This window comes from Carassius gibelio, chromosome A12, assembly GCF_023724105.1.
Source record: "Carassius gibelio isolate Cgi1373 ecotype wild population from Czech Republic chromosome A12, carGib1.2-hapl.c, whole genome shotgun sequence".
Classification (NCBI taxonomy): Eukaryota; Metazoa; Chordata; class Actinopteri; order Cypriniformes; family Cyprinidae; genus Carassius; species Carassius gibelio.
The window spans coordinates 8,120,437-8,192,525 of record NC_068382.1 but is presented as its reverse complement, the minus strand read 5'-3'; the positions used below and the strand labels follow the sequence as shown (position 1 = coordinate 8,192,525).

General features: G+C 37.3%; 3 protein-coding genes and 1 long non-coding RNA gene across 5 annotated transcripts; 3 read left to right on the top strand and 1 right to left on the bottom strand.

The window, feature by feature from the left end:
• Window positions 1-13,039: 13,039 nt before the first annotated feature.
• On the top strand, window positions 13,040-20,200 carry LOC128025054 (mitogen-activated protein kinase 7-like). 2 transcript variants are annotated; one of them, XM_052611038.1, is made up of 7 exons: window positions 13,040-13,153; window positions 13,688-14,001; window positions 14,764-14,929; window positions 15,008-16,383; window positions 17,363-18,420; window positions 19,206-19,339; window positions 19,417-20,200. In XM_052611038.1, the coding sequence occupies exons 2-7, from the start codon at window positions 13,689-13,691 to the stop codon at window positions 19,568-19,570; spliced, it is 3,201 nt and encodes a 1,066-aa protein (XP_052466998.1). In that variant the 5' UTR covers window positions 13,040-13,153; window position 13,688; the 3' UTR covers window positions 19,571-20,200. The 2 variants fall into 2 exon arrangements, with proteins under 2 accessions (XP_052466998.1, XP_052466997.1); XM_052611037.1 differs by having other exon boundaries at window positions 17,336-18,420.
• Window positions 20,201-20,427: 227 nt separating this feature from the next.
• Window positions 20,428-24,918, bottom strand: zgc:92313 (uncharacterized protein LOC436869 homolog). The gene is made up of 7 exons (XM_052611040.1): window positions 24,668-24,918; window positions 24,506-24,529; window positions 24,279-24,364; window positions 22,488-22,567; window positions 22,106-22,377; window positions 21,416-21,576; window positions 20,428-21,280 (listed from the first exon to the last, which is right to left on the bottom strand). The coding sequence occupies exons 1-7, from the start codon at window positions 24,711-24,713 to the stop codon at window positions 21,023-21,025; spliced, it is 927 nt and encodes a 308-aa protein (XP_052467000.1). The 5' UTR covers window positions 24,714-24,918; the 3' UTR covers window positions 20,428-21,022.
• A 15,715-nt stretch (window positions 24,919-40,633) lies between these two features.
• LOC128025626 (matrix metalloproteinase-25-like) lies at window positions 40,634-49,254 on the top strand. Its single transcript, XM_052612121.1, has 10 exons — window positions 40,634-40,763; window positions 42,532-42,664; window positions 43,055-43,199; window positions 43,303-43,592; window positions 45,995-46,046; window positions 46,215-46,304; window positions 46,635-46,717; window positions 47,150-47,302; window positions 47,405-47,683; window positions 49,016-49,254. The coding sequence occupies exons 1-10, from the start codon at window positions 40,665-40,667 to the stop codon at window positions 49,252-49,254; spliced, it is 1,563 nt and encodes a 520-aa protein (XP_052468081.1). The 5' UTR covers window positions 40,634-40,664.
• Window positions 49,255-61,686: 12,432 nt separating this feature from the next.
• Window positions 61,687-63,891, top strand: LOC128025051 (uncharacterized). Its single transcript, XR_008186089.1, has 4 exons — window positions 61,687-61,763; window positions 63,117-63,217; window positions 63,321-63,386; window positions 63,660-63,891. It is a non-coding gene; the product is annotated as an uncharacterized LOC128025051 (long non-coding RNA).
• The last annotated feature ends 8,198 nt before the right edge of the window (window positions 63,892-72,089 follow it).

Sequence of the window (72,089 nt, the reverse complement as noted above, 5' to 3'; positions counted from 1 at the left end):
CTGTCGCACTGTTTTGCTGTTTTCTGTTTTATTATTAAAGCTTAATTTGAATGTGTGCCAGTTCCCGCCTCCTTTTTCTCTCGATTATGAAGTTTTTATATTGTTACACTGGTGCTGAAACCTGGGAGGAAGGAGGGACACACTGCTGAAGACCCCTCGCTGCTATGGTGAATCTGCAGTGCCTTCGAGCAGGGTGGAGCAGTCTGCCACAGTGGACACTCGAGGTGCTGTGCTGGAGTTGCCGGGGGGACGGATGAACTCGCTGCCGCCCACCCCAGCGCATCCCTCCTTCCTTCCGGGTTTCGGCACCACTGTAGCAACATAAAAACTTCATAATCACGGGAAGAAGGAGGTGCGAACCGGCACAAATTTAAATACAACTTTAATAACCAAATAAACACAAAAGACAAACTAAAATCCAGGCCTGGTACTCTCTCGTCCTTCTCCGTCGTAGCTCCTCGTTAAAATATCCTTCCGATCATCTCCACAGGACTTGAGACGGTTGAGTGGTGCAAGTGTCACTCATTTGTCCCCGGGCCCCGCCGCAGCATAAATGGCTGCCCACTGCTCCGGGTGTGTGCTCACAGTGTGTGTGTGTGTGCATTTCGAATGGGTTAAATGCATAGCACAAATTCTGAGTATGGGTCACCATACTTGGCTGAATGTCACTTCACTTCACTTCACTTCATTTCCATTATCACTACACCGGCCTCACTCCATTCCCATGGCTCTTGGCCCCGCCCCACTCGTCACACTCACATGGTCTCATTTTGAGTAAAAATATAAAAATAATACAGAAGTACTTTGTAATGCTGTAACTTGATTTGTTTTTTAGCTAAATACTTTTTTACTCTTACTTGAGTCATATTATTTTTCAGTACTCATGCTGGTACTCAAGAAAACTGTTTCTTAAGTAGCAATACTTTTACTTAAGTTATATATATACATATATGATTAGATTCAACTTTATTGTCATTATGCAGAGTACAAGTACAGAGCTAATGAAATACAGTTAGCATCTAAGTGCAAGAATATAGTGTTTTATATACATATAGTGCAGAGTAAGTGAAGCTATGATTTACAGAATGTACAGTGGAGTTGCTATATACAGTATTAAGCAGAGTATGTACAGAATATAAATAGGAATACAATGCAGGATTATATATACATTATGAACAGCAGCAATGTAAGACAGTGGTAATAGTTTTCACCACCCACTGGAGTGCTTTGCGATCAGATGTGGAGCAATTGCTGTACCATACTGAGATGCAGTTTGTGAGTATGCTCTCAGTGGTACAGTGGTAGTATTCAATAAGCATCCTGGGACTCCAGTGAACTTACTTAGGGCTCCGTTAGAAGTAAAGGTGCTGCTGTGCCTTTTTGACCAGGATGGAGGTGTTAAGGGACCAGGTGAGATCATCTCCTTAGTCTTCTGGGTGTTAAGTTCAAGATTGTTGCTGGCACATCACACAGCCAGGTGCTGCACTTCATCCCTTTAAGCTGACTCATCATCATCAGACCTACCACCGTGGTGTCATCTGCAATTTGATTATGCTGTTGGAGCTTATAAACAGGAACGCAGTAATAGGTAAATAGGGAGTACAGAAGAGGGCTCAGTGCGCAGTCATGTGGCATGCCGGTATTCAGGGTGATGATCGAGGAGGAGAGGTTATCGAACTTAACAGACTGAGGTCTGTTAGTCATAAAATCTAGAATCTATTTGCAGAGGGATGTGATGATTCCAAGCTGTCTGAGCTTGGAGATCAACTTGGAGGGGATTACTGTTAAATTCAGAACTGAAATGTGTATTTTGACTGTCCGGGTGGGTGAGGGCAGAGTGAAGTGCTGTAGAGATGGCGTCCTCTGTTGACCTATTGCAGAAATAGGCAAATTGGAATGGGTCTAGTATAGCATGGAAACAGGATTTTAAGTGGGTTGCAACCAGCATCTCAAAACACTTGGCAATAATGGGGGTAAGTGTGACAGGACTGAAGTCATTAAGGACCAAGGCAGTGGAGTGTTTCGGTACTGGCGCGATGATGGAGGTTTTGAAGCTAGCAGGGACAGTTGTTTGGGCCAAGGACAGATTGAAAATGTCCATGAAGACCTCAGCACATGACCAGGTATTCCATCAGGGGTAGCTGCCTTCTGTGCATTCACCTTCCACAGAGTGGAGTAAACATCTGAGGTGGAGAGTGAGTGTGAGAGGTAGTTCATTGGGTTGATGCTCAGCTTTGAGGGAGAACTCATTATTTTGATCAAAACAAGCATAAAAGTGATTGAGCTCATTGGGGAGGGAGGCAGAGCTATGTACTTCAATCTTCTGTTTATGTGTGAGTTTGAACTGGCAGATCAACCTGTTATCAGGTTTGCTCTGTCTGAGCTGTAAGCCTCCCAGTCTCCAGACCTGAAGGCTGCAACTCTTGCTTTGATCAGGAGGTGAACCTCTCGGTTCACCCAGGGCTTCTGATTGGAGGAAAAATATAGTTTTGTGTGTGTGGTCACTCTGTTGATGTGCTCCAGAACAGAGTTGGTGTAAGTGTCAATGTTGATCCGTGAGTTTGTGGTGGCTTGGGCAGCAAACTCACTCCAGTTTGTGTGCTGGAACTAATGCTGTAGAGTGGAGTCAGAACCTTCCAGCCAGATTTTCTAACAATTCTTGTTGTAGGTTTCACAAATTTGATGATCAGGGTGTACTTGGGGAGCAGGAACAAAGAGAGGTGGTCAGACTGACCCATGTCGGGGGAGGGATGAGACTTTGTAGGTATCAGTCACATTGTTATATACACATGGTCCAATGTTTTATATCTCTTTGTAGTGTAGAAGACATTTTGGTGAAATATAGGGAGAACAGATCTTAAAGTTCAGTGATTAAAGTCCCCAGCAACAATAATAGCCCCATCTGGGTGCAAGGTTTGTAAAGTTTGTCCCGTGGTAGACAGAATGGCCAGATCGGCAGAGCAGTAGTGTCATGACATACATTTGTTTTTTATTTACTAGCACCATCTTGTGGCAGTTTGATGTTATAACAAAGAAATTGATTATTGTAAACCATTTTCTTAGTGGTTGGTTTAGGTCATGTGACTCTTGGGTTAGAGGTTAACCAGGAAATAGCCACTGTGTTCCAGTTTCTTTCTGTGTGGTGGGCCAACAAGTCATCTCTCTGTTTTCTTCACATTTTTGTGCCTCAGAAAGGCTTTGCCTGTAAGTTTATCTTTTTTGCAGTTTTTGCATGAATGTGTATATAAATATTTGTAATTCATTAGTTTGAGTTTAAAAACGAACTATTCAACACTGATGGCAATTTGTTTATAATTACACTAAGAGAACTGATTATAGCCTTTAATATGTGGTCAGAGAATATTTGTAAACAGCAGAAATTCATTTGTGTTTATTTTGAGAATATTTTGTAACAAGACATTTGTAATCTTTGTATATTTCAGTTTTACAAAAAAGAGAAAAAAGAGGAAAGAACAAAACAGTAAAACTTTCAACTTTACTACTGCGTCTGCCCTTTTCTGACTCCTGTTAGCTATCTGTCAATGTTGCGTAGATGGAACACGCATCTAGGACAGAATAAGTAGGTATCAATGACAGAGTCTGTACGCCATGATTTGTTTTACAAGAGGATCGCTGCTACTCTGTCAGCCCTGAAGAAAGAGCATCCATCCATATGCACCACACTGTTTGGGACATCATTACAGAGCCATGTTTCAGTGAAGAACAAAACATTGCAGTCCATAAGCCATTTCTGTATATGGGTCCAGATATTTAGTTAGTCTATCTTGTTCATCAGAGACCATACATTGGCAAGGCAGATGCTGGGCAGAGCTGGTCGATGTCGGTTTAGCCTTAGCTTAGCACGCAGCCCTCTACGCTTTCCCCGTATTTGTTTATGATCTCGACGCCGAACACTTCTGGTCAGTGTGAGTGATCCGCTTGTCTGCGGTGACCTCAGTAGCCCCGGCAGGAGTTCGCTGAAGGATGATCTAAAACTATGTTGGAACGCCATTTGTTGATGTCCAAAAGTGACTGTTTACTATAGGTGTAGTTCGCATTACTGAATCAAGCCAATACAAAGGAAATAACCAGGTGAATTAACACTATATTCTGAAAGATGCTGAGCCTTACAATGTGTTCGCCCCGACATCTTGTCCCAATAATGTACACACACACACACATATATAAATTGCCTCACGCAGTGCAACACATCTCCTTCACATAGAGTTGATCATGTTGTTGATTGTGCCCTGTGTATTGTTGGTCCACTCCTCTTCAATGGCTGTGCAAAGTTGCTGGATATTGGCAGGAACTGGAACAGGCTATTGTATGCACTGATCCAGAGCATCCCAAACATGCTCAATGGGTGACATGAACGATGTTTTCAGCTTCCAGGAAATGTGTACAGATCCTTGCAACATGGGGCCGTGCATTATCATGCTGCAACATGAGGTGATGGTCGTGGATGAATGGCACAACAATAGGACTCAGGATCTCGTTACATTCAATATCACAGGTATCTCTGTGCATTCAAAATGCCATTAATAAAATGTCCATGACATATGGCTTCCCATACCATAACCCCACCCCCACCATGGGCCACTCGATCCACAACGTTGACATCATCAAACTACTCACCCACATGATGCAATACACCCTGTCTGCCATCTGCCCTATACAGTGAAAACCGGGATTCATCCGTGAAGAGAACACCTCTCCAAAGTGCCAGATGCCATCGAATGTGAGCATTTGCCCACACAAGTTGGTACGACGATGAATTGCAGTCAGTTCGAGACCCCATTGAGGATGACAAGCATGATGAGCTTCCCTGGGATGGTTTCTGAAATGCTTTTATTATAAATACATTATTACTGGTACATATTAGCATACTTCATCAACTTGACTTTATTATCATCAAATCGACGGTAATAAAGCAAAAGGAAAAACCAAACTGATTTATTTATAACAATCACCAGCTGTTACCTGTATTCTCATCTTGACTGTCTGGCTCGTCCTCTTGGTGTGGCGGGGAGTGCTGCTGTCAGTGGCTGAGGAAACTCTGCCAGTTACGTTAATGTTGACGGCGCCACACACTCCACTTTCCCTTCCTCAGCTTATCCCCCAGAACATAGGCGACTGTCCTCCATAAATATTCATCACCATTTCAGTTTCTCTTGTGGTCCTCATCTCATTTTTGGATATTTCCTCTTCAATATATCTTTTTTGGCATCTTGTACAATATTTTTGTATATTTTCTGTACGTCTTTAACGCTCCACTCAACGGTCGGATTAATGCTGTTAACTGTCGTGGCAATCTTTTTCCAAATTAAACATTTTTTCTTGTTACTACATTCTCCTCCACTAAATTTCCCTAGTAAAATGTCCTTGTAACTATTATACTCTTCCAACAAACAAATATTTTCTGCTGGGGTAAACTGCACTGACCGGTTAAATGCGCTTACTCGATCTGCCATGCTTTTTTTACCCAAAATGCACTTCAGTGTAGTCCTACTTAGTCAGAGTCTTAAGAGCTTTGTGCAATGGTCTGAATTAGATGTCTATCTGAAGTCTGACTATCAACTACTGGCCCTGCTTAAGAGAGATTTTAAATTATAGTCTGACAGTTCCTGCTTCAGTATTATTACAAAAATATTAAGTTTGTCGCCATGCCATGCACTTAATGCCTCATCTGCAGTCATTCTTCAATAAGGTTCATTAGTTAACATTAGTTAATTACATTAGTTAACATATATAAATAACATTAATAATAGTCAACAATATTTCCACAGCAATTATCAATTTTAGTTCATGTTAATATCTGCATTTACTTATGCATTATTAAAATCACAATTTTTCATTACTGTTTTATTTTATTAAATTTTTAACAAAAGTAAAATAGAAACAATAAAAACAAAAAAAATATAATTCATATACTGTTCAGGGAGTGACCAGAACATGATCTTTCAGAACATTGACTTATGACAGATAATATTTACTAAATAATATATGATTGTGATGATGAAGCTGACTTCTGATTTATTCAAGCGGTCATATTTACCATGTTTACTATGTTAATGTCAATGCCTAGCGTGCACAGTCTTTTGCATCGCTTATAATAACTTCTGCCTTAAAAAAGTGTGTAATGCTGGTGTAAATGTTTAGCATGCATAGTCTTTTACATAGCTTATAAGTATTTCTGCCTTGTTTAGTGATTATAATCCACATCGGATTAAGTTTTTTCAAACACTCACTGCTGACTAAGAGTGAGTTTTAAGCTCAATTTATTTTAAAAAGTCTATAATGCTGGTGTAGCTGTTATCTTTCTGTAATGATCTGCAGTGTGAGCTCTCCAGACACAGAGAAACTCCGCCTTTCTTCAGAACCCCTCCTCTAGCCCCAGCTGGCCCGCTTTGGCCCAAGGTTTTCGTTTGGCCAAAAAACACTGGCTGTTGGCCCCATAGACAGTAAAAGAAATGGACACAGCGACCCCATTGGATTAAAGGGAGACAAGTGAAGTCAATTAGAAGCACGCACTTCCTGAGGGTCGGGCGTACTGTGCAGACTCAAACTGAACTTGATGACGTAGATATCACGTGAGCAACCTGTAAGTCTTCTAATCGCTGTGCCAAGAGAAATCTGAATCACCCACCGAATCTTGCAGAGAAGGTGAGTGTGAACAGGAGCAAATTTTAGTAAGTATTCTGATTCATTATCTCCCTTGACTTCATGCCTCCGCGTCCCCACAATTTCCTCATAGACAGTAAAAGATTGCCTGGGAGCTTCTCCTCCTGTCCATACGGTAATATCTCTACTGTTTGACAGAGAGTCGCTGGTTATGACGCAATTGTTAGCCTATTTTTTTTTTTACAAAAACTGCTTCTATGGGACCATAATGTAAGATACAAGGGAGATTTTTATACATTTTCGTGTTTCTGTAGAAATAATTAATTGACAAATGGAGTCTTTAAATGCCTCAGATGTAAAGTTATTTTCTGTCAAAGTTACGCCAAAATGAATGGGAGTCAATGGAATGCTAACAGCAGGTGGGGGTCCGCTAGCCAATGGCGGTGCCCATTGGATGCTTCAATAAATTATGAAACCCTGCCCCCCTGGTTGGCCCCAAGGAAGCCCCGACAATTCACGATCAAGCCCTGGAAGTGACAGTGGAAATGCGACTGGCCCTGGCACGCACTACCATGCCCACTTTAAGCTCGACATTGGAAATGCGGCTATTATTAACGAATGATATCCTAAAGTAAAGTGTTACCATTAATATTTATTCATCATAATGTTGAACTTAGCAGTATTGTCTCTCTTGTTATTTCATAGGAGCTTCAAATAAGATGGAGAAAGCCAGAGTCTTGTGCCCTGCTTTTATCAGTATCCTTATGTTCGTTGTGTAGAAAAGAAACCCCGCCCCCCATATATGTATGTGAATTTGTGTATAATCTACGGAGAGAGAGAGAGAGAGAGAGATTATGGACAATTCACATGCTTACATTTTGGATTATATACTACTACAAAACAAAAATGGAAAATTTATTTATTTATATATATTTTTAATTTTATATTATAATTTGATAACATAATAATAAAATATAAAAAAATATATTATTTGGATCAGGTACTGTTCTATACAAAGAAACTGCGTTTAGTCTATTAAAAAGTGTTAAGCGCCCCCTTCTGTTCAAGGTTGGATACTCCCTATGATGTTGTTTGGTCTTTATATGATGTCGTCACAAATGCGAGCCTGAATGAACATTCAAATCACGTATCATCACCCTGATGTGATGATGAAAATAAGTCCTTCTTGAGACACTTTAGACGCAGATTTTCCTATGTATGAATTAAAGATAGCTCTAGAGGGAGTGATATACTGTATGTTATGCAATGATTCAACATTTATCAGATATATCTTTAACAAATATTTTAAATCATTTTAACAAGATATGGAATGCAGGAAATATTCCTTCCTCGTGCAAACATGGAATAATTGTACCAGTAAGGAAACCTGGAAAGGACAAATCCAATCCAACTAATTATAGGCTAATTGAATTCACTTCTAATTTATGTAAACTGATGGGGAAAATGTATTATATATCATTTAGTCTATATATACATAGACTAAATGATATATTGGAAATAAAAGTGTAATAAAAGGTGTAAAGTATTCTAATACATACATGACAGAATATTTTTTTTTTGCTGATGACAAGGCAATATGGAAAATAGGAAATAATATTGCATGTGTGTCTCAAAGATTGCAAAAAAGCAATAGATAAACTAGAGTTAAATGTTTCATAAAAGGAAAAAAATGACCAAAGGTTAAGTTAAAGTTGTAAAAACAGGAACTGGATTGACATTTTCAATGCATGCTAAAAAAAATGATCAAGAAATATAATCAGGAGTAAATATTTATATCTGGGGTAGAATATAATTAATGAGACCAAATTTAAATTATGGAAATATTATTTATGGACTTGCATCTAAAACCATACTCAAAAAATGTTTAACTATAAAGATTCAAGCTCTTAGAATATGTGGTGCATTAAAAACATCTCCCATTAGCCATGCAGGTATAAGTTGGGGAAGCTCCCTATTCCTTTGTAGATATAAAATAAGAATGAGTTATTGGGTTAATTTAAAAGCACATAAAGAGACTCATCCAGTGAAGGGTGTGATTGAAGAATGCTGGGAGCATGGATGTTTTTTTGTTGTTGTTTTTTTTAAAGCTTTGGATGGATTGCTATAAGGGAAACACATGTTGTTGGTGTTGTAGACTGTGATGTTAGCCCAATTGTGATATTATCCAGCATACCACTGTGCATTTTTACTATGACAATAGTGGATTTTCAAATACAAATAAAAATTAAGAATGAGAAAGTGATCCCTAAGAACATTATTGCACAGCAGTATTTAGATCAGATTTATCCATCATGGTTATATATATATATATATATATATATATATATATATATATATATATATATATATATATATATATATATATATATATATATATATATACAGATGGTTCTAAAGACCCTATCTCTGGCAGAACAGCTGCTGCAGTATTTATTACAAAGTTTCCAACTAGTTTACATAATGTAAGCTTGCTAAGCAAGCTCTTAAACACTCAAAATACATTTAAGTGACTATTAGCAAAAATGAGGTTAAAGGGAATTTTATGAATTCATAAACAAAAAATGGCAAGAAGTATGGAACTGTGATAGCAAGGGCAGACCTAAAAATTCAGAAGCAAGTAGGAAATGGAAGAAGTGTTTTTCGAAATAGGAAAGAGGATACAAATATTTATCATATCCAAACAAGACAGAGGTTAAATCACTCTCTTTTTAATACATAATACGTTTAATAATACATATATATGTATGAAAAAGAAAGGTTAAAACTCATTAAGGAAGGAAGAAACATGGGTAAATCATTGATTTGTCAAGCCTTTTAAAAGAGAGTGCAGAACAAGGTCAAATATATGGTGCTATTGTTAAATACATTAAAGAAATGGGATTAATCAGGAGAATGTAGTTTTACGCAGTATATATATAAATATATAAATGTGTATACTGTATATTAGTTTCTTGTGCTTCATAATCCTGTCCAGTTGGTGGCTGTAAATGCACCAGAAGTTGGTTTGCCATCCGCCAAATAACGGTATTAGAAGAAGAAGAGAAAGCAGAAGAAGAAGAAGAAGAAGAAGGCTGCATCCGAAAACTTAGGCAGATGACTTGCTGCCTTGCTGTCGTATCAGGCAATGACTTTGCAGGCAGCGTTTTTGCACGAAGGAACTTCATGAAACGTAATGGTTTAATGATCTACAAGCAAAATATATAGTTTTTTGTATCAACTAAGTGTATATTTCATTACTGCAATATAGATTTCTCGCTAGAAAAATGGCATAAAAAGTCAAAACATTAATCAGAAACATTTACACACAAACTGACCACCGACCAAGCCATCTTTATTTTTCGGCTTAACTCTCACAGAAAGGAACGCACAGGATTGTGGGATATCAAAGGCAGCGAAGGATACATCTATGCTGCCTTCAAAAATCAGCCAGATGAAGGCATTTCAAGAGATGGGAAGTGAAGCTAACTTTGAATTTGGACGTGCCTTGTTGCCTTCCAACCTTGGAATTCGTCATCTGAAGGCAACATTTTTAAGTTTTCGGATGCAGCCGAAGAAGAAAAAAATGCAGCAGGGAAGAGCATATGTTTGTTGCTGTTATTGTTGGTCGATTTAAGTTTAAGTTAAGTTAAGTTGAAGGCACATTCAGTATGAACACATCTATCTTATGCCAGATGTTAATTTTATTTTCTGTATATTGTGAATTGTGTAATCTATATCTGATAAACCTTATGCAAGCTATTCACTTTGTTAAAGAGCCTTTGTCATGCTTATATGAATAATAGTATTGACTTTGCATACTAAGTTCTGTATTTTGTTGTTTTACCATTCTACGTTATTCCATGGTCAACAGTAAAGTTTAAAAAATTTTTTTTTTACTTTTTTTTTTAATGTTTTGGATATGTTAAAGAGTCCAAAAAAATATGATTTTTTTATATTTTGAAATTAAAAAAATCTTAGCTTCAACGGAATGAGATGACACTTGGTGACTTTTGTCACATTAGCAATATGAACACACACACAAACACAAAAAAAGAAAAAGAAATCATGGACATGATTTGGATATGTTAAAGAGTCCAAAAAAAATTATAGTCACACTTACCTTCTTCGCGGTCAAAAATGACCGACATAGGAAATGAATGGAAAATACGAAAAAAATTTGAAAAATCAGTGAATCTTTTGGTGGTACAAACTACAAATCAGCCACTGGTCAGGAAAAAAGTTTGCAGCAATCAAGGGGTGACTCTCCAGAATATCAGGAGTGCAAAATAGACACCAATCAATAAATGGAAAAAAAATACAAAAGGGCTCTCTCTCTATCTCACACACATACACACACATAGAAATGAACCGGTAAGACTGCAAGAGAGCACATTGTGAGAATATGTGAAATCAGTAAATGAAAAAAAAAAAAATAAATAAAAGCTTGCTTTTTCTCTATTTCTCTCTCTCTCTCTCTCTCTCTCTCTCTCTCTCTCACACACACACACACACACAAATGAACGGGTAAGACTGCATCAGAATAAAATCTTTTTTTTTTTTTTTTTTAAGTTATTGAAATAAAATCAATAGGCTAAGTCATAAATAAAAAAATCCAAAAGAGATTCTCATTCTCTCTCTCTAACATTTAAATACATTGAATAAAATATTAATTAATTACAAAATGTTTGTATAGTGTTTTGAATTATCACTTTTCATTCCTTATTTTGTTAGATTTTTCAATTATCAAGTAACAAAAATGCTTTCTTTGTGTTCCCTTTCTAACAAGATTTTAATGTTTGACTGTAATCATAATGTTAAACCTGATACTTATCTAACCAAAAATATCTAACCTTGACAAAAAGTAATCTTTTAAAATGTCTATACCGATCTAAATGCAAAACCTAAATAATATGAAGAGATGACGTCTAAAAAAGCCTCTGTATATATCTATATAGGGTGTTAATACAAGAGGTTACGAAACATTACACAAGTTTTAACTTTTTTAATGCCTCCAGATTGCCCAATTCTCACATCAAAAATTTTATTTTAAATGTTTTCACTCTATTTTAATGTGAACTATTGCATTTATTAAAAAATAGTAAATAAATAAAGAGATAAAAAAATATATATATTAATTCTAATGGAGAAAATAGCTCATTAAAATTTTAAAAGTTTAAATATCGCATAGTACCATAAAATTCCCCAAAAATCATATATAATAATCAAAAAATATTATTGAACAAAAATATATTACATTGGTTTTCCTGAAGAAAAAAAAAGTAACATTTCAAGGCTTCGCTTATATATTTAAAAAGTTATTTTTGGTTGAATATGTTTTCTGATTCATTGCATGATGCAACAAAAACAAAATGAATAAAAATGATCTGTTCTAGAAATGTATGCAAATCAGTGCATATTTAATAAGGTAATCCATAATTAGCATGTTGCACATTGCATATTAAACAATTCCGAAAACTTATGTGCAAGAAATGGTTTTCTCCCGTTCAAATGTAAATCTACAACAGCACTCTTACACTGTGAGCCTAAGCCATGGGTTTGGTACTGATTAGCACCTTCTTTTACTGTCTATGATGAGAAAAGTATCACTTAACCACGCGCGACGGAAACTTCTATTCACAGGCATTCACGTGCACTGAATAAAGCGCTTTAGAGTGAACTGAAAATACAAATAAATATAAAAAACCCACCCAATTTAAAAGTTTATTTTTCTTCTCCTTTTTGTATGGACTGGACGCGAGCGCTTTGATTGGACGGTGCAGTTGGAAAGCGGTCAGTGTCCAGATAGATTAGACTGGTAATGTAAACAATAGCTCTAATGAATCAATTGCAAACTGATTTTCAACGTTTTAAAATACACAGTATGACGGTTTGGGTGATTTATTCTGATGTTTGGATTCGTAAACGATAGTATTGTTGGATGCAGATCCAAGCATGCAATAAATAAATAAAACAAACAAATGTATTAATAGGAAACAAATAAAGGTATATAGACAAGTACTACGCGAATTCAATTACATTAATTAATTAATTAATTAATTAATTAATTAATTCATTCATTCATTCATTTATTTATTTATTTATTTATTTATTTATTTATTTACATGCATTTACATATTTAAATAATAAATAATAACATTAAACAAATCTGAGAGTTATTCCTTTATTTAATTTCCTATTGATTATTATTATTATTTTAGTTTTGGACCTTATGTTTATATATGATTATGCAAGTGCGCGTCTTTCTACCTTTCTACACTCGACACCGCCCAAAACAATAACCCTATTTCACACTTCAAATGAGCCCGCCCATCGAGCAACGTTGTCGAATCCCATTGGTTAATCCTCTCACGAGCATGCAGTCGATTGGTAGCTTTGCTTTCATCCAAACAAAATACGGAAGAACACAAGGAAGTAAAACAGTGTTTCGTGATACCAAAAATAAATAAATAAATGAAGACATGCTTTGAAAGAACCGCTAAGAATTTCCACTGCTTCCATATATTAACAGGTAAATATGCCCGCTTTCATTACACACTACTTGTTTGTATTTGTCTTTGTTCTAATATGAAAAGAAAGAAAGAGTGAACATCTTGTTGTCAAAGCTCTTTAGGTCGGCAGATAAACAGGATTAATTGCTCACAAACGTCAGACAGATAAGTGATGTCTGCTTCTGTAATTTTATCGTTTCGGTCACAAACTTTCAAAATTATATTTATTAAAACGATAAATACATAAAAGCGTGTTATATATATATATATATATATATATATATATATATATATATATATATATATATATATATATATATATATATTTGGAATATTTATTATTTCAAACTAACTACAAACATTTGTGTGTGTGTTACATGAAATTGGTGCAGTTTTTGGAATACTGTAAATTATTGTCTTTTCAGTTACTGGTTAAAAGGAAAGATCTGTTAGGCTGTCTGGCATGTCCAAGAGAAGTTGAGAGTCCATAATAATAAGCTGAACTTAAAGTAAAACCTATAATCTTTAACCATTTTCTGAATGTTTTGTTTCAGAATGTCAACCAATGAGAGGGACGAGGCAAATGAAACCCAAGCGGAGCCGGCCCGAGAAGCCTCCGAGGACAGTAACAGGAGAGAGGGCAATAATGACAAGAACCATCACAGAGGCGTTACAGAAGGTCCCTCTCAGCCCAATGATGACAACTCTATTGTAGCACATGCAAATACTTTCGCTGATAAGAACTTGGCTCTACTGAAAGCCCACTCCTTGGATGTGAAGTTTGAAGTTGGGGAAGAATATGACATTATCGAGACCATTGGTACAGGTGCTTATGGTGTGGTCTCATCGGCCCGGAGACGAGACAACGGTGAGGGTGCCAGGATACATCTCAATGGCTTAAAATAATGACACTAAATCTTTGTTGTCAGAATTCATTATTATTATCATTATTAATCATTTTCTTTAATATAATTTAATTATATTTATAATTGTTATAATTTAAAGAATTTTTATATCCTTATTAAAAAATATAATAGTATATAAATGTATAATAGTAATTAATAATGTTATTATATAATTATTATAAAATCATAAATATTAAGTTAAATATATTATAAAACTGTATTCTTGTTCATTGTTATTAACAGAGAAATTTAAGCAAGAATAAATTTAGTCTCAGTTTTTTATTTCTTTAATTTTTTTCTGCTCAAAATGCATAAATGTAAATAGTATGTATCCAGACCACTTTATTTTGTATTTAAAAGTGAGCGGACGCTACAATTTAACTTGGCTTTTAGTGAAACTTCCAATTATTTTAGCCGTACAAAAATTGCCTTGTTATAATGCTTGATGTTGCAAACGGTATTTGCTTTCATATAATTTTAATTTATTATCGTAATAACAAAAACACTAGTTTGTAGCACATATAGTTTTACTGTTTACATTTTGTTTTACTGTTTTACTATAGTCATTTTCCTATAGCAACTATTATATCGGAAGTCTTGCACATTTGCAGAAAATAGCTTATTTTGAATAAAAGGTGTGTATCCTTTCATTCTAAATTTCTGAATCTGTTTCGATAGATACATATAAAAGGATGTCTAATATCTGAATTTATTTATGCTTTCAGGTCAGCAGGTGGCAATAAAGAAGATCCCTAATGCCTTTGAGGTTGTGACGAATGCCAAACGCACGCTGCGAGAGCTGAAGATTCTCAAGCACTTCAAACACGACAACATCATTGCCATTAAAGACATTCTCCAGCCTGTGCTCCCTCACTCGGCTTTCAAATCAGTGTAAGCTTGAGTTCAAAGCAGCAAGTATATTCTCTCTTATTTATATTTAATGTGCTAAAAGTGTCTCTCATTCTATAGGTATGTGGTTCTTGACCTCATGGAGAGTGACCTACATCAGATTATTCACTCGCGTCAACCTCTGACCTCAGAACACACACGCTACTTCCTGTATCAGCTGTTAAGAGGCCTGAAATACATTCACTCGGCCAACGTCATTCACCGTGATCTCAAGCCGTCCAACCTGCTGGTTAATGAAAACTGCGAGCTGAAGATTGGGGACTTCGGCATGGCACGTGGATTAAGTGCGGCTTACTCCCAAGAGTCACGTTCCTTTATGACCGAGTATGTGGCCACCCGTTGGTATCGTGCACCTGAGCTTATGTTGTCGCTTTACCACTACAGCTTGGCCATCGACCTCTGGTCTGTTGGCTGTATCTTTGGTGAGATGCTTGGCCGGAGGCAGATGTTTCCAGGGAAAAACTATGTGCATCAGCTTCAGCTGATTCTTTCGGTTTTGGGAACCCCGCCCGAGAGAATCGTCGTCTCGATAGGGTCGGATCGGGTGCGTTCTTACGTGAGGAGCCTCCCTTCAAAAGCACCAGAGTCACTTGCAGCACTGTATCCACAAGCTGAGCCCAGTGCATTGGACTTGTTGGGCGCAATGCTCCGATTTGACCCTCGTGAACGCATCAGTGCATGTCAAGCCCTCGAACACCCTTACCTCGCCAAGTACCACGACCCGGATGACGAACCAGTGTGTGTTCCCGCGTTCGATTTTGAGTTTGACAGGCAGCCATTGGGCAAAGAACAAATCAAAGACGCTATACTAGCAGAAATCCAGGACTTTCAAAAGAAGGAGCAGGGAATGAGCAAGAAGATAGAGTTTAAACCGCTCCATTCTAGTTTGGCGGGGATTGGGGTGTCAGGTAGCACCCTTTGCGCAGCTCCGCAGTCTCAAAATTTTACGGAAACAGCACAAACGCACAGAAAACTCAATTTCAAACCAACAAACACTACACAAACTCAAACAAATGCAAACTCGTTTCAAGCTCCACATCATCTTACTCAGATTCCGCAACATTTGGCTCAGGTAAGCTGCCAGGATGTGGACATGCCCAGTGCGAACTCTGAAGGCCAGCCTGAAACAATCGATCTGACCACTCCCATGGACAAGGACTGCGCAAAGGAGGAGTTTGTCTCATCCAATCAAATGCTTCCTTCCCACCCCATCTCTCAGACTTCGCCCACTTCAAGTCTTCCTCAGTCGATCCCTTCACTCTCTCTCACACAGTCCCAGGCTCAGTCGCTCTCCCAAAATCTCACACGTTCCCTTGGCAAAGGAGGGAAAGCGACAACCGGCGAAGGTACGAAAAAAGAGGGAGCAATTTCAGAAGACACAAAAGCCGCTCTCAAAGCTGCCTTGCTTAAATCAGCACTAAGGCAGAAGGCTCGAGGTGAGAGAGTTTGAAATGTGTATTTGGCCATAGATTGCTAACAATGATTTTTTTTTTTTTTTACATTTGTTGCCATAGACCCCAGATATGATGATCCCCATGCAAGCAACTACATAAACACCAACTTCCCAATTTTAAGACCAAATTTTTACAGTAATAAAAAATTAATTCGAAAAGTTGTATTGATTAAGAGTTTGATAACATCAACATTTTAAATATCTATTTTTTGCTATTTTATTGAAGTTTTTTGTTCAGAGGTAAAGTGATAACAATTACATTTAAAAAATATTTCAAGTGCATTTTATGAGGTTTGTTTTATTTTCTATATGTATATATATATGCTGTTCGGTTGAATTTACTATTTATCAATTTTTAGAAAAATCATGGTATCCACAAAAATATTAAACAGCACAACTGTTATCAATATTAATAATAAGAAGTTCTTCTTGAACACTGAAGACTGGAGTAATGGCTGCTGAAAATTCAGCATGGAATCACAAGAATAAATTACATTTTAAAATATATTTAAATAGAAAACAGTTGTTTCAAATTGCATTAATATTTCACAATATTTCTGATTTTTTTTTTTTTTTTTTTATGGCTAGTGAACATAAGAGACCTTCAAAAACTTTTAAAAACCTTACAGACCCCAGACATTTGAACGGTAGTGAATTTATGTATGATATATATATTTTAATATTATATATTTTAGATCTATATTCTATATAGATTATGTGTAAAATATTAAATTGATACTGCCTCTTTTTTTCTACCCAGTAATACTGTTATAAACCTGTATAGAAAATTCTATAAACTTTTAAGTTTTCTTTTCTAATGACATTATTTCTTTCTTTTCTTTTCTTTTTTTTATGTTTATCCAATTTTTCTCAATTTGTTCAAAGTAATGACAAGTACTGTCGTGTCAATAATGTACTGATTCTCTCATCCCCAGATGGAGGCTCTGCAGCTCTTAATATAGATTTAATCAGAGGATCTGCTGGAGGTTTATCCTCATCCCTCTCCTCCTTCAACTCTGGTCCAGAGCAGAGGAAGTCAGTCACAGCCCAGGAGAGACAACGAGAGAGGGAAGAGAAGCGGAGGAAGAGACAAGAGCGTGCGATGGAGAAGAAGAGGAAGCTGAAAGAGAAGGAGAGAAAGGAGGGAAAACAAGGAGAGTCTTTAGGTGGCGTTTTACTCAGCGACAACGACAAGAAACTGTTGGAGCGCTGGGGGCGAATGATGGACAACCGCGTGGATAAACTGCAGACCACGGAAACCAATAGTGCCAAAAGTGGTGAGAGTAAGAAAAAGCCAGAAAAAGGAAGGAATTTTGTAAAGGCAAATTCAGACGGGAGAGAATTAGTGCCACCCAAACAACCCAGCGAAGTACAGGCTTTCAAACCACCACAAATGCTGCCTCAAATAGGGCAATGTTTGGCAGCTGGAATATTCCATCCAACACCGACCCATGATGCACCACCTGTCTCTTTAGGTCCAGCTCAGAATGGAGACGTTGGGATAGTTGCTGTAGGAGGAGGTGAAAGTGTTGGTGTGATAACCACCCCTTGTGCTTTTGCCAAAAACACTACATTAAAACCTCAGTTTCTGTCTTTTGGAACAATGTTCACCGGCCTTGGGAACTGGAGAGGAACATCTCCGCACCAACCCCAGAAAACCCACCAACCTCCCCCAGAACTGAATAACCCTGCACACACGAGCTTCACACATGCACAAACACAGCCGAAGCCTGTCGCGCAGTCACAGTCTCAGTCCAACGAATCCTTTATGACCAAACCATCAGCTCTGAACCCCAGCACTGGCGTTTCAGACACCAATCCAGAGACTAGCAATGGTCCTCAAACCCATGACAAACTTTGCATTTCAGAGGAGCAACAAAATGGTTCTCATACACAGGGTCCTTCAAAACAGCCTCCAGGTGCTGCAGCTCAACCCTGCCTTAATCTCATAGACACGGGACAGACGGGAAACAGCTTCCCTGACATCCACACAGTCACACAGCAGCTCTCAAAGTCACAGGTAAACCTTATATTTAATATATGACTCTTTGGTTTCTTTCAATGTAAGCAATGGTATTTTTTGTATTATTATTATTATGCATTTTTATTTTCTTCAAGGTGAAAGTTTGCATTCTTTGAAAAGTGACACCAGTTATCAACAGGATATTTAATTATTACTTTAAATAAGACACACTCTCTCTTAAATTGAAGTAAAATAAAAAAAATATAAAAAAAATTGTGAAGCACCAATTCTACTGGATGAGGTACATGCCAAAAAGTAATCATAATATATCATAATATAATAAAATCATAATAATTGAATTTTTTTTTTTTCTGTTTTACTGTTATATTTTATTTTCATTGATTGATTGAAAAAGAATATATATAGTTCACCCAGAGGTTTTTTATTTTTATTTATTATTTATATAATTAATTATTTTATTATTATGCACTATTTTTCTTTTTATTATAATGTGTGTGTGTGTGTGTGTGTGTTAGTAATAAAATGCATTTTTTAAATCTTTCTGTTTTATTTTCTAACACAAATTATTTTATGTATGGAGGCCTGTTTCTAACTCAGTGTGATGAACAAACAGGTCATTAACGGATAAAGTAAAAAAAAAAAATGGTGAGATATTAAGTCAAAATTGGGATTTGTTTTTTAACTGTGCTTGAAAAAGGCTTACATGTTTATGGGCTCTGTGACATCTTTATGTTTCAAAAACTTTTTTCACAATTTTTTTTTAATGAAATTATAGTTTAATCATGATCATTCATTCTTCTCTCAATCATTTTCCCTGCCAGGTTGAAGACATTTTACCGCCGGTTTTCTCAGTGACTCCTAAAGGCAGTGGAGCAGGATACGGTGTTGGGTTTGACCTCGATGACCTCCTCACTCAGTCGCTTAGTGAACTTCAGCACTCCGACATCAGGGAAAGGTCAGTTCAGATCCCAATTGACTTCAGTACTTGACTGTAACGTACATTTCAATGGTCTCAATTCTCTGTTTCATTAGTCACAATGACTTGGCCCCCCTGTCTGCATCCCTGCTCTCTGATTGGCTGGAGGTACACCGCATGACCCCTGCTGACATGGAGTCACTTCAGCAGGAGCTCCAGCTGGGATCTCCCATGATCCTCTCTGACAACACAACACTTCCTGATACCTGATCAGTCCATGCATTATGTCTCCATCTCCTCGTAGAACCGGTTGAACGTAGGGCCGTGAACAGAGGAACATGATAGCTGTATTGTGCACCAGTGTAAGTCTGAGAGAATATGTTTGAGGCTCCAAATTATCAAGACCTTACCTAGAACCTTAACCATAAAAGTGCCTTTATTTTTAATGGGTTTGAATGCATTATTTATTTGTGCCAACATTTAAATATGATGCTCCGTTCGGTTCTTAAGGGGTTTCCATTCTCAGAATTTCAGTTCCATTATAAAGAAATTTTAAACCAGGGAGAAAAAGTACATTTCAGCGGTGCTAGTGCCATTGTTTTGCCCTGGAGCATCACTCTATTCTGCTGATTTTTACTGAAAAATGCAGTTGAATTAGTATGTTGTTTAGCAGATGAGTGTTTAAAGCTATTTTCTAGTACACTACAATAGGAGTCACCAGCAGGGCAGCAGTATTACGGCGGATGAATCACAGCGACATTGTGACTGTTGAAAGAGCATTTCATTTGATGTTGCATGGATGCCTTGTAGAAAATAGTGAAACTTACTGCACCGCATGCAGAGTTGCTCCATTTTACACCAGCAACAAGAGTATTGTCTTGAATAAAGTGATCAAAAGGATTCATGTGTCGTTCAATGATGGTGTTCTTTTATATTGTTCTGTGGTTCATAAAGTGTATCGGACAAAATCAACATTTCTGCCATTTAAAACAGCCTTTTAAAACTCAAAACTCACTTTCAGACACCAGAAAGTATCTGAAACAACTTCTGATTATGATACGATGGGGATAAATAATTATTTAAAGATTTTTTTTTTTTTTGTGTGCAAATTATCAATTACAAAAATCTTTTTATTACAAAGTTTTATTTACAGCATTTTAAGATAAACAATCACCAAGAAATACAAATATACAACTGGGTGACTCTAGAAGAACATTAAATCCTTCACATCATAAACATCTAATTGCACGTGTGAACTTGACACTTTTACATGTCCAGATATAAAAGTAAATAACATTTATAACTGCTGTGCAAAACATTGGATCAGATAAGTGTCCATTAATATTTTAGTCGACATTATTGCATCATTTAGTAGGCATCAAACCTTACATTTGTTCAGCTGCCCATGAGAAACATTTCAGTTTAAAATTAGCATTATTTGCACAGTTTAATTATGTGGATTCATCTCCGTGTTAATCATTACAGTTTCAGATAGTTAAAAGAATATATTAATAATCAAGTGAGCAGGTAAAATACATTTTGTTCATCTTACATTTAAAATCATTCAGTTTGTCTTTGTGGATTTTTGGTACAAAACTGAATAAGGAAAAATAAAGTGGTTTAAAAAAAGATTAAAAGCTACTTATGGTATTAAAATCTCTCTTTATGTAGGATGGTATTTTGGGGCGGGAGTCTTTTGCTTGTGTGAGGATCAGTGTGTGTTTATCTCAGCAGCTGCACCAATACCAGGAGCACCAGAGTCCTGATGAGCACCATGACCCGGTCAGCCCAGATGGGACTCGATGCGCTCTTGAGCTGGACTCCTCCAACATGGTTTTGGATGAAGTCAGTGAAGGTGGATACTTTGGCATAGACTCCTGGTCGGTTTGGTTTAGCGCAGCCAAGACCGAAGCTCACAATTCCAGCTTGCACCCAACTTCCATCACTGATCTGACAGACCAGAGGGCCGCCAGAGTCACCCTGAAAAAGCACACATGCAGAGATGGATGAGAACAGTATTATGAACATTAACAAAAAATAAATAAGGTTCATTGGTATTCTTATATGTTAAAAAAAAAAAAAAAAGCTGTTTTCCCCGTGCAATGCTCCCCTCACCTGGCAGGAGTCTTTGCCACCTTGCTGGAATCCAGCACACATCATGTCAGAGCGGATGTCAATGTTCTCTGTGGGGTTTATCAGAAACATATCTTGACAAGTATTTGAGTCGATGATTGGCACTTGGACTTCCTGCAATGGCCCAACGCCCTGCAGAGCAACTGAAGGCAAGAGAAACAAAAAGATTATTCACTGTGGGGGAAAATACTAACAAAACAAAACATGAGATTGCTTTTGTGTCTTTGTACATGCTGAAGGAATGAGAATATCTGTATTTATTGTATGTAGCAACTGCCAATATTACACACAAGATGCATACACAACCAGTCAAAAGATTGGAATACTTTTTTTTTTTTTTTTAAGAAATCTTATGCTCACAAAGGCTGCATTTTTTTTTAAAATCAAAAACATAGTAAAAAGTGTAATATTATGAAACATTACTACAATTTAAAATCACTGTTTACTATTGTAATATTCTTTAAAATACAAATTTACAGTTCTTTTAAACTAATAATATTTAACAATATTTCAGCCTTTTTCTGTAATTTCTGAGCAAATGAATACATCCTCTGTGAGCATGAGAATAATGTGCAGCAATGTATTGTTCTCATTTCCTCTTTTTTTACATTTTAGACGCATGGATGAAATTTCAGACGCCTGTAGCGTGGGTTTCAGTCAGCTCCCACTCACCTCCATCTCTGATGTCACCCCATCCAGTGATCATGCACCTCATGTTGCTGCTGAACTCCACGTTGCCATATGGCAAGCAGACAGGCTGAATGCGGTCCGACCACGTAACAGGTGTGGCCAGCTCCACAAGAGCGATATCCTGACCCAGCTGAGGGTCAGTGTAACCCAGAGGAACCACCACACGACGGATCCTATGGCTGGTCTCATCTGGGTTCCAGCCGTTCAGCTGCTGCCGCCCCGCATAGACCATGTAGGAGGAGATGTCATTAGGGCTGGACAGAGAACACAAATTGATATAAATTTACAAATTGATATATATTTAGACAAAAAAAAATAAACAAACAAGGATTATATTGGTGCTGAAAAACGGTGTAAAACTTACTTGGGAAAGCAATGTGCAGCAGACAGCACCCAGCTGCCTGAGATGATGGTTCCTCCACACACATGTCCATGGCTGTCAGTCTAAACGAACACATCGACCAGCGATCAGGAGGATATTGATAAAAAAACCAGGTCTGACAGACATTTCAGAATGTATGCTAAACTTTCACAATAAAGTCATTAAAACTTGCACTGCTATTTGGATTTAGGCCAGATTTAAAATCTTTATATATCAATCAATATATATATATATATATATATATATATATATATATATATATATATATATATATATATATATATATATATATATATATATATATATAGATACTGTATATTGTGTGTGGAAAAACTGAGACAATTAATAAAAAATGTGTAGTTAACTTTGCAAAGGTGATAAACAAATATATAGTTCAAGAATTTGTATATGAAGTACCTGAAATAACTGTCTCAGTACATGTTTGTCATTTTTTATTCTTTATAGCTCACCTAAAAATTTTAATTTGCTGAAAATATGTTCTCCCTCAGGCCATTCAAGATGTAGATGATTTTGTCTGTACACCAGAACAGATCTGGGGAATTTTAGCATTATATAACTTGCAGTGAATGGGTGCCGTCAGAATGTGAGTTTAAACTGTTGATAAAGAAAACATCACAATAATCCAAAAGTAATGTTTACACCACTCCAGTCCATCAGTTAACATCTTGTGAAGTGAAAATCTGTGGCCATTTGTTGCTTTTAGCCATAATTCATAACGCTTCCTCTAGTCAAAACCACCAACATATTTGTTTAGAACTGTAATATATATATATATATATATATATATATATATATATATATATATATATATATATATATATATATATATATATATATATATATATATATATATATGCCTAACCTGATTTTACCAAGTGAGACATGTTCCTGGGACAACATCGTTGTTGACCCTGGAACAACATTGTGATTAACCAATCAGATTTGAAGAACCAGTTTATAGATTTTGTGAAGTTTATGCTTAAAATCAGTGTTTGGTGCTTGTACATCAGTGTCATTCATCTATCATTTCCTCTGATTTTAGGGATTACTCATGGTTAAGGTTAGGTTTAGGTGTAGGGATATGGTTAAGAATATATTTTTGGAGTAAAATGTTGTTCCAGGGTCAACAAAATATGTTGACCTAGGAACACATCGGACTTGGCAAAATCAGGACGTGCATATATATATATATATATATATATATATATATATATATATATATATATATATATATATATTTTTTTTTTTTTGTTTTTTGTTTCACTTGTAAATTGTCCTTGTTTTGTGTCTATTTCTTTCCTGGGATACATTGTGAGCATGTGATGTAATGCTACATTTCTCCAAACTGGTTGCGATGATGAAAAACCTCACCTACATCTTGGATGGCCTGAAGGGAGTACATTTTCAGCTTTGAGTGAACTATTCCTTTAAGAAACGGTTTTGTTTTCATATATTTTGTATAGATTTCAGATAGATATATGAAAAGCCAAGGCTTCACCCTACACTTTTTCGGTTAAAATGTAAAATAATGAATAATTATTATGGAATTGTATATGAGGACCAAAAAAAAAAAAAAAAAAAAAAAATATCTTTATGATGATTTTGCATTCAGGGCATACATTTGATCAAGTGATGCATTGAACTATGATCTCTGTGTTGTTCGACTGTCTGAGCCACAGGAATGTGCTCTATATTAATGAAGCCTGTGAACTGTTTCCATAACTTTAGTTTCATAATGGCTGCCATTCTTACTTGAATATCCACCTGCCAAGGCCAAGCGCCTTCTGACGCAGCGGAGCCTCCGACAATCCTGTTGATCATTGGTGCCCGACCGCATTCTAAGAGAAACACATTGATTTGCTTTACTCACACAAAAGACTTTAAGTATAAAAGTTCATATACCATAAGTATATGAACTGATATGATAATGTTTTCAGTATCGATTTAGCTAGGCTGTATGCAAATTAGGTCGTTGTTACCTTGAGCCTCGCCCATCCATAATCCTGAACGGCGTCCAAAATAAAACAAAACAGAGAAGATACAAAAATAGATTCATTGTTGATTCTTTAGCAAACAATAAAAGTAAAACAAAATAATAATAATTGTTTAAAAAACGCGGAAAAGTGAAGTTATGCACTTACCAATCAATATGACGAAGGCAGTCCGAATACACGAGACGCACCGCATCCTAACAAAACACTTGTTTGTTCCTGGGTCTTCAGAAAACTTCCGCTTATTTATTTATTTTTTATTTCTCAGGGAACAGACGCAAGTCTTTAAAACGATTGTTACTAGAAATAATCACGTCCTTACTCGACAACGTCAAGAGAAAAGTGAAGATCAACAAATCGGAAGTTTCGCTCATGAAAGAAACATTAGGCGAGATCTTTTTTTTTTTTTTTTTTTAAATCATCTGCTTACCTATCCTACAATGACCAATCAGGAACGTTCGTCCCGCTCTCGGTGAGTATGAACTCCGCCCACTTTTTTAAACCCTAGACGTTTTGGTTTCTCTGTTTTGTCCTCGGGAATTTGACCAAGAATGTTGCAGCGCAAGTTATTCACTGTGGACTAATGAATGCAGGTTTCTGTATAAGCTCTAAGTCAATAGCTTCCGTAATTTCAATAACATAGTTAAGGCTTCAAGGTCTACAATTCTGCCTTGTAGTGGCTTTGTTGAAAAATCGTTGATTTAAATTAAATAGCTGCTAAATAACTTACATTTTAAATTACGTGGCTTGTGTCACTTGATAGTAATGTGTGGGTTGCAAGGACTTTTGTAAACATGTTTTAACAATCAGTCACACGCGCATGACTAAAAAAACAGGTATAACCGGTTTGGAATATTTTAGTGCCCATACACGTCACATGTCTAAGTGTTAAAATCAGTCAGGATTTACTCTTTAAAAATCAGTGTTATCATAAGTTGTTGCTCCCCCCCCCCCCCCCCAACCCCCCTGTTTCATATTGATGTATCTATTTCCTTGGAAGAGATCTGGACAGTCAACTTCGCTATCTGTACTATCTCTACTGATTAGAATCTGTTTCTAAAACATATTTTCTTAAAACCAAAAAATTACTTGAAAGTACAGTGATTTGTTTGCACTCAGTACTAACAAAAGACAATTGCTCTTTCCAAAATGCATTAGGCAGCACATTTTTTTTTTTTTTTATTGTGTTTATAATAATGAATGTGTACCAAATTTACACACTGCTAATTGAAAAAAGTACAAATGTAAATAATAATTATAACAATCATCATCAAAACCTTTTTTTTTTTTTTTTTTTTGATAATGAATGCTTTTTTCTAACAGTGTTGTAGTAGAATGGAGTAATGGCTTCTGAAATAATGGCTTCATAAACTGTAGTTTAAAAACAATGTAACTTCCTTGTTAGTTTAAAAACAGGTTTTACTGCATCAAAACTGCCAAAATGACACCCTTTCTACGTTTATTATGCAATTAAGATGACTGAAACCGTACAAGACTCTCTGCACCTGTGATCAACTGTATAGCAATCATAAAACAGTTGGAATCATAAGTGTTCCACAAGTATAATACTTATTTCAAGCAGTTGCCCAATCATAGCAGAGGGTGTTTACACTGGCCTCTTAAAGAAGACATGCCCCTTAAAGTAAAGGGATTAAACCTGAGGGCCAACACCAATGTAGAAAAGATATCTAGAAAATAGTATGACTGCTTGTGAAGATTTGTATTTTTATTTATGTTTTTTTTTTTTTCAAGGACATAATGAAATATTATAAATAATATAAAAATAAAATTAATTACCTGTTTTTAAAAAACTGACAGTGTTCTATAATGGACCAATGAGAATAAAGTATAATAAAGTATGATAATCAAGTATAATAAAATAAACTAGAATTAAAAGTTAGTGAACTAACTTTGATGTTGGCTTGGCCATCTTGGCCATGGAGCAAAAGAGCCACAGTACTTGTGTGCCCTACATTCTTGAGTTGCCCTGCTGCAAAAAATTAAAAAAATAATACCATAAAAAATACACCTGCAACAGTCTTTTTCCATGGTCCCTTGCTGTTTTCTTTTTTAATAAAAAGCCTGGGCTATGATAACAGCTACGACAGGGTTGTCTAGCTGGATGTGAAATAAGTCATGCCTATTTTTCTCGTGTATGTATTTCACAGTCCTGTCACCGTCGCGTTGTGGGCAACGACACACTCGATAACTGAAACAATGCATTTTAAATCAAGGAGATCAAAAGGGGTCCAAGCACAATGGTGTGTATAGATGATGCAGTTACACAATGGACATGTATCTTTTCAAGTAAATTATGAGTCCTTTTGTGAGTACTATTATATGCACAACATGAAAATAGATAACTATCAGTGTCCCTTCTTCACTTTTTCAGTAATGTGTGATAACTTGATAAAAATATTGGCAATACTATTAAAATATGTTAAAATTTAATGATATCTAGGAGATGATGTTCAAGTCTTTGAACAGATGAGGTGTGCTATATTTTTTCTAACTTATTGGACTTACGGTTTTAATAAAAATAAATATTAAAAATCATAAAAATCCCATAGACTTTAATTGTCAGGATGTTCAGATGAGCCAAGCTCCCAATCCCATTAGACTCAATCAAAGTTAGCTTCTATGAACTATTTCTAATCAATTTAAACTCATTCAAACTCGTGTAATATTTCAAATTTATTTATGTGCATAAATAAAACATTTATAAATATTCATTATAATTTTTTATAAACTTCAATAAGGCCCAATATAGTAATAATGCTAAAACTATAATCTCCTAAATACCATTCAATTTGACTCTATTTTCACGTTGTGCATATAATAGTACTCATAGAAGGAATCATAATTTACTTGAAAATAGGATATTTATGTATTTATTTGTAAGAACTGCTTTGTCTCTAAATATATCTTGAAGTATTTAGTATTTATCCTGTGGCGCCATCGTGTGGACAACATACTGAAAGCAGCTGGTGAATGCAATCTCTTTTAATATTCAATCCAGCATCAATACCTATTTTCGATTTATTTCTCAATAGTTTATGTTCATGTGTTTTCGTTTATATTCGCCAAGTTATTATGAATTTTTAAATAATCGTGTACTTGATTTGTCCGATCTACCGATTAAAAGCCAGAGTCACTGTCCTCTGAAGCTGGAGAGATGGACTTTTTTTCCTTCCAGTATTCATAAGCTGTATTGCGCTGATATTTCATTTTGCACACATACACAGCTCAAAAACACCTGAATTCTGCTCTTCTTGTGTTCTAATGGGTGGATTGTGTGAGACATAATTTGTTAATGAGATCTGACCCGATAATAATAACATATGTTGGTTTAGCTTGTCAGTGTGAATGAAATGTGTATTTATTTGTCCGATCTCGCCCCAAAACACGGCTGTCATGTAACTTTTTTTCCCTTCACAATGTCAAATATTGCGTTTTGCACACATACACGGCTCAAAAACCCCTGGATTTTGCTCTCGTTGTGTTCTAAAGGGTGGATTGTGTGCATTCTGAATATATATTTTATTTTAAGATGCTCTTAAAAAATATATATAAATGACTTTACCACAGGGAACTACACTAACTTTTTCCACTGGTGGCTCTTATCAGTCACCACTTTTTCAGTTACTGGCACAAAACATGATTTGGTCGCCCAAATTATTTATAGTAATTAATGGATAAAACTGAACAATAATGAAACTGTATTGCATACAGATGTGCTTTTTGTTTTACTTGCCATCTTTTAAACCACATGCCTTGTTCTATTTCTTACAGTAGACACAGTGCATTGCTCTGTCTTGTAGCTGGGGTTAGAGTTGTACAGAAAGAAAGTATACTTGTAAAGAAAGAAACACTTAATCAAAACATGGTCAGGTCCCTAATTATTATTATTTTTTTAATAAATTTCACTGGTAGCCTACAGTATAAAGAATTTTTGGGTATAATATTTCACAGATTTCACACACTATTTTGCCATACTCACTTACATAAATGAACTAGTGGCCTGCACCCACTAGTAAAACAATTCTATCTGATTTTTGGATTGACTTTGGATAAATTCTTGTACTACAAGGTAATTCAATCAAGAGCAGTGAGTGATTTACTTTCATTTTCGTACATTAAAGAAACTGCAGCAGAGCTAGTGAATTAGGCGCGGTCGCCTTAAGAGACAAACGCATCCATTATAATGATACACATCCGGTTTTTTTGCAACTCTTTACTTTGACTTAAGACATAAACACATAATCTTTCGAACACATTTTCCAACACGGGTATTTCGACATATTTTGTATGTACTTGTTGTCGGTACAAAAGCAAGAAGACTTTGAGACGAGTCTCTGCTTGCTCCCTGAACACCAGAACACCGCGCTGCTGAATTGAGCTCTTTCGCTTTTCGCTCTTTTTTTCTGTTTATTTAAACTGCGATTCGTATTTGTTCGTTCAGGTGCAGGAGGACGTGAACGTCCTGAACGAGAGCTCTGTTCAGTGTTAATGTCCGTGAGACGCGGCTCTCTCTCGCACCGAACACAGCGCGAGTCACCAGCTGCTCAGTTCAGCTTTCCCGCAGCGCGGGGCTGAATACACATTTCTGTTTTAATAAATGCTCATATTAAATCATAGCATAACACATAAGTAGGTACAAAAATAATCAGTGATGCAAATACTGATGCATTTTTGCAATGATGCAAAAAAAACATTTTTGTCGCAGTGTAGCTCCCTGCTTTACCATGTTATGCAACGCTGAGCATCACAGACTTTCAGTCTGACAGAGAAATCTCACAAGCACATATAAACACTCATTTTCATGTGTATAATATATTCTTCTAATTGTTTTGTGCCGTTTCGCTGCAGTGTTTTCATGTGAAGGCTGTAAATGTGAACTTCAAGTGTTCAGAGAAATACATCGCGAGCTCCCGGACATTTGGCTGCCGCGAAAATATCATGTTATTACTTTAAACAGTTCAGAAACATCTGAATTTAGCTCTTGGTGTGTTCTAACGGGTAGATTGCGTGCAATCGCCGATATAATTTTATAATAAAAGGTCTTAAATAAGAATAAATTCGCTGGTTGTGAGCTCCGTGGAGACAGCCTGAGCTGAGCAGCAGCTGATTCTTCTCTCGTCTTTCTGACTGATCTCTGCCCAGAAATAAATTATTAATGAGCCCTAACCCCTGTAATAATCAGATATGTTGGTTTAGCTTGTCAGTTTGAAGGAAATTGTATTATTTACTTGTATTTTTAACGGTTTAAAAGTGAAACGAAACCCGACTCCTCCCCTAAATCTCATTGCAACTGTAGGGGCGCAATTTTTCTCAGACAATGTAAGTCTATGGGTAAAAATTTAAAAAAAATAAAAATTAATAAAAAAAAAACTTTAAGTCTGATCAGTCTGAAAAGATATAGCACACACCACCGCTCTATCCCGCAGGTGTCTGCCGAGTTTGGGGCTTGTGGCTTTAAAGCCCTAGGAGGAGTAGCGTACAGAATTTCTGTCAGAAAAATAATAATAAGAAAAAAAAAGAAGAAGTTTAAATAGCATAACAGTATGTTGGCTTGTTGCCAAGCCAACATAATAAATGGTAGTCTAAGTGGTGTACAGAAAATGTTTGCAGTGAAACTCACAGTTATTTATCACAAAAAGTTGAATTGTTAAGAGGACAGTTCACCTCAAAATGTTGTCATCCTTTATGCACCCTTATGTTATTTCCAGAGCTGTGTGAATTTATTTCTTTTTTAAAACACAAAAGAAGATATTTGTTTATTTTATATTTTTTCCTATACTATGGAATTCAGTTGTCACGGTCAACTGTTACCTACATATTGAAGTCAATGGCTACCGTCAACTGTTTGGTGACCCACATTCTTCAAAATATCTTCTTTTGTGTTCAACAAAAGAAATACATTTCTACAGGCATGGATTGATTTTAAGGCTAGTCTATATGGATCAACTTTTCAATTCTTTAATTTCTGTTGTAAGATTTGGGAATTGGCACAAGGGGGCAATAACAGATAATAGATTAAGCACAACATATATTCTAAATATATAATTGCTTAATAAAGCAGTGTATGAAAGAGACAAAGACTGGGAATCTAAAGTCTTGTCAAGTGGAAATAAATCTCCCTACACCAACCTTACACCTAACCCTAAGCCTCACAGGAAACTTTGTGCATTTTTACTTTCTCAGGAAAACTCATTCTGTATGATTTATAAGCGTTTTGAAAACTGGGGACATGGGTAATGTCCTCATAAGTCACCCTCTCCTTGTAATACCTGTGTCATGTCATTATACAAAGTTGTGTCCTGATATGTCACAAAAACATGCCCCCACACACACCCACGCACACACACACACACATCCAACTCTCATTGCTCTTTCATTATCCTTCCCCAGCATAGAATATATTGTGTTTATCGCATTAAATATACACTAGTAATTCTGGGAAATCTTTGTGCTTAATTCAAAGAAACTACTATCTAATTCAAAAGTTAGATCTAATGAATTTAAAAGGAAAGGTCACATCAAATATAATTTATTCAGACTTAACTGAACTGAATTAACCCATATAATTTCAAGTTTTCCCAGCTGAGGACATGACATGTATTTTATTCCATGGATAAACTAACGAGAAAATCTTGATGTCTTTTTAAAAAGTGACAGTATGTGCTTTATTCTCACAAAGAACAGTGGAGAGAGAAAAATATATAATGGAAAAAAATGCTAATTTGCTTTTACTTAGTTTAATTTAATGAAACAAAACACTTGTTTGAAATCAATTTCTATAATTTGAATCAACATTCTTTTATTCAAAATGACTTTTCCCAGCATTTTCCCAATGTTTGCAATTGTAACAACTGACATATTTGCATCTTAAGAAATCTTATCTATTTATCTATAAACTTGAATCTAAATTCAGTCATGCTAAAACAAACACAATAAAACGAATAAGGCCTGGTTCACACGGGACGATTTTAAAATTGTCGGCCGATTTTCCAAATATGAGAGACCCCACACACAGCGATAAAAAATCACGGATCTAACAGTTTTGGTCGTTCCGTGTGTGGTGTGCAGCCACACGGCAAAATCAACACATCACACACGAACCGATTTGACTCCCGAACATTCCCAGGTCAGACTGGAAATCTCGCAAAATCCCTCGAGATCAAACGTGACTTTAGAGTAAACAATCATGGCGGACGAAGAGGATGCAGTGGTCATAGTTTGTGCTTTGTTTTTAACGGGAAAAAACATAAGAAAAACAAGAAAAGGCGATGGTCAAAGAGGTGGAGACAACGCGAGCATGGACTATACTTGCTATATCATAATATGGAGATAAGTTGTTGTTTTATCTCATAGAAATGTTGTTACGTACTACACAGATTAATAACCGTTGAAATAAACGTTCATATATTCGTTTGTACTCTGGTGGACTGCAGTTGTGGATGTAGTTATGCCCATCGACTTTATTTGTATTTGTTATATTATATACGCCGGCTGTTTTGATTTTGTTTCCCGGTACTATCACTGCCTCGTCACCTCGCTTTCTGATTGGCTACACCCACAGTCCACAGGCTGCGTGATTGTTTGTCCTCGGGGGACACCACAAACGAGAAGAAATCGGGCCAAATAAATCCAACATGTTGGATATCCCCGATTTGAGATCGGAGCGGTCCCGACATTCTTCCGAGCAGAGGAGAGCAGTCTTAACACACCACACACGGCAGGAATATTTGATCAGATTATTTTACGATAATCGGAGCATCCTAAAATTGTCGGAAGGGGTGAATCGGGGCTAAAATCGGTCTAATTATCCTGCCGTGTGAACCAGCCTTAAGTGTGAGAAGAAATGCCTCTCTCATTTTCCTCCCAAATCCCACATTTCTTTTAACGTGTGATGAGTAATTAATATTAAACTGCTCTTTTCTGCCATTACCCCTTCTTCTTTTTCATCACCCCATTATCTCTAGTGTTTTTAATTTATTTTTGCTGCTCTCTCTAACTGGCATTAAGTTGAAATTTGACGTGAATAGTCCCTTTAAACTTTCTGAATAAAAACAAATGAGGGTCAGAGATCATACTGTCTTATGGACTCTAAATTAAATCAGTTCTTGTGTCTCTTGTTTTATTCTGAGGCTGGAGTGGTTATATTCATGATGTTTGAGAAGATGACCATGCTGAATATCCAGAGCACCTCAAACTGGAGTGGAGCGAATGACTGGTACCATCATATATATATTAGAGGTGGGCATAGATAATTTTTTTAAATCTAGATTAATCTCACTCTGATCTTGAAATTAATCTAGATTAATCTAGATTAAAATGGCTCATTCGAATTCTGCCGAGGGCATTCAGAATATGTGTGTTACCCAAATAAAACTGACAAACAGTAAGTCTTTGAGAAGGGGTTTATCAAGCTATGTGGTGCATTAGAAAAGGGGCTCATCTCCTGTTTCCAAAATGCAACAACCTTACACCTGTTTCACACATACTCCGTCTGCAGTGCGTATATGCTGCATATTTTTTTAAGCACCCATGTTAACGGATTCCAGTTGTGTTCCAGGAGCATTGCGTCTGCAGCAGTGCAGTGATCGTTTACGTACCGAGTAGCGAACTGCAAACATGTCCTGTGTGAAAGCACAACGAGTCCGTGCTGCACCACATATGTAACGCACACGGACTGCAAACACACTGCAGACAGAGTATGTGTGAAACAGGCGTGAGCAGGGCCGTAGCTGGGGCCAGCGGGGACACGGTGAAGGTTGTACCAGTGGGCCCTGTTTGAAATAGTTTAATTTGTATGTTCGTTTATTTTTATTTATTTGTGCTATTTACACAATGTTTAAGTTTTTTTTTCAAGTTTTTAGGTGTCAAGATACAGAAACCAAATAATTAAATGTAAAATAGCACTGGATAGTCTTCAATGTAAAAATAAAATATACAATCAAACCTACATTTATTCAGACACCTTACACCCTACAGTTTTGCTATATATATATAAAAAATATATCTGGTGTCTGAATAATTTTTGGTTTGACTGTTCAAACTACAAAGTAATTCACACAAGAGCAGTGAGTAATTTTCATTTTCATTTTCTTGGATTAACATTACAGCAGCCAGTAGCTAAATTAGGCGCGGTCACTTTAAGAGACGATGAACGCATCCAATAAAATACACATCCCATTTTTTCCTTAACTGTTTACTTTCACTTAAGAAATAACTGACTAAATAAATAACTTTCGAGCATAATTTCCAAGGTGGATATTTTGACATATTTTGTATGTATTTGTCGGCACAAGAGCAAAAATAAGCAAATTCGATGTTCAGGTGTTTTGAGACGCATTTCTCTGCGTGAGCCTGAACACCTGAACACCGCGGTACTGAATTGGCCTCTTTCACATCTTTTTGTTTGTTCAAACTGCAATTTGTATTTGTTCGTTCAGGTGCAGGAGGGACTTCGAGGAGAACTTTGCGGAAGAGAGCTCGGTTCAGTGTTTCTGTCCGTGATACGCGGCTCTCGATCTCTCTCGTGCACACCGAACACAGCGAGCGAGTAACCAGCTACTCTGTTCAGCAGCGTGTGTTTGGATGCTTTAATGTTTCGACAAGCGGTAAGGCTTAAAACACGTGAAAAAGATAAGCTTTCGTGACGATGCACAGCAGTGGCCCATCAACTGTCCTGAGCATCTTTTTAGGCTGACCTCAGCCAGTCGGTTAGCTTGCTTAGTATAGACCCAGCTCTCAGCCCAACTTTGAGAATAGATTAACGGCGATATTTTTTTTATTGCCCAATAAGAGTCTCACGTTAACGCCGATAACAGCCCACCACTAATATATATATATATTATTATTTTGGGTGTATTTTGTGTTCCACAGCATAGAAGTTTGGGACAACATTACTGAGTAGACTATCCTTTTAAATGCTTGAAATTATTAATTTTTTTTTTATTTAGCCCATGTATAAATTTATTTGAACTAAAAAATGTTGTCATATATTCATTCATTTATTTATTTATGTGATTTTTTTTAATTTTACTGAAAATTCCGAAGAAGCTAAAATGTAAGACTATTTATTTATTTGCTTAGCAATTGTGGCGTAACACCTATACTACCACTTGTGTTTTGGTTAGGATGATTTATTATAATTGTAAAATAGTAAAAAAAAAAAAAAAAAATACAATGAACTAGTACTTAAGAATTCATATAATGGTTCCCAGCTTTCACACTTTGTGATGTCAACATAGTGACTTTTTAATTTTTTTTTGAGCATTTATATCTTTATACAAATTGGTAACAATTTTTTCCCCCTCAGTTTCAGATTGCTGTCTGGTGGAAACGGATGGGAGGATGGCAGAAGAAGGAGGACATGGAGAAAGAGATGAGGGAGAAGAATCTCAACTGAGACTACAGTAAAAGAGGAAACTTCAGCGCAACAGAACCAGCTTCACAACAGAACAGATCAAGGCCTTGGAGAAAGTTGAGAAAATAGACAAAAGCTTCAAAAAGTATTAATTATATTGCATTAACTGACAAAAAAATAAAGCCAAGCATTTATTTTAAAGAAAAAAACTTTATTTGTTAAAACACTCATCTAACAGTGTTTGAGAGAACACATTATCTAGATGTTTTCACACAGGAGCAAACAAAATTGACCTTCAGGAGGCAAGTGAGTGACTGTCTTTATGTTGACTTTGCTAAAGCATGAAAATAAATATGATAGATAATTTCATATTATATAATGGACCTTGATTAGGACCTTGTTAGGTGTGGTTTTCCAATCGAAGAGCCAAATGGAGGCGTGAGGATAAGCTGCGAAAGCAGAGGCGGTCTGGGGGGGGGGGGGGGGGACTTCCTGTTCTCAAACACAAGCTCTACTGAGCACATCCTTTAACTCAGCTGTCAATCATCATCCGCATGGCAATAGTGCAGGTGGGAATGGAGGTTTACAGAAATTAAAAAATTGCAAATGTACTTGGGGCTTTTTTCCTCTACATCTATGTTTATGTTGGTTTGTTTCTAGTGTACTTAAAAACCCTTTCTATATATATATATATATATATATATATATATATATATATATATATATATAAATCTGTGTGTGTGTGTGTGTACTTCCATTTTTGTACATTCATTGTCTTAATGCTTTAATAAATAGTTCTGTGAATTAATGATTATTCTTGAGAATTCATATGCACTCATTTGTGTGTGTGTGTGTGTGATTGTGTGTGTGTGTGTGTGTGTGTGCACTTTGAATGAGTTAGCGAGTATGGGTCACCATACTTGGCTGTATGTCATGTCACTTTCACTTTTTTTTTGGAGCTAAGCTGGACCTCATATGATTGTGTGTCTCAGTCAGAGTGATACAGCTCTCCCCAGTTATAACACTCTTTCAGTCTAATCTGGGGTTCAGGTGAGACACTGCTGCTCATTGTATGAGATTCACATTTCTATACGTACTATTATGTATTATCACCCTCTAGTGGTGACAATGAAACTGACATCAGTGATCACAAGAAAATCTATATGTATAAGTACGTATAACAGCATTAGTACATCTATATTTGCCAAAATGTAAAGCAATAAGCACCGCGCGTAAGCTGCACTGCACAAAGTAAATAAATAAATAAATAAAATTGAATGTACTTAGAAACAATTTTCTCTCCGAAATTTGTAATATCACAATTAATTAAGAAATGAAAAGTAAAACATTGATTTTTTTTCATGTTTGATGATTATCATGTGATACTACTGTTTGAAATTGTGCTATATTTTTTATTATATATATATATATATATATATATATATATTATTTTTTGGCAAATATAGTGATGTACTAATACTGTTTATAGTGATATAGTATAAAATGCTTCCTGTAGTATGCAGATTAGTATGTTGGTATATAATTCTGTTCTTCACTGCATTTCAATACTATTTTAAATAATTATGTTTTGGCATTTACAATCTGTCTGTGTCAAGTCAAGTCACCTTTATTTATATAGCGCTTTAAAAAAAAATACATTGTGTTAAAGCAACCGAACAACATTCATTAGGAGAACAGTGTGTCAATAATGCAAAATGACAGTTAAAGGCAGTTCATCACTGAATTCAGTGATGTCATCTCTGTTCAGTTTAAATAGTGTCTGTGCATTTATTTGCAATCAAGTCAACGATATCGCTGTAGATGAAGTGACCCCAACTAAGCAACCCAGAGGCGACAGCGGCAAGGAACCGAGACTCAATCGGTGACAGAATGTAGAAAAAAACCTTGGGAGAAACCAGGCTCAGTTGGGGGCCAGTTCTCCTCTGACCAGACGAAACCAGAAGTTCAATTCCAGGCTGCAGCAAAGTCAGATTGTGCAGAAGAATCATCTGTTTCCTGTGGTCTTGTCCTGGTGGTCATCTGAGACAAAGTCTTTACAGGGGATCTGTATCTGGGGCTCTAGTTGTCCTGGTATCCGCTGTCTTTCAGGGATGTAGAGGTCCTTTCTAGGTGCTGATCCACCATCTGGTCTGGATATGTACTGGATCCGGGTGACTGCAGTGACCCTCTGATCTGGACACAGACTGGATCTGGTGGCTATAGCATATATGGTGACCTAATTAATGCAGCAGTGTGTGTGTGTAGGTGTATGCGTGTTTTGCTCTACTAAATATTTATTTCCAGTCAGCACCTTCTCCATCTGCCTCCTAATACTTGTGCATGCTGCCTCCCTCCCCGTCTGTGTCTCGCTCGTCTGAGACGTCGTACTCTTCTCCTCATCTACCATCTCCTCCTTCAACTAACACCAGCACAGGTGAGTCTACCACCTTTCTGTGTGGGAGCTAAACACCACAGTTATCCATCGCAATATCCTAACAATTACTGTTTAAAACACTTTCAGTGCCCCCTTATCTACTTTATGTCTTGGTTTATTTGTTGGCTGATTGTTTTAAAAGAATAGCTAACCCAAAAATGAAAATTTGCAAAACATTTACTCACATTTATGCCATCCAAGATGGATTTGCTTCTTCATCGGAACAGATTTGGATAAATTTAGCAATGTGTCACTTGCTCACCATAATGAATGGGTGCCATCAGAATGTGAGCCCAAACAGCTGATAAAAAACATCACAATAATCCACAAGTAATCCACAATTCAATCCATCAGTTAACATATTGAGAAGTGAAAAGCTGTGTGTTTGAATGAAACAAATTATTATAATTGATGGACAGTGTGGAGTACTTGTGTTTTTTTTATTTTTTTATTTGACCTTTATTTAACCAGGAAAGTCTCTCTGAGATTAAAATCTCTTTCACAGGAGAGTCCGGGCCAAGAATGGACAGCAGTTACAGTCACACTTACAAACTGAAACAACAAATGTACAATTTAAAACACTTACAATTACAAATCAATGAGTCTTCTTCGAGTGGCCGAATAATAGATTTAAAATGTTCCATAGGCAACAGAGTTTATAATTTTAATTTCGTTTGGAGTAAATTCCATTCAAATGGAGCTGCGTACATAAAAACCCTTTTTCCCTGTTCGGTTCTCACAAATGGGACAGAGAGAGTAAAACAATTATCAGACCGGAGGGAATATTTCCCAACACTTTTCTTTTGAGTTAGACAACCTAAATATGAAGGCAACAACCCCAGAATAGTTTTATAAATGATTAAGTAAAAATTAAATTTCCTTCTAATAGACAAAGATGGCCAGGATACTCTATTATACAATATACAATGATGAGTTAAAGGTTTACTATCTGATATAAATCTTAAAGCGCTGTGATAAACAGCATCCAAAGAAGAAAGAAGTTGAGAAGAAGCAAATTGTAACCACATCACCATAATCGAGTACAGGCAAGAAAGTATCAGAAACTAACCTCTTTCTTACATTAAATGAAAAACAGAACTTATTTCTAAAATAAAACCCAAGCTTTATTTTTAATTGTTTCGTTAAATTAGTTATAGGAGACCCAAAAGATAATTTATCATCGATAGTGATACCAAGATATTTATATTCTTTCACTAACTCAATCACAATACCTTGCAAATTCTGAAGAGGAATAAGATTGTCTACCGCCTTTTTCGAGCTTGAAAATAACATGATTTTAGTTTTATCAGCATTCAGAACAAGTTTTAGTGTATGAAGCCGTGACTGAAAAACATCAAATGCCGCTTGAAGTTTAATCAAGGCTTGCTGTTTTGAAGGTGCACCACAATACATAACAGTGTCATCTGCGTAAATATTTAAATTAACGTCTTGATTACCATGGTCAATACTGTTTATGTAGATAGTAAATAAAAGTGGCCCTAACACGGATCCTTGAAGAACTCCTTTGACAATCTCCAATAGTCCTGAATTTTTGCCCTCAGCCTGAACACATTGGGTTCTATTAATTAAATAATTTTTAAACCAAAAAATAACATGTTTTGATAAGCCAACACTCCTTAATCTATGCAGCAATATCTCATGATCCACTGTGTCAAAAGCCTTTCATAAATCGATAAAAAGAGAAGCACAGTAATCACCTTTATCAACTAATCCAGTGATGTCATTTAACACTTTCATAACGGCTGTAGTGGTACTGTGTTTTTTGCGAAACCCAGATTGATTACTAGATAGAACTTTGTGAGCATTCAAATAACAAGTCACTTGATCACTAATAAAACTTTCTAAATTTTTTCTAAAAACACAAAGCTTAGAAATTGGCCTATTTCTGATTTCCAGATTTCAGGAATAACACCAGTATCTAATGAAAGATTAAAAAGATAAGGGGTTGAAATGATATCAGCTGCCATTTTCAAATAGATAGTTTCCACACAGTCAGGGCCTGGAGATTTGTTTTTATCAAGCGATTTAAGTGCTTTATGGACATCAGTACTCTTGATGTGAACAAAAGAGAACTCTTCCTTTTTAAAACTAGTTTCTGCACTAACAAAGTCATTATTTGAGGGCCAAAGATTGTATGACTTGAATAAAGACCCAGGATCAATAAAATGCTTATTAAAATGGTTAAGTATTTGCTCTTTATCCAAAATGACAGTGGAATCCATATTTATACGTGAAGGAAAATCGGATGATTTTTCAACGTTGTTACGGGAAAGGATGAAGCTGATTGGTTAGTTTCTTGTCACATGACCCGCGGTGCGCTTGCAGCATTCTGAAAAGTTGAGATGTTTTTAACTCGATGCGGTGCGGACGCGCCTGGAAAAAACGGGCGCGTCGCACCGCGTGCGCGCCGCGACCGTGTCACTTCCATTATGAGCGCGCATACCGCACGCCTACATTGGAAATAACGAACTTTCGCGCGCAAAAGACGCGATATGTGAACGGCCCCTTATAACGTAAGTGTATGAGAATCATGGCTAAAACATACAATTAATAAAAACAAGAAAACATGCACAAACAAAACAATAAGTTTATTGCACTGACAGATTGTTTTCTGTCTTTACACATCAGTGTATTATAACGAGCCGCAGGGTACAATTTGGTTTTGTTCAAGTATGTTTGTTTTGTTTTATTATATGTTTTAGCCATGATTCCCATCCACTTACATTATAAGAGTGACAGACTGCAAAGCTAAAAATCTTGCTTTGTTGTTTTACTGAAGAAACAAAGTCACCTACATCTTGGATGCCCTGGGGGTAAGCAGATAAATATAAATTTTCATTTTGGGGGGGAATGTCACTTTAAGAAATATGAGTGTTGTAACGGTTTACTAAGGTTTTAAACATCCGGTCTCTTTCAGTTATGGGTGTTACTGCATCTTTAACCTAAATTGTGTTTTGTGGGTTCTGGTGACATTTGATTGATTTATGTTGAGCAAAATGTGAGAATGACAAAGGATGACTTGTTTTGAATCAAGGGATAGTGGAATAATTAATGGTAATATTAAATATGTATATTAATGCAGTTAAGTAATGCTCATTTGTGTAAGTGAAATTTTCTTACAGAGATTTTTTGGAATAGACAAACAGAGATATGTGTGTGTGTGTGTGTGTGTGTGTGTGTGTGAGAGAGAGAGAGAGAGAGAGGGAGAGCACACTTCTCATTTATTTGGTCTGCAAGAGCTGCATCAACCTCAGAAAAAAAAAATGATCCTTTTGATTGTCTGCAGCTGTTTATTAAATTGTATTCCGTCCAGCAAGATGACTTTCTCAGGATGTCTTTGGTTGGTTTACCTGACCTGCACTTTGCTTGCGCTTGTCTCTCCGGCTCCGATGCTGGACCAGTACTCTCAGGGTTTGGTAAGATGAGCTTTTCTCTACATTACTATAAGTTAAATATTTTAATAAATAGGAAAACAAACATTGTGCCATATGTCCAAAGTGAGTTTGGGTTATATTGTTCTTGATGTGCTTATGTGAGCATAATTTCCCATGTGTAAAATCCCTATGTGTCATATTAAAATAAAATGGGAATTTCTTGAATTGTTTTGATGAGGGCCAAAATGTGTTAAACAATATGAATATGATCTTAAATTGTGGACTTTATATTTATGATTATATGCAGCTGTAGTCAATTCTCTTCATTTGTCCATCAACTGAGGTGTACGATAAACAAAAGACCCATTAAGTGACCTTAAAACAGATCAAACTATTAATTGGACAGTTACACTATGAAAGTGATACAATTTCACTACATTCTTAAAACTGATGGGTTGGAAATTTCTTGAACTTCTAGATGAGGTTAACACATTTTGTGTTACTTTTAAGTCAACAAGTGTGTTAGCCCTCTTTTGGCAAAAGTGTGTTTAAATATTGTAATGTGTTATAATCACACAATTTGTGTAAAAAATGTGCTATTTGACCCACCACCTCTCATAATGCATCCATATAAACTGGTGAGCGTGATTTTTACCAAGTACAACATGTTTTAGGCTTAAAATCAGGGTAAGGTGCTTCTACACCCTTGTTAAGATATCATTTCCCAATGATTTTAGGAATAAAATATGGGTAGGGTTAGGTTTAGGGGTAGGAGGCATAAGGAGCAAGCGGACGCTCGTCGAAGACCTACGCCGCAATACCAACCTGGACAGCAAGTCTGGCTCTCGACGAGGGACATCCGCCTCCGGCTGCCCTTCCGTAAGCTGAGTCCCCGATACATCGGACCATTCACGATTGAACGGCAACTGAACGAAGTGACCTATAGACTCCAGCTACCTGCACAGTACCGTATCTCACCTTCATTCCATGTTTTACTCCTCAAACCATTCACTGAACCTTTGTCTCCTCCATCCACAGAGCCTGGTGATAATGGCGTACCTCCTCCTCCCGCCATCGAAGAAGACAACAACATCTTCCGGGTGAGAGCTATCCTCGACTCTCGACGACGGGGTCCTCAACTTGAATACCTTGTGGACTGGGAGAACTACGGCCCGGAGGAGAGTTGCTGGGTTAATCATAACGACATCCTGGACCCCAGTCTTCTCACCGACTTTCACCGAGACCATCCAGACCGCAACGCTCCCCGTGGCCGTGGTAGACCCCGTCGTCGCACAAGATCCCAGCCGTCAGGAGCTGCCCGTGGAGGAGGGGGGGGGGGACTGTCACAGCCACACCATCTACACTCCCTGAATCGGACACTTACGCCACGCCCACTCATTCCCAATCACCAGAATTCTGAACACCTGTGCATCATCACCAGTGTCACATATAAAGCCCTCCGTCACCATCACCCATGGTCTGGTCTTGCACCGATCTCCTCACACTTACCTGAACGCCATTCGTCTGACCTACCTGATCTGCTGAACCTTCTTTGTCATCATCTGTATTCCTGTTCCCATCGTCTTCGTCTGAGTCGCCATCTGTATCACCATCACCAAAAGGAAAGTTGTGTTATCACTGTGTCATCTACGTGTCAAGAGATTATCATTCTGTGTTTACTTCGTATCAAGATTCAACTGTGTCTGAAACCTCTGATTCAACTTAAACACTATTGCACTGAATCCTCTGTGTCCTCGTCTGTGTCTGACAATACTAACATTTTTAGCGTGTGATTTCTGATTTCTCTTAGGATTGGTTGAGCAGGTATGGATACCTGCCCCCTCCGGATCCCCACACAGGAAAGCTGCAGACTAAAGAAGGCATTGAGAGAGCCATTAAAGAAATGCAGCGTTTCGCTGGCCTCAAAGACACAGGCAAACTCGGTAAATTCAACACATGCAGGAAATGGTCCAACGGCATTGTTTCTTTCTGTTCTCATTTCTTCCCCCCCCCCCCCCCCCTTTCTTTCCGCAGTGTAGTGTTTCCTGCTTCTTCTTTTTTTTTCTTTTTTTTCAAATCTTATTAAAATCAAATCCCTATGTTTTAATTTCCTCATAAATGCACGTGTATTGAATAGATTTAGACTGACTTTTTCCTGACTGACTCATGCTGTAGTTGGTGGCTTGTGAATGGTTTGGTCAATGCATCTCTAGAGAAAGAAGTATTTATTTTCTCTCCTCCCCATACAGGTTTTTATTTCACATACTGCAATGGGCTCTCTATCTCTGAAGTCTATATATTGATCTGGACCCTTCTGTCCTGTGCTTCTCTAGACATTGATACGCTGAAACTGATGAACACACCACGGTGTTCACTGCCAGACATTATAGGGTCTGAGGACAAGCTGAAAAAGCGGAGGAGGAAGAGAAGATATGCCACCACTGGGCTTCGCTGGAAAAAGTCTGAAGTCACATGGAGGTCTTCATTGTTACATTAACAATGGTCACTGACACAATCATATACAGTCAACTTTATAAATGTGCAGCCACTGATTTATCTTTTTTCCTCTTTCTTGTCCTAGCATCCATAATTACCCATCTCTCCCTCCATTCCTCAATCCCAGTGAAGTGAACAATATTATGGCCTATGCCCTTAAAGCCTGGAGTGATGTGACCAACCTCGAGTTTCGTGCTACATCCTCAAACAAGCAGGACAAAGCTGATATCAAGATCTCTTTTGGTCGAATGAACCATGAAGATGGGTATCCATTCGATGGGAAGGGAGGGACACTTGCTCATGCCTTCTTCCCAGGGGAGGCTGATATTTCTGGAGATACACATTTTGATGATGATGAGAGCTGGACCTACAAAGGTATAAGGCTTTACTAAATATTTAGTGGTTAATAGATGAATGGCAGTCCCAAAGGTTGCAGAATATTTATGGATTAATCAAATTCATTGATTTTGTAAATTTACTTTGTTTGCATTTATGAATTTGCATTTATTCCACAGAATATATATATAAATATATATATATACACCCCTTGCAGAATCTGTGAAAATATGAGTAATTAAAAAAAAATAAGAGAGATCATACTAAATGCATGTTATTTTTTATTTAGTACTGTCCTGAGTAGGATATTGTACATAAAAGACATTAACATTTAGTCCACAAGACAAAAAAATTGCTGAAATTATTAAAATAACCCCACTCAAAAGTTTGGGAACCCTTGGTTCTTAGTACTGTGTGCTGTTACCTGATGATCCTCGACTGTCTTTCTGTTTTGTGATGGTTGTGCATGAGTCCCTTGTTTGTTCTGAACAGTTAAACTGAGCAGCGTTCTTCAGAAAAATCTTTAAGGTCCTGCAGATTCTTCAGTTTTCCAGCATCTTTGCATATTTGAACCCTTTCCAGCAGTGACTGTATGATTTCGAGATACATCTTTTCAGACTGAGGACATTTGAGGGACTCAAACACAACTATTTAAAAAGATTCAAACATTCACTGATGCTCCAGAAGGAAACAAGATGCATTAAGAGCTGGGGGGTGAAAACTTTTGGAATTTGAAGATCAAGGTAAATTGTACTTAATTTGTGTTCCGGGAAATATACAAGTATCTTCTGTTGCTTACGAAGGGCAGAACTAAATGGAAAAAAATTATATTTCAACAAAATAAGACAAAATCTTCATCGTGTTCAAAAGTTTTCACCCCCCAGCTCTTAATGCATCTTGTTTCCTTCTGGAGCATCAGTGAATGTTTGAATCTTTTTAAATAGTTTTGTTTGAGTCCCTCAAATGTCCTCAGTGTGATAAGATGTATCTCAAGATCATAAAGTCACTGCTGGAAAGGGTTCAAATATGCAAAGATGCTGGAAAACTGAAGAATCTGCAGGACCTTAAAGATTTTTCTGAAGAACGCTGCTCAGTTTAACTGTTCAGAAAAAACAAGGGACTCATGCACAACCATCACAAAACAGAAAGACAGTCGAGGATCATCAGGTGACTACACACAGTACTAAGAACCAAGGGTTCCCAAACTTTTGAGTGGGGTTATTTGAATAATTTCAGCATTTATTTTGTCTTGTGGACTAAATGTCAATATCTTTTATGTACAATATCTTACTCAGGACAGTACTAAATAAAATATAACATCCATTTAGTATGATCTCTCTTATTTTTTGAAAATTACTCGCATTTTCACAGAACCTGCAAAGGGTGCCCAAACTTTTGATCCCCACTGTATATATATATATATATATATATATATATATATATATATATACAATTATTATTATTATTATTATTTTAATTATAGCATAAATCATGTCATTTATTTCTATAGCGCTTTAAAATATAGATTGTTTCAAAGGAACTTTGCATTAATAAACAGTTAATGTCTTAAAATTTATCATTTATTAAACCAGTTCAATGTTAGCTGTGAAACAGCTGTACAAAGTGTTCAAAAGTTAGTATCATTGTCAGCTTGGGGTGTTTGACTTCTTTCATAACAAATAAGTATTGCTGTATATGTATTTCATAATTAATTACAAAGAAACACATGAAACAAGTGTATAAGTTCAGCAGTAATGTACTGCCAGGTAACTTTATAAAAAAAAAAACTGTGAGAAAAATCATTACTTTTACAGTACATGCCATATTTATTTTAGAACAGTTAATTAAACGTTTATGTAGTATGTGAAATATAGTCTGAAGAGGTTTATCTTGATTTTAAGTGGCTGAAAATGGCGGTAGGAGCATGTTCATAAGCTTTAGTTACCTGCAGGGGTGCATTAACGCACAGGCTTTAACGGGCTGAAGCCCAGGGGCCTGCACTGGGGAGGGGCCTACTGGCTGCTGGAACATTATATATTCTTTTATATGTATTAATATATGAGCGTTAGCATCAGTTGCAGCAGCATTCTGTAAACAAACTCACAAACTCGCCTTTGGCTATATTTTCCCGTAATTCCCAGTTATAAATTTTGGTTTCACCTGTTTCCAGCTATTTTTAGCTGTAAAAAACTTCTTCCACATTGGAAAATAAGGTGGATAATTCTGCAGTTCCACAAGTGCAGAATTCTTTCTTTCAAGGAAAGAGTAAATTGGAAGATATTAACTTATATTCACATTTATGCAGAACAATGTTGTAAAAGATAACTAGCATATCAATAAAAATAAAAAATAATTATAATTTGCCTTATATAATTGTCAGGAAGCTAAAAAAAAAAAAAACAATCAAGTGTAAGGGTGCCTTATATTATGCTGTAGCTCAGGGGCCTCTGGTTATCTGAAGATGCCCTGGTTACCTGCTCTGGGAGGGATACTGTAAATTAAATTAAAATTGTACAAAAATATATATATTATTTTTTTTTGATTAGGCTTGGAACGTATTTCATTGTCTGTAACTGTAAACCATTTTTTACAGTTTATCATGATGCGCTGAGCTGACCATATCTAAAGTTTTCGCTGTGGTTTTGGTTTGTGTTCTGGCAGGAAGCAAGAGAAGCACATCAAAACCATTCCCAAATCTTCCCACACCTGCCTTGCCAAAACCACCGAGACCACCTCAGCCCAAACCACCAAGTACACCTCGGCCTCGAGTCATTTTTACCTATTTTTACAATTTTTATCTAAAAGTGATGATAATATATCAGCATATTACAATGATTTATGGATCATATGACATTGAAAACTGGAGTAATGATAGAGAAAATTCAGCTTTGCATCACAGAATATTCCACAATACAGATTTTACTCTATCAAATAAATGCAACCGTGTTGAGAATAAGAGAATGCTTTCAAAGACACCCCAAACATTTGCACAGCAAAGATACACAGTGTGGAACTTCTCCAGCACTCAAACACATCAACTTAAAAGTGTTAATGGCCTCTGTGACCTCTCTGTTTATCTAGACCTGATCCATCAGTCCTGGACCGTTGTAAAGGAGATTTTGATGCAGTGGCAGACATCAGGGGAGAAGTTTTCTTTTTTAAAGGTATCCGATGACTGTTCTTACAAATGCACAGATATTGAAAGGCAGATCATAGTTGATCATCTTAAAGGCCACTAGAAACTTAAGATTTGTAATGCAAGACACTACAGGTGAACAGAGTAAAAAAATTAACTAGATATTACCATGCTTTCTCCAGCAGATTAATCTGAGTATTATTAGAACTTTTCAGAAACTAAATGATTACATATTTAAATATCCATTCTCTTATAAAATATGCACTAATTTGCAAATTTCCAGAACAGAAATGTAAAGATGCAAATAGATAAAGTGCAATAAAAGAAATTGTGTCTGAAAGAAGACAAATTAGGGAAGCAAAATAAAACCTCAGAAATGACGATAAATACTGGATTTGCTTGTAGTGACTTACACAAAGGTGGAAGAGCATTTAATTTTGTTTCATTCCTTTTGCTCTAGGTCAATATTTCTGGCGAATCCAGCAATCCGGTTCTCTTGTGTCCTTTGAGCCAGTTCTCATAAAAAACTTCTGGTTCGGTCTTCCTCCCGGCACTAACAAGATAGATGCAGTTTATGAAAGACAAACGGATAGCAGGATCATCTTCTTCATAGGTTAGCTCCTTTTTATTCAATTTGGGCACAATGGAAGGACAAATCAATTTGAAAAAGCTAATTTCTGTAAGGGAATGCATAACTTTTTTTTTTTCCACACAGGCTCACAGTACTGGGTATTTAAAGACAACATGGCAATGTCTGGCTACCCACGTCCACTGTCAGACTGGGGGCTGATCTCTCATGACGGAAGTGAGGTGAGGAGGGTGGACGCTGCCTTTATTTGGGCTCATAATGGAAAAACCTACATCTTCAGTGGTGGAGAGTACTGGAGGTTCTCTGGGACTGAGAAGAGCCGTGCAGATGCAGATTACCCCAAAAACGCCATCCTCTGGACGGGCGTGCCCAGTAACCCAGATGATATCATCACCGGGAGAGACGGTAATGTAGAGAAAGTCTGTTTACATCAAGTGCATTTCCAGCTTTAGGCTGCTACATTATCAGTTTACTATAGCTATGAAGCTTTGACTTCGTTTGTGACCACTCAAATCAATCTGTAGCAGAATAAAGCACTGCAGTAATGATATATTTTTGTAGGCCAATTAAAAGTTTGCATCACCCTGGTTGCCTTGACAAAAACCTAGTAGGATTTTTCTATTTGCTTTTTAGATTATTGCATAAAATAATCTCTGTAACCGACAAAAGTTTATGATTCTTACACATTTTGTTCATTAGGTTAATCTTCACAAATAAGTCAAACTTGAATTTTAAATTAAACAAACTATATCACAGTCACATGACTTCAATGTCACGAATTTTAACTCTTCAAAAGACATTTGAAAGTTGACCCTGAAAGTTGAGTTAGAATAGTAGACTAGTGAGTAAACTATAAAAGTGAACTAATGAGTAGATGAGTTTACCCGCTCACTGTGATGACATTTATTGTCCCCATTAACCTCTGTAGTCCAGTTTAGACACTTGTTAGCTTTTTCTTTTATCTTTTTTTTATTGTTCTTTTTATTGTTGTTTGTTTTGTTTTTTCGTATAAATACAACATAAAGTGTCAAAAATATCTAAAGTTTTTGTTCACCACAGACCTTATTTCAGACATTAACCAAAAACCCTTTCAAAAAACCCATTGACTTCCCTGGGATGGAGCTGGAAGTGCTAAAATACGAAGTTGTTTCCGGGTTTGTCTACAAGTTGTTTTTATTTTTTTCATTTAATACTCAATGTAGTGTAATTTATGGAGTTATTATTCAATCATTTCATGAGTTAGCTGTACATTTTAGACATCAAAATGCATTAAAAATGATGATCTAACTGAATCGTTCAATTTTAATACATTTTTGTATATCTTCTATTAAAATATGGACAATTTATATATTTATATTCATAAAATAAATTTGACTTTCAGCTGAATCTCTTTTACTGGGTTTCTGCTTTGCCTTTAATTGGTTATTCAATTATTCAACTAAATTTTCAAAACACAATTAGAAACATTATAGGTTATTTTGTATTTTACATTAATGACACTTTAAAATGGGTAACACTTTAGAATAGGTTACACTATTTATTTGAAAAGTACATGTAAACATTCAATCTGATAATGTCATGCAACAAAACCATGTAGCATTAAAATATTTAATGCAGAATTACACAATGCAGTGTGCCGCACACAAATTTTGGGTTGAACTGATGAAATCAACATTTCTCCAACTTTGTATGCAATCTCAATGCATTTTACTCACAATTACTTTCTCAACCTCTCAGGAGATTGCTATTTCTTCAAGAACAACTCATACTGGATTCTGAAGAACGGAGAATTAGACAATGTCAGTCAGAAATCAACAGCAGTCGATTGGATGATGTGTCCTGAACCGACCAAACTTCCTGACAATCCACGTCAAAGAGGAGAATATGACTGTGACCAGAACAGAGCCTTACAGATGAGTGCTTCATCCTGGTTACTGTTGATCATATTACTGCTTTATCCAGGTGTCCTTATATAGGGTCACTTGCAATAACAAGACAAAAGTAATCAGACTTATTTTACAGACTCTCTCGAAGCACTTAAAATGATACTTAATTTCCAAAAAGTTCTAAGAGCAGCTTTACATGGTAAAAGACAGTTTTATTTTTGTTCTATGATACTTTAATATACAAATATAGTAAAATTTATTAATTTGAGCTTGTTTTAGGATAAAGTTGAAATAAAGAGGCTGAAATTAAATTAATGGAACTGTATACAGTAAATAAAGCATGCATTGAAAAAATTCATGCTGTGGTCAGGCATTGCTGGCACAGTGGTTAACCAGAAAAATAAAAAAAATGGCACTTCATGCCCAAAAGGTTGTTGACCCATGCTGTATGTAGTTCTTATGATCTCTAGCTGTGATGACAAGTAGGATCCACATGGGAGCATTAACACATAGCAGGACAGAGGTTTACTACTTCAGCTTGTGTAGGGGTCATTGCATAAATACACAAGGCCTGGAACTAATTTTGCTTGGACATTTTGATAAAGATATTGTGGGTCCTACTGTGATGTTTTTTTATTTTTATTTTTATTTATTTTTGTCTGGGTCTAACATTTCTTAAATTCATACAAATGCAATTGAAACAAGTGTCACAATCCTAATTCAAAGAACATAATTCATGATGTGAAAGTACTATTGCATTGCTATTTCTTTGAAAAACAAAAATGAAACATAGGCTACTTATATATAAAACTTTTTTTTTTAAATCATGTGATGCATCCAATGTTCAGATACATAGAAAATGTTTCAAGATCAATTATTTTCTAAAAATTTCACACAATTCAAACATTTTCACTAAAATACTATCATAGTTTTCTTATTTGTAATTAGTTTTTATTTTTGTATTTTTCTTTTTAAAATATGTATTTGTTTTTATTATGGTGTCTATGTCTCTCTCTCTCTCTCTCTCTCTCTCTCTCTCTCTCTCTCTCTCTCTCTCTCTCTCTCTCTCTATATATATATATATATATATATATATATATATATATATATATATATATATATATTCAGCTTTGCCGTTTTTAGTTAATTTAATACATCAAGTTAAACTAAATGAAAATAAGAAATTGAAGCTGCAAGCTGAAATAAATATTATATATTATATGTATTATATGTATATTATATGTATGTTTGGGGCACATTTCAAGTACATTAAAGTTTTTAAAATTGATCCAATGTATACAGAGTTGTGCAGAAAGTAAAAGTAATATATGTGTGATGTATGTGTATTTACATCAAACACTTTCTCTATGTGTACTGTTTATATGCACACACAGACACTGGCAGATGTAAACATGTTACAATGGTAGACATTTTAAACAGACTTTGTGGTCACAATTATGAATATGAGACTACTGATAGAAACTTCTCATATTTAATATGTACAATAGGCAGAATGATGCAACATAGAATGGAGATAACAAAGCATGAACCTCGCAGTATCAGAACATCAGTCTGTCAGTCAAGTCCAAAGCAAAACGTAACCCATACCAACACATTATAACAAAGATGTCTCAGGCAGATAACATTTTTGGTTTTATTTTTAGTTAGCTATAATAACCCTGCTCAGACTTTGTTTTAGTTTTTTCAGTGTCACATATGAGTGGTTGTCTTCTGACACTTCATCAGTCAATGTCATTAGAACTGGAATGTTCAGAGTTCACCTAGACACACATTAGATGGACCTCTGTCATCATACTGTCACCTGGAAATGATAGTTACCTAATTAATTAGAGAAAAATGTTTTGCAGTAATCATTTGATTGTGCACACAAAACAATTGTAAAAGAACATGGGCAAAGTTCTGAAGAAAACAGAGAAGAGGAAATAAAAAAGGCTGTTTAGCATTCTAAACATTCTTCATAATGTCCGAAACACCAGCTGACTGAGAGATCCCTGTGTGTGAGATTCTCCGATAAAACTAAACCGAAAGAAAGAAATGGAAGATGAAAATCTATGAAAGTTTTTGTACCGTAATTACATCTATGCAAATGCATATGTGACCCTGGACCATAAAATCAGTCTTAAGTGTAAGTTTTCGAAATTGAGAGTTGAAAGCTGATGATAAAAATGCTTTCCATTGATGTGGGGTTTGTTAGGATAGGACAATATTTGACAATCTGAAGGAATGTTTTGTTTTGTTTTGTTTTTTTACATAAAGGTCAGCTCAAATCAGCCGAGTCAGAAGAGACAGTGGAGGGAGAGTTTTGATGCACTTGTTCTCCAACAACAGCACTGAGACATGCTGTATGATTTCTTAAAAATGTTTGCCATTTACTCCTGTTTATTTAATTCTAATACTGTTTCTCTTCTCCAAAACACTCAGTTTTTGTCCATACAATGAAAGCCAGTGGGTCAAAAACAACCTTCCTACCCTGACATTTTGAACATAGCTTCTTTTGTATTTCATAAAGAAAGAAAGTTTTATACCTTTGTAAAGACATAGGGGTGAGTGATTAAATCCTTTTAACAGATAAATAGTTACATAAAATATCATAATTACTTGTGTAATTATAAGCATTTGATATTTTGATTATAGAGTTACAGTGTTATTTTAGTATTATTTGATTTTAGTGACATCGATATAAATATTTTGGTAATATTTTGAATTTGATTCTATTGTTGTATTTTATGTTTTCGCTTTAATTTTATTTAAAGCTTTAGTGATTGTTGTGCATGTTTTTATCACTTTTACTAGAAATTAGGTTTTTATTCTTTCTATCATCTTATGTAGTTACTTATTTAAGTACTTCACATTAAATTAAAAATAAGAAATGTTGTCATGTAGCTGAAAAGTAGATTGTTAATATATATTTCTTTATTTCAGCAAACAAATATTTAGTGTCAGGAAACAAAAGTTATGTAAAACTAATTTAATGAAACTAACCCTGTTATGGTCATTATATTGTTATCATTATGCTATTTTTTATTTTAAAATGTTATAACTTGTATTGTTATGTCCAAAACGTTACTTTTTATGCTCTGCTTACATAGAGTGTACTTTACTCTGTGCCATTTGATATGTACAGTAGATGAGTTTCTTCTCCAAAAAAAAAAAACAGATTTGGAGAAATGTAGCTCACCAATGGATTCTCTGCAGTGAATGGATGCCGTCAGAATGAGAGTCCAAACAACTATCAAAACAGGATCACAATAATCCACAAGTAAACCACACCACTCCAGTCCATCAATTGAATCACTTTATTGGCTTTGGCACGCCATAATAACGCCTTAATAATTTGTGTGTATATATATATATATATATATATATATATATATATATATATATATATATGTATATATATGTATATATATATGTATGTACATATATATATATATATATATATATATATATATATATATATGTACATATATATATATATATATATATATATATATATATATATATATATATATATATATATATATATATATATATATATATATAAGTTAATATAGTAAAGAAATGCATGCAATGTAGAAAATAAAATGAATATTTAACAATAAAAAAAGTTTAAGTTATAAATGATCAGTAAATTCATTTATCATATGGAATTAATAAAAAATTATATACTTTATATTGCACTTTTAAACACTTTTTACCACAAAAACAGGAATACATCAGAGGATTAGGGTGCACTCAAAAAAATGACTCTTTGGCTGAACATGATTCTATCATGGACAGTGGTTCCACATGTTTGTACCATGTTATTTGGACATGAATAAATCAAGTTATAAGGACTTGTCTACCTTTAGTTGAGTTTACTCAGTTTGCTTTAGTTCATCCTACATGAAATATCTGAGTAGAGATAATATGTTTACATCATGTAGAACCACTGTCCATGCAAGTTTAGCCAAAGTGTTATAAAAACATTAGCAAGTAAGATATAACTTTTCTTTACACATGATGTTAATTGTTTGCAGTTTAAGGATGTAACTATGTGTACATCATACACTAGCACTTTCATTAAAGTTGCTTTTTTTTAAATTAAGTATTTTAGACGTTCTTTCAACCAGGTCCTCAACCCAACCACAAGCTCCACACTTCACCACAATGGTAACTCGCACAAAATACACCAATATAAAGTCTTTTAAAATGCCCACATAATAGAGCATTATACATGAAAAAGTCTCCTTATTATCACATTTTATTAAAAACTGCATAAAATAACACTTTATTTCAACATTTTCTCTCCCCATATCCAGTCCTGTGCAAAGCATGATGGGAAGTGTAAAACTTATTTTGAGGGACTTGATTGAAACATGTTCTTTCAAAATGAAAACTTTATGTTAAACCAACGAGAGACAGGTTTAAGTCAGTTTAACATGACACAATCATGCTGAAATGAAAAATAGCCAAAATGGCATTAATTCAACATGAATTGTTCAGGTAAAGTGAACAAAACTAAAAATTCATTTTTTTGAGTGTGATAAACTTTTGTAAAACCAAATAGGTAAATCTGACATATCGTTCACCTTCAGCATTCAGTACAACATTTCACATGGCAAAGCTACTACTGCCCTCAAATAAGTGAACTTATGCTAAAACCTCAAGCAGCTCAAACACTTCTCAAAACAGTGTATATAAATCAAAGTTAAGCACTCTTCTATAAAAGCGTAATCAAACACTTCAAACAAATGTTTAAGACCTTCAGTGCACAACCTGAAAGACATTCAAAGTTTTGTTTGAAACAGAAAAAAAGCTGAGAACGAGGAACAATATAGAGCTCTTTCCACAATGATATTAATTCTTAACAACACTAAACCAGATAAAATTGGACATTAACGACACTTATGATTTTTCTTTTTTTACATAGTCTGTAACATGAAATACTGTTAAACAATCACATATAACATTTTTAGAATCTTAATCTTACATTTTGTAGAACAGTTTTACAAAGGTAGGATGCAGTACAGGAGTACGACACAGAAGAGGGGAAGTGAGTTATTAGGCCAGTAGTTTTGGTACATACCTGTGATGTCTCAATCCTGCCATTGATGGGCTGAATACCCCTATACATATTGATTATTAGGGGAGAGTTGGTCGACTTGTTGATGTAAAAAGCTGTAGTGAAGAGGTCAATGTATTTGGTTTCCATATCTAATTGTATCAATGTTATTTTTAATCATTTTCATTTTCAATGCATTTTTTTCAAATTTAGAATCAGCATAAATTTGTTAATTGTGAAAATTAGTGACATTTGCAAGATAAGACGTTAAGGTCTTCCAGCTCTGTGGTTTCCCTGTGTCATTAGAGGGCTGTGGGTGATTACAATTAAAACACTATAAATATACATAATAATTTCTCCAGATATTATAAATATCAGAGATGGAAACGTGACATACCTCAACAAAAACACCAAAGCTGCCAGAACTGTATCATTGGATACACTGCCATTGTGTTCAGCCTTATTCACAATATGCAAATAAGACCTTTCATCACACACACACGCACACACACACACACACACACACACACACACACACACACACATATATATATATATATATATATATATATATATATATATATATATATATATATATATATATATATATATATATATATATATATATATATATAAATCCTCTATAGGTATCGTTTTCCATTCAAACTATGTTCAGATCCAGGTGTGACTCTGTCATTACCTCTGTGCAGATGAAACTGCATACTGGCACACAAACTTTGCACATCAGCTTCTTCCATATGCATTTTGTTGTCATGAAGTGAAAATTAGAGATCTAATGTTGGCCAATAACCAGCTGCGCATAGTCACAGCATCATCTTTTCTAGATTTTGGCCAAATGTAGGATGCCAAAAAAAAAAAAAAAAAAGACAAAATCTATTAACATTTTAAAGACATCAAAGTATTTTTAAGATATTTAAAAATGTTTGCTGCATTGTTAAAAAATGAAAAGAAAAAAACACTTGTATAAGATTACATTTTGAGAGTGAAAAAAAAAAAAGTCTCTGCTCACGTCCCATTTTATGAGCCCTATTACATTCGGAAATAATGAAGGTATTAAATGCCTGTAATCTAAAGCAAAATGTTTACAAACATTGTAAAAACTATTATTAGTTTCTCTCCAAAACACATCCTCTAAAGTTTCAACCCATTCTCACTCTAAAGGCGTCAAAAACCGAAGCATGGTCGTGCCCCTAGCGTCAGTTTTATGACACCAAATGTGCCTCTCTCAGCGTCGAAATATCGACGCACTACAACGTTCATTGCTTTCAGTGGGAAACTTTTGGCATCAGAATTTCGACGTGAGGGCATGAGATGTTTATCGCTATGAAATCACGTTAAAGAAGTCTCATTCAGCACACATCGCGATACTTGCTATCAGTTCCAAAGTTTGGGTGAGTAGTCGTAAACCGACGCACAATCAAAATGAAACTTTAATAATCACAAAATAAATACAAATCAGCGCATCAGCCCCTCACGGATGACTGATGCGCGCAAATAAAAAGCAAACATAAAATAAATCCTAGGGCTGGTCCTCTCTCGCCCTTCACTGTCGTCGCTCCAGTTTTATATTCTTCCATCTCCTATGTGGGACTCGAGACCAGCGGTGGGTCGCAGGTGTCGCTGATTTCCCAATCATTCCGCCGGCCTCACTCCTTGTCCCCACGTCCCTCAGCCCCGCCCCACTCGCCACAACAGTAAACGGGACATTTACCATGTATTTACCACAGTAACTGTAGTTTTACTATGGTATATTAGCAATCAATACAACAATACAATAATCACCAAACCAGCTATGTTTTTATCACTGTAATGTTAGTGTTTTTATGTGCTTTTGTATGACAGATATCACAGTAATCATATGTTCTGTACCATGCTTTTAATACCTTTTAATGTAAATTCCCAAAAAAATAGAAAAAATTATAAATAAATAAATAATAAAAATGTATTTTTTTTTCATCTTGCAGTTCATTCATATCCGTTTATATCTAAATATTTTGTTCACAGATCATTATTAACATTCTGTATATAATTCAATTCAATTTTCTCTCCCTTTTTTATAATTATTATTTTTTTTTTTACTTATGTGTTTACAGAGATTTTTAATATCTAATTATCAATATTGACATGCTGTACATTGGACAGCTTTCCGTGACCTCTTGTGAGATCTCTGCAAAATGTCTGACGATTTATTCCAAAACATGATGTATGATGGGATACACTAAGCGTTGTAAAGCGCTCCGGAGCAGTATTGGAGAGGTTTAGTGTGTGTTAAGGATGCTGTGCCTTGGCATTATTAAGACCGGGGACAGTCTTGTGTGCACACTGTCACGTACACACACTCTCAAGTGGCCAAGACTGCAAGTGTGGTTATCTGGACAAGGTCAAAGTCTTAAAAATGTACCCTAAACACAGTCGCACATCACAGTCTTAATAATTCAGTTAAACACTTGTAATGATATTGTACAAGAACAGCACTGTCTCATCTGACACTATCAAAAAAATTAATATGCCTATAGCTTGCTATTAATTACTTGCTTTCAATAATGGATGCATTTAACATTTAATTATACAGCATCTTTACAGAGGCTGCTTTTATGGTCTAAACAAAACCCAGTGTAATGTATAAGATGAATGTAATTTAATATTATTTCCTTCCTTTCTGTCTTACAGGATTGTTTGCAGATAACACTGTAGTTCTCCATCATGCACAAGGACTCACCTCTTTAACTCTTTATCCCCCAAACACACAGAAATCAGTTCCTGAATCAGTGATTAGACTTTGCAGTGGTTTGATTTTTGCAGAAGATGTAACTTTGTTTTAATTATATGGTAGCAGGTGTTTGTTTTCCTGAACACTTTCTCTGTCTTCCATTGTTCGGTCAATCAGTGTTTATTTGATGCTGTGCTGATAGCGTTTTATAGATATTGCACACTTGATTTGCATGTCTTCATTGTATTATTTTGTGAGTTTGAAACATTTACATTGTGTTGTATAACATTGTGGTCAATTCAATTTTTAAGAAAATGGATCTTTTTCCAGTTTTCTCTGAAAGACATACTGTATTTACTGGTTTGTTTTTTAATAAAATCATTTTCATTTGCATACTGAAAATAGTTAACGTTTACAACATAACTGCCTTTTTATTCTTTATGGAGGCAAAAACGAGCTTGGTGACAGAGTAATTTGGGTACGTCTTTAAATGAGTTTGACATATAAATAAATAATGGAAGATCCTTACAAAAATATGCATGTTCATTATGCTTTATTTGTTCATTCATTCATTCTGTTTTTATTCCTAGAGTTCAAATGGTAGAGAATGGTAAATCACAGAAACACAAATGTGAACAATTTTAACTTTAAAACACAATGTAATATACAATGTAAATTTTAGATTAGCACATCATTTGACTAGTAAATATATTTGTCTTTGGTCAAATAAAAAAATCTTAAAAATGTGTCTTATATTTAATGAGAGGAATCTATCTGTTGGATACAACTGCGACTGCTGGGCATGTGCACATCAATATTGCCCAATTTTTGTTAAGCTGAACAACGGAGGAAGGTGTAAACGTTAATGAAACAGAATCTAATGAGTAGCAAATTTTATCTATTGTTAACCAAATCTATCTCCCTACGAAAGACATCTGTCATAAATGGATAAGGAAGTGTGACGCCGCTGCTCAGCTTTGATGTCATTGGCTGTGAATTTTCAGGACAGTCTGTGGTTGGACTATTTTTTAACCCATATTAAACAGCGCATCATGTTAAAAAGTATGTTTTGCTGCTATCATTACATTAGTAATATATTAAGTCAACAATGAAGTGTTGCTATCTTGAGAAAAATGACATCTTTAGCGAGATCCTAACCCTAACCCTAAGCATAACTTCAATGAACTACAAAGAATAGCGCCTAGTTTTGCCTTTCCATAGATAGAACGACTTTAAAACTTTTTATTAATGAAACAAAATAAATTATTTATTTTAAGGAAAACTGGATATCTAAATATTTTCATTGTGCAAACCTCTATGATATATTCGAGAGGCAGGCTGAAATGTGGTATTTTACAGTGAGCAATATTTAAAATGCCTTTATGCCAGCTTTCCATTTATTTCTGAAAACTGAGCTCAACATTATTTTATCAGCATAGCATAAGTAATAATCCTGCCCATTTTCTCTTTGATATGTTAATTGGACTCTGATTTACAGCCATATGAAATTTACAGTTTTGGGCTCTTCTGGGGGGTGCTACTGGGCCCCTGGGGGTAGAAGGACAGTAATACCTACATACATGTATTATCCTCATCATGGACAACAAACTGAGCTGAGTTACATTTATATCTGACAGTTTTCCCAGTCCACCATTTTCTATTTTTACATCATGGCCAGTAAACCTTTTGACAGGACATTGTGAGGCCATCTGATGAAACATGGAAAAATTAAAAAGAAATGATTTAACTAATTAGCAAAAATCAGTGTAAAAATGTCCTTCTCATCCCCGTATCTTGCTCCTCAGGTGCTGGACATCAGTAATGTGCATGCTCTTGGTTTGAATACAGTACAAGATCCACGTTGATCATTCCTGCTACATTCTCAGTTATCCCTCAAGTGTTTGTAACAATAAAGCCCATGGCACCATCTTGTAATGCAAAATAATTAATCTTGTAACTCCCTTTATTTCACAAAATTTTTGCATATTTGTTACTAAAATATAAAAAATAACTTTCTGGTGTACTGATGTCCCAGATGTTATTAATCCGATCAAAAATGTTTATGTCTTAAATAAAAAATAATCCCAATAATTACTATGTAGTTTTTCCTAAGTCTAAAATAAACACATATGAGCCTACCTAGTAAAATGATGTATTTACCAAGAATCTTCAGAACACAATATTCACCATATTCATTTTGGTAAATGGACTGCATTTATATAGTGCTTTCATCAGACCACATGGCCATCCAAAGCGCTTTACAATTTGCCTCACATTCAACCATTCACACACGCATTCACACACCGACTGCGGTGTCAGCCATTCAAGGCGCCATCCAGCTCGTCAGGAGCAGCTGGGGTTAGGTGTCTTGCTCAAGGACACCTCGACACTTGGTCAGGTGGAGCCAGGGATTGAACCAACAACCTTCCGGTTTGTAGACAACCTACATGAACCACTGAGACACTGAAGCATAGACTATAAAGTTGATAAAGTAGCATCAAGACAAATACGATTCGAGGAAAATAATTATCTTCAAAAATACATTAACCTCATATATTAATCAGTTCACACAGATGAGTGATGAAATGTCCTGAAGAGTCACACAGTCCCATCCACTCAACTGTGATACAGATCATGTGATACATATAAGACATTCAGAAAATAATGATTCCTTATCATCACATCTAAACTGGTTTCATCTCCCCATCGTGTTCTTCTTCTCTCGTGTCTGGAAACAGTTTGTGGTTGATATCCAGCACTGATGTGGTGTAGCTTCTCTCAGCCAGAGGATCTCTCAGTCCTAAGATCCCAGACCTGGTCAAAGTGAAACAAACAATCCAGATGAAGTTGTTTAATGGACAGAGAGCTCAGCTTATGTTCTGCGTGATTTTAGCAGGGCGAGCAACTATGACCCTTGTAGTACTGTACACTTACCATTCTTCAAGCTGCTTTAAGACCTTTTGAGAAGCTTTTCCTTTGAAGACAATTTACCACTTCCTCTTCTTTCACTCCTTTCAAGAGCATCACTTGGTCAAAACCCCTCATTTGGCTGATGAGATCATCTGTACAAATTAAAATACTGCAATAAATATTTCATTCTGCAAGAATTAAGAAAAAGTTAAAGAGGCAAAGGACTTGCTCATGAGACTGCATTAGCATGTGTAGTTCTCAGAGACTGGAGTTTTTGCCACTAGAATTGATCTAATGTTGCAGTAAATGTGTCTTTTTTCCTCTAGAATCTTTCTCCAAAGTTCCTGACTTCTCTCACAAATGTGTTTTAGTCAGTGCAGTGTAAGGCCTTGCTTCAAACCAATCAACTATCAATTCAGAATTTATAACACAACATTTACAAAATAATGTCAATTGGTATTTTTATCAACCAAACCAATTTCATGACACATGACACTGCTTTTAAAACAGGTGGTGTGGGTTTAAAAACATAAGATTAAAAATGTCCAGTCACACTTTGCTAAAATGCTGTAATTGTAAAAATATAAAAAAAATCAAGGCTGACATGAACAGTTCTGTGAGAGATCATCATAAAATGTTGTATAACACAGCATTGCTTCAACAGACACATACCAGAGGACTTCTGTTCGTTGGAGCACAAGATGACATCTTCATTCCTCATACTGAGCAAATAATTTCCTTGGTCTTCCTTCTCTTCTGTGAAACAAGATAATCTCTACTTACTCTGTGTGCAATTAATATTGCTCATTAAACATTTATTTAAGTTAATTTAAAATAAGATTCAGACCAGAGCATTTGATGAGTAAATTTTGATTCAAAAATATTTAAAAAAAAATGTACCTGGGAAGAGCTGATCATGGCAAGATTCGCTGAGACTCAGTAATAGCTCTTTTAGTTTTTAGGAAGGTATGTGAGGGTTGGCTCTTAAAAGAGCTGTTGAGCTCGATATTGTAGACCTGAAAAATAAGAACAGCATTATCTGAAAACAATCCTGTAAGACAGAAAGGAAGGAAATATTATTAATTACGTGCAACTTGTACATTACACTGGGTTTTGTTTAGACCATAAAAGCAGCCTCTGTGAAGATGCTGTATAATTAAATGTTAAATGCATCCATTATTGAAAAAGTAATTAAGAGCAAGCTATAGGCATATGAATTATTTTGATAGTGTCAGATGAGACAGTTCTGGGCTTGTACAATACATAGAAGTGTTAAACTGAATTATTAAGACTGTGATGTGCGACTGTGTTTAGGGTACATTTTTAAGACTTTGACCTTGTCCAGATAACCACACTTGCAGTCTTGGCCACTTGAGAGTGTGTGTACGTGACAGTGTGCACACAAGACTGTCCCCGGTCTTAATAATGCCAAAGCACAGCATCCTTAACACACACTAAACCTCTCCAATACTGCTCCGGAGCGCTTCACAACGCTTAGTGTATCCCATCATACATCATGTTTTGGAATAAATCATCAGACTTTTTGCCGAGATCTCACAAGAGGTCAAGGAAAGCTGTCCAATGTACAGTATGAGAAATATTGATAATTAGATATTAAAAATCTCTGTAAACACATAAGTGTCCCATAAGGCAGTGGCTCCCAATCCTGGTCCTGGAGAATCCCAACACTGCACATTTGAGATGTCTCCCTGATCAAACACACCTGATTCAACTCATCGGCTCATCAGTGAAGACTCCAAGACCTCAAAAGTGGAGAAGGGTCTGGCTGCAGACAATGGGCGAGTGGAGCTCCACTCTCAAACCGGAAATATGTCACCTCCACTTGAAAACATCAAGATGGCGTCGCCGGGAGTACTTCAAACTTAAACTCAGGTAATTTTATCTCAGCATCGCTAAAATGGTGAACTGACGCTGTTGTAACGTGCAGTGTAAGAAAAACTTACAGGGCTTACGTGAAATTACTCACAAAAGGATTAATAAACACTATAGATTTATATCGCGAGCAATGTTGATGTCTGGCCACTGATCTATAAATCATAAATACACCATATATAGTCCTGTATAGATCAATGTGTCTGTCCAATGGTTTTTTATTAAGTAATCAAGTTCAGTTACAAACCTTTACGCCACATTTCAACAACTGAACACATATTATTAGTGTTGATACAGCCAAACAGAAAGAAAAAAGATGGGGGGGAAAACAAATAACAATAAACACGCCATAAGATAAAACAGAATAAATAAGGGAAATAACAAGAAGGATGAGGGTCTTATTCTAACAACAAAAACAAGTTCAAAGCATACAAGAGTTTCTGGCCGTTCCTGTCCATCCTGTAATGAAGAGACTTTGCAAATATCTTTAGTTCATTCTTCCATCTGCTAAAGTGAGGTTTAACCTTTAAAAATTTAGATCTATGAATCTAGTATTTGCACAAAGTAATTAAGTTATTTATCAAAAAAAGTCTAGGATCTTTTCATTCAACAATACTCCAACCTTAACTGAGAACACAGTCAAAGGGTGTATTGATTTCTGTTTGGAATAAACCAGTTTTGAAATTCCAGCCAAAAAGTCTGTACAGATTCACATTGGAAAAACATATGATCTACAGTTTCAATATCTTTCTCACAGAACCTGCATGAATTGTTCTCCCAATTAAATCTTTCTTGTAGGAAGTGATTAGATGGATAAATGTCCTTTAGTATTTTAAATGTTACTTCTTTGGCTTTAGGAAGAACTGGATAAGTAAAATAACACTTCCTTATTTTCTTTGCCTCTTCTTCACTAAATTCTTGAAGAACATACTTTCTTTTCAGTTAACTGGGGAAGTACAGTTTGGATAATACATTTCTGATAAACTTATTTGTTAATTGTTTGCTCTTTAAATTTTTACCTTTAGTACATGATGGATAGCATAGATGTAACTTAGTTTTTGGTGGCTTGTGGTAAAATAACGTAGTGAATAATGAAAGTACACGATCGTTTTGTATGTGTATTCCTTTAGCATTTGTTGTATAATTTTAAAAAGGTCATATGAGGAGGTTGTTTTCATATTAAATTTTTCATTCACTTCCAGGGATAGGATTGGCATAGAAGATGCAGCACTCTTTACATTTAAATATATGTTGCCACCCTAGAAGTCAAAGTCTTTTTACATGTGACATTAACATTTATTTTGTTCTATTTTGTTGTTCTGTTATTCTATTGTTTGACTTTTTTTGTTTCAGATCAAATGTATATCAAGTGTTATCCATCCTCATAACACCTCCACAAATAGAGACTGGAACTTCTGAGCACCAACACCTTGTCTGCTATGGGACTGTCATAGGTGAATGATGCAGTACTATTCTGTGTTGAATTTACCTAACGTCAGCACACAGACTTAGTATTGTTCCAGTTTTGCTGTGCTCATGTCTTCTTTGTGTCCCCAGCCCAGAAATCAGATGCATCAGAACAACAAAGCACAACTGTGGTGGCCCAGGCACCTTCAGCAACAAGTAAATTGCTTTAACATTAATGATGATGAAATGTCAGTATTGTAATTAAACTTGACCCATCTGACGTAATTGTTCATGCCAGAGATTTAACATCGTTGTCAGTCAGGAGCATATTTAACAGGAGGCACACTTCAGCTGGCTTGATAGTAACTTCAGTGTTACTGAACTTCCTCTTGTTTTTTTGTGGCTATAACAGTTAGGCTAAGTAATCTCACTCTCTTCCATTTCCTTTACAGGAAACTTTTTTTTTTGTTTTTTTTTTATACTGAACAGGAGCAGTGAAGATATTTAAAGAGACACTATCACTATCTAAAGTACAGAAAGCCGTACATCATCTCTAGGTGCAGTCACCTACAGTGCAGCCAGCTTCACAAAGACTGTGGGGCTGGTCACCAGGAAAATGGACAACAGGGAGTGCTTTTGGGGTTTTACTCCTCAGATGACCACCCTGGCAACTGTAGTTGGGATTGCTTCACAGACGATGGAGGTCTTGAAGAGTAAAGTGTGCGTGTGTTTTTACTGTAACAATTATGGTCACTTGCATTTCATGTGTTTTCAATGTAGTGTAAGATATGTTAATTATTATTATTACTCAAAAACCATTAAAACTTCTAAATTGTGGAAGTTATTCTTCATTATTTTACTGTGGTTATTTTGTATATGTTGTTATTTTGATTAAAATACAAAATTCAACACACAAAATTCTGGTTGAGGTATTATTTTAATAATTTATTTAATATTTCATTTATTTTTCACTGCTAAATATTAAAAACAAGGTTTACTTTCTAAAATGTATGGAATGTTACATTGGCAGTTGTACATTGGTAAAACAAACATGAACAAATGGATGTCTGTAGTGCAAATTGCTGTGCCAATTATTTTTTTTAAAAATGCTGTCGTGTCATAAACCGTAAAAGATTAGTATATTATTATTTTTAATATTTCTGCTAGGTAAAAATAACAAAGATAAAAGTAAAGAACATATTAACATTACGTACAAAGAGGTGACATAACTTGCAAAGCACCCTTTATACATGTATATAACAAGTAATACAAAACGAAAGTTTGGTGGAGGTGACATTTTCAAATGGAGCTCCACTCGCCCACATGGAAGTGACGTAATTCTACGTGGCCCGGTCCAATATGGCGGCGGCGTCGCTAGTGGAGGTGATGTAATTCTACGGAAAGTGTGGCCCGGTCCAACATGGCGGCGGCGTCGCTAGTGGAGGTGACGTATTTCCGCTCTTGAGTGGAGCTCCACTCGCCCATATGTCTGCAGCCAGACCCTCTTGCAAAAGTGTGTTTGTCGCATAAGAGAGACACCAAAACCTTGCAGTGTTGGGGTTCTCCAGGACCTGGATTGGGAACCACAGTCATCAGGTCATGAAAAGGTCGACACACACTTGTGGTCATCATGCTCACTTGAACACTAGGCCAAATACAGGAAAGACATCAAATAAGTAATCAAGTTGTCAAGTGCAAAGATGGCAAGTGTGGGTATTTGGACAGTGCAACAGTTTAAGAAACAACAAATGCTGTACAAATTATAACAGCAGGAATATTTGATAAAAGGGACAAACTATCACAGACTTACTGCTGCAAATATCTGCCTCCGCAGATTTCGGTCTTCTCCATTTCTGAAGGAATACCTCTCCCGAAACACCACTGGGCTGACTGCCTTTATGTCTTTTCAGCTAAAAATACAAATAAAATAAAAAAAGGGAGAGAAAATAAAATTGAATTATATACAGAATGTTAATAATGATCTGTGAGCATAATATCTAGATATTAACGGATATGAATGAACTGCAAGATGAAAAAATATTTTTTTATTATTATTTATTTATTTTAAATTTGTTTTATTTTGGGGGATTTACATTAAAAAGGTATTAAAAGCATGGTACAGATCATATGATTACTGTGATATATGTGATATAAAAGCACATAAAAACACTAACATTACAGTGATACAAACATAGCTGGTTTGGTGATTATTGTATTGTTGTATTGATTACTAATATACCATGGTAAAACTACAGTTACTGTTGTAAAAACATGGTAAATGTCCCGTTTACGTTGTTTTAACTTCACTTTTCATTTATTACTATTGTAATTGCCGTGAATACCATGATTTTACCACAAATACAACTTACGTCATTGAACCTGAAATTAATATAAAACTGTCATGACTTAGGTCTGTGTTGCTATATTTTTGTCTTGTTGTCTGTGTGTCTAGTCTCAGAACACATGGGTTTTGTTTTGACAGCTCATGTGTTCTGCTGTCAGTGTTTCTTCCCCCTCCCACTCATTACCCTTAATTCCCTGTGTTCCGTCACACCTGTAGCCACTCCTTCCTCATTAGCTCTCCTCTATTTTAGTTCCTCTCGTGCTCTGTCTTTTGTCAGACCGTTGTGATTGTTTTGTGCTTCGAGTGTGATTGTTTCAACCTGTCTGCCTAGTCCTGCCTTGTCGTGTTTTTGGATTTGTGTTCTTTCCCCGGGTACTGCTCTTGTCAGTCTAGACTGGTTCTGCCTCCGGTCCCTGCCTCACCTCTCTTTTGGATCTTCTGAGACCTGACCCCCAGCTCCTCTCTGCACTCTGTCCTTTCCTTCAGGGATTTTGGTGTGACTTGACGCTGCGTCCCCCAACGACGCTCTGGTGGATGAGATCTGACGTTGCGTCACAGAAGACGCTTGGACTGGTCCCCGCTGAGAGGTTTCCTTTGCTCTGCTCTGAGGAGTAGCCATTCTTCTGTTTTTCCTGTTTGCCCAGTGTGGGCTAATAAACTCTGTTACCTGCATCTGAGTCCCGCGTATCCCTGACAGAACGGTCTGACCACGATGGATTCAGCAGGTGCAGACCAAGTAAGAGTCGCAGTCAGTCAACAAGGCATTCTTCTGGGACAGCATTCCAGCCAGTTGACCACCACCTCAAGGGAGGTTGAGGGCCTCACAGCCCAGGTAGCGGACCTCAATCTCCAGATTCAGAGGCTCCAGCTTGAAGCCTTGGCCAGCAGATCGGCTACTCGTGCTGAGCCTGAACCCCATGCCAATTGTCCTCCGCCATATGATGGGGACCCTAACTCCTGCCGTGCCTTTCTGTCCCAATGTTCTCTGGTCTTCGCCCTCCAGCCTCGGCGCTATGTTACTGAGGAGTCCCAAGTCGCATTCGTGATCACCCTCTTGAAAGGAAAGGCCCAGGACTGGGCAACAGCTGTGTGGGATGCCCGTGCTCCATTCTGTGCCACTTTCCAGGACTTCAGGGCAGAGATGATCAAACTGTTTGACCGCTCTGCTCAGGGCGATGAGGCAGCTGCCCAGTTAGCGCGGTTGAGCCAGGGCAGGCAATCAGTCACCGATTACTCCATCCAGTTCAGAACTCTGGCAGCCTCCTGTGACTGGAATGAGGCAGCGTTGCGTGCAAGGTTTCGGGAAGGTTTGGATGATGACATCCAGGATGAGATCGCCACTCAAGATCTACCGCAGAGTCTTGACATCCTTGTGGATCTGGCCCTCCGTGTGGAGGGGCGCCTTCAGCGTAGACATCAGCGGCGTGGTGCTCAGTCCCCCTGGATGCTGGTGGAGGGCGTTCCTAGTAGTGCTTCCACCTCCTTGTCACCGTCAACAGACCCTGAGCCTATGCAAGTAGGGCGTCTTCGCCTCACCCCTAAAGAGAAGCAGGATCGTCTGATTCGGGGCCTGTGTCTGTACTGCGGGAAGCCGGGCCATCGAGCTATCCAGTGCCCGTTAAAAGCCAGAGCCCATCAGTAGTCCGGGGGATCCTGGTGGGTGCTACTCCTCATGTCGACTCCCCCATCTCTCGTACCATGTTAAAGGTCTCGATTCAGCACAAGGACTCCTTTCATTCCTGTTCTGCACTTGTTGACTCTGGTGCTGAGGGCAACTTCCTGGATGCCTCTGTTGCAGCACGGTGGGGTATTCCTACTATTCCTCTTCCTTCTCCTATTTCTGTTCGCTCCCTAAATGGTCTCCTCATCTCTTCCATCACCCATTCCACTACCCCTGTAAGTTTGACTGTGTCCGGCAATCACTGTGAGGTAATTGAGTTGTACCTCCTAGATTCCCCGGGTGCTCCTGTTGTCCTTGGGCACCCGTGGCTGGTGCAGCACAACCCTCATGTGGATTGGTCCGGCAATTCTGTGTTCTCTTGGAGTCAGTCATGTCTTGCGTCTTGTCTTGGTTCTGCTTTGTCTCCTGGCTCTGTGTCTCCTGTTTTTCAGGTTGAGGAGGGTGATCTTGCCGGGGTCCCGGAGGGGTACCGTGATCTTTGTCAGGTCTTCAGCAAGTCCCGGGCCACATCCCTGCCTCCTCATCGGCCGTATGACTGTGCCATCAACCTCCTCCCAGGCACTTCTCCGCCCAAGGGTCGTTTGTATTCCCTGTCTAGTCCTGAGAGAGAGGCCATGGACAAGTATATTCAGGACTCCTTAAATGCCGGCCTCATCCGGCCCTCTTCCTCACCTGCTGGGGCTGGGTTCTTCTTTGTTAAGAAGAAGGATGGCTCCCTGCGACCCTGCATTGACTACCGTGGCCTCAATGACATCACTGTAAAAAAACGGTATCCTCTGCCTTTGATGTCATCAGCCTTTGAGTTGTTACAGGGAGCCAAGGTCTTTACCAAGCTAGACCTCCGTAATGCCTACCACTTGATCCGTATACGTGAGGGGGATGAGTGGAAGACAGCATTTAACACCCCGACGGGACACTTTGAATACCGGGTCCTACCCTTTGGGCTTACTAATGCCCCAGCTGTCTTCCAGGCCCTGGTGAACGATGTGTTGAGAGACATGGTGAACAGATTTGTCTTTGTGTACCTTGATGATATTCTCATCTTCTCTCCCTCATTGCAGGTCCACACTCAACATGTCCGTCAGGTGCTACAACGGCTGCTGGAGAACCAGCTGTACGTCAAGGCGGAGAAGTGCGTGTTCCATGCCAAGTCGGTTTCGTTCCTGGGGCATATTATCTCGACGGAGGGGATCAAGGCCGATTCCGCTAAGGTAAGGGCCGTGGCCGAGTGGCCAACCCCTGACTCACGGAAGGCGTTGCAGCGGTTCTTGGGGTTCGCCAACTTCTATAGGCGATTTATCAGGAACTTTAGCCTGGTTGCTGCACCCTTAACTGCACTCACCTCTCCTAAGGTATCGTTCATATGGAATGTACAAGCTCAGGAGGCCTTTGGTGCTCTCAAGTCCCGTTTCATCTCTGCTCCTGTTCTTTGTCTCCCAGATCCGGAACGGCAATTCATTGTTGAGGTGGATGCTTCTGATGTCGGGGTAGGCGCGGTCCTGTCCCAGCGGTCCCCCAAGGATGGGAAGGTGCATCCTTGCGCCTTCTTTTCTCACCGTCTGAGCCCAGCCGAGCGAAACTATGACATAGGTAACAGGGAGCTGCTGGCAGTCAGGCTGGCCCTGGGGGAGTGGCGCCACTGGTTGGAGGGCGCAGCGTTGCCCTTCTTGGTCTGGACGGATCACAAGAATTTGGAGTATATCCGTTCGGCCAAGAGGTTGAATGCCCGCCAGGCCCGCTGGGCACTTTTTTTTGGGCGGTTTAATTTCTCCCTCTCGTATCGGCCAGGATCAAAGAATGTTAAACCTGATGCCCTTTCTCGTTTGTTCGAGAATCCCGGTGAGGAGGTGAGCCCCAGTACCATTCTCTCCAGAGAGGTGGTGGTGGGGTCCCTTTCTTGGGATGTCGAACGACGGGTGAGAGAGGCCGTGCGGGAGGGGGAGGTCCCAGGGGGGTGTCCGGGGGGTCGGTTGTTTGTACCGGCTGCGCTGCGTCCTGAGGTCCTTCGGTGGGGTCATGAGTCCAGAGTTGCTTGTCATCCAGGGGTTCGGAGATCGCTGGCTGCCATCCGTCAGCGATTTTGGTGGCCATCCATGGCCCAAGATGTCAGGCAGTTTGTGTTGGCTTGCTCAGTTTGTGCTCAGAATAAGACTTCTAACCAGTCTCCTGTTGGTCTGTTACAGCCTCTACCCATTCCCTCTCGTCCATGGGCACATCTGGCCCTTGATTTCGTCACTGGCCTTCCCCCGTCGAGGGGTAACACTGTTATTCTGACGGTGGTGGACCGCTTCTCCAAGGCGGCCCATTTTATCCCCTTACCCAAACTCCCCTCCGCCAAGGAGACAGCTCAGGTGGTCGTGGACCACGTCTTCCGGATCCATGGTCTTCCGGTTGATGTGGTCTCCGACAGAGGACCACAATTCGTCTCCCGGTTTTGGAGAGAGTTCTGTAGACAGATCGGGGCCTCTACGAGTCTGTCTTCAGGTTTCCACCCCCAGACCAATGGGCAGGCCGAGCGAGCCAACCAGGATCTTGAGCGTGCTCTCCGCTGCCTAGCATCACAGAGTCCGAGCTCCTGGAGTCAGCAGTTGTCGTGGGTTGAATATGCCCACAATTCCCTCCCGGTGGCGTCTACGGGTATGTCTCCTTTTCAATGTTCTGTTGGCTATCAACCACCCCTTTTCCCTGCACAGGAACCCGAAGCTGCGGTCCCGTCTGCCTTGGCCTTTGTCCGTAGGTGTCGGCGCACCTGGAGGAGGGCTGAGGAGGCCTTGGCCCGGGCTTCCAGACGGATCAAATTGGCGGCTGACCGTCACCGGACTCCGGCTCCCCAGTACGTTTGCGGACAGAAGGTATGGCTTTCCACCAAAGACCTGCCCATCCGGGTGCCTTCTCGTAAGTTGGCACCCAGGTTTATTGGGCCATGTCGCATCACCAAGGTCCTGAGTCCGGTGGCAGTGCGGCTCAAGCTTCCTCCCACGCTTGGTCTGGTTCACCCTGTCTTTCACGTGTTCAGGGTTAAGCCTGTGTTTAGATCCCCCCTTAATCCCATTGTCTCTTCCCCCATACCCCCTCCCCCCCTTCGTCTAGTGGATGGTACTCCTATGGATGGTGAGAAAGCTTTTGGATGCTAGACGTCGTGGTCGGGGTTTCCAGTATCTAGTGGACTGGGAGGGCTACGGTCCTGAGGAGAGGAGTTGGATTCCGGCTCGGGATATTCTGGACCAGACTCTGATTGAGGACTTCCGCCGGCGACGAAGTGAGACCCTCCGGGTTGCGCCTGGTGGCGCTGCTGGAGGGGGGGGTACTGTCATGACTTAGGTCTGTGTTGCTATATTTTTGTCTTGTTGTCTGTGTGTCTAGTCTCAGAACACATGGGTTTTGTTTTGACAGCTCATGTGTTCTGCTGTCAGTGTTTCTTCCCCCTCCCACTCATTACCCTTAATTCCCTGTGTTCCGTCACACCTGTAGCCACTCCTTCCTCATTAGCTCTCCTCTATTTTAGTTCCTCTCGTGCTCTGTCTTTTGTCAGACCGTTGTGATTGTTTTGTGCTTCGAGTGTGATTGTTTCAACCTGTCTGCCTAGTCCTGCCTTGTCGTGTTTTTGGATTTGTGTTCTTTCCCCGGGTACTGCTCTTGTCAGTCTAGACTGGTTCTGCCTCCGGTCCCTGCCTCACCTCTCTTTTGGATCTTCTGAGACCTGACCCCCAGCTCCTCTCTGCACTCTGTCCTTTCCTTCAGGGATTTTGGTGTGACTTGACGCTGCGTCCCCCAACGACGCTCTGGTGGATGAGATCTGACGTTGCGTCACAGAAGACGCTTGGACTGGTCCCCGCTGAGAGGTTTCCTTTGCTCTGCTCTGAGGAGTAGCCATTCTTCTGTTTTTCCTGTTTGCCCAGTGTGGGCTAATAAACTCTGTTACCTGCATCTGAGTCCCGCGTATCCCTGACAAAAACGGATCGAAGGTCTATGGCACGTCACGTGACCGATAGAGTTTAATCACACTAATTAGCAGCAGGGTTCATTTATTTAAACACAATGAAACTCAAAGACAGCTGCGACTGACCGATATAACACTGCAATTAAACATATGTCACTAATCTGAATAATAAAGAAGACAGAATACATTTTATAAAAGGCATTAAAAGAGCGTATTTACGACTACTCACCCAAACTGTGGAAGTGATAGCAAGTATCGCTATCGCTATGTGTGCTGAATGAGACTTCTTTAACGTGATTTCATAACGATAAACATCTCATGTACTCGCGTCAATGCCGAGAGGCACATTTGGCGTCATAAAAGTGATGCTAGGGGCGCTTGACCATGCTTTGGTTTTTGACGCCTTTGGAGTGAGCTTCGGGTCGGTTGAAAGCATAGACTGTAAAAAAATATGGACGTAGTGTCCGTGACGTCACCCATAGACTCCTCAATAGCGATTTTGAAGCCTAAAGTGTGCAGAGCGGGCCGTCGCCATCTTGGCAGCGCGTCAGTGCGACTCTCCCAGATAATCGAAGATGGGCAAAAAGACGGGAGCTGATTGCTGAAGCCACGCCCACCTAGCGCGACGGCAATGTCAGCAGCGGCAATCCACCTGTCACTCAAGTGGCCACGCCCTTAATTATGCAGAACTTAATATAATTTAAATGGATGAGTTCTAAAAAAATTCACCCCCCTCGCAGTTGTCATGAAGGGCAAAATTAGCAATGTAGACCAAAATCATTTTTTGAACCAGGCTGTAAACATGTTTTTTTTTCTGCTGTAAAGTTGGGCATTTTAACATGAGGAGTCTATGGGAATGACTCCTTTTTGCAGCCAGCGTCAAGCGGCCGGTCGATGAATTGCAGTTTTAGTCACTTCCTTATTGGCTTCACGAGAGAGAGCGGGAGGTTGCCG

Coding starts and splice junctions, on each gene's coding strand:
- LOC128025054 (XM_052611037.1), top strand. CDS start 13,689: ATGTCAACCAATGAGAGGGACGAGGCAAATGAAACCCAAGCGGAGCCG. Junction 16,384..17,335: donor ACTAAGGCAGAAGGCTCGAG/GTGAGAGAGTTT, acceptor TCTCATCCCCAG/ATGGAGGCTCTGCAGCTCTT. Junction 18,421..19,205: donor AGCAGCTCTCAAAGTCACAG/GTAAACCTTATA, acceptor TTTCCCTGCCAG/GTTGAAGACATTTTACCGCC.
- zgc:92313 (XM_052611040.1), bottom strand. CDS start 24,713: ATGCGGTGCGTCTCGTGTATTCGGACTGCCTTCGTCATATTGATTG. Junction 24,365..24,505: donor ATGGATGGGCGAGGCTCAAG/GTAACAACGACC, acceptor TGTTTCTCTTAG/AATGCGGTCGGGCACCAATG. Junction 22,378..22,487: donor GCTGCACATTGCTTTCCCAA/GTAAGTTTTACA, acceptor TTCTCTGTCCAG/CCCTAATGACATCTCCTCCT.
- LOC128025626 (XM_052612121.1), top strand. CDS start 40,665: ATGACTTTCTCAGGATGTCTTTGGTTGGTTTACCTGACCTGCACTTTG. Junction 43,200..43,302: donor AAGTCTGAAGTCACATGGAG/GTCTTCATTGTT, acceptor TTCTTGTCCTAG/CATCCATAATTACCCATCTC. Junction 46,047..46,214: donor CCTGCTCTGGGAGGGATACT/GTAAATTAAATT, acceptor GTGTTCTGGCAG/GAAGCAAGAGAAGCACATCA.